The 72,089-nt window shown below is 35.1% G+C and overlaps 2 protein-coding genes and 2 non-coding genes across 5 annotated transcripts; 3 read left to right on the top strand and 1 right to left on the bottom strand.

Annotated features, from left to right (window-relative positions):
* Positions 1-27,882: 27,882 nt before the first annotated feature.
* LOC131159721 (uncharacterized) lies at positions 27,883-44,964 on the top strand. 2 transcript variants are annotated; one of them, XM_058114857.1, is made up of 8 exons: positions 27,883-28,058; positions 30,211-30,290; positions 30,757-30,793; positions 32,135-32,208; positions 32,308-32,401; positions 32,623-32,705; positions 44,087-44,283; positions 44,411-44,964. In XM_058114857.1, exons 2-7 carry the CDS (start codon positions 30,219-30,221, stop codon positions 44,261-44,263), a joined length of 537 nt encoding a protein of 178 aa, XP_057970840.1. In that variant the 5' UTR covers positions 27,883-28,058; positions 30,211-30,218; the 3' UTR covers positions 44,264-44,283; positions 44,411-44,964. The 2 variants fall into 2 exon arrangements, with proteins under 2 accessions (XP_057970840.1, XP_057970838.1); XM_058114855.1 differs by having other exon boundaries at positions 30,195-30,290.
* A 7,184-nt stretch (positions 44,965-52,148) lies between these two features.
* Positions 52,149-52,255, bottom strand: LOC131161053 (small nucleolar RNA R71). Its single transcript, XR_009138215.1, has one exon. It is a non-coding gene; the product is annotated as a small nucleolar RNA R71 (small nucleolar RNA).
* An 808-nt stretch (positions 52,256-53,063) lies between these two features.
* LOC131160804 (uncharacterized) lies at positions 53,064-55,963 on the top strand. Its single transcript, XM_058116685.1, has 5 exons — positions 53,064-53,225; positions 53,337-53,711; positions 53,827-54,102; positions 55,585-55,821; positions 55,937-55,963. The coding sequence occupies exons 1-5, from the start codon at positions 53,064-53,066 to the stop codon at positions 55,961-55,963; spliced, it is 1,077 nt and encodes a 358-aa protein (XP_057972668.1).
* Positions 55,964-61,809: 5,846 nt separating this feature from the next.
* LOC131161048 (small nucleolar RNA R71) lies at positions 61,810-61,916 on the top strand. The gene has a single exon (XR_009138210.1). It is a non-coding gene; the product is annotated as a small nucleolar RNA R71 (small nucleolar RNA).
* Positions 61,917-72,089: the final 10,173 nt, after the last annotated feature.

Genomic DNA, 72,089 nt, shown 5'->3' with positions numbered 1-72,089 from the left:
GACTCGCGTTGAATATATGAATTGTATGGAATTTTTGTGTATTTTCTTATCATTACCTACGCAACTTGCTTGGCCTCCAAAGACAAAGATAATGGCAAAAGAGACCTTGTAGAAAAGAATCCATAAGCTCAAACTAAAGTATATATTAATATAACTATGTAGGACTACTATGCTGTGAGATGTGCATGGATGTGTTGTTGGGTATATTTAGAGCTTTATATAGAAGTAGAAGAAGGTCGTTAGTATATAGGGGGGAAGGATCCAATTAACATTTGTCTTCTTCACACAAGTAGAGGAAGAAAAAAATTTGTTTTTTTCTTTAATTACCTCATATGTGCATGTCTTTTTCTTTAGTTTTATAATTGCAAAGAGCAAACTATAAAAAGAAACAAAAAATGTGAAAAAAAAAAATTTCATGCGCATATTCATGATCGCTGTTAATATATTGACTTTAAAAATTAATTTAATAAAATCGTATATTACTTTAAAATTCACACAGATTCAAATTAAAAGCTTGAATTTCAACTTCCTAGTCATTAAAAAAAGTATTCACAAATATTAAACACACCTTGAAGATAAGAAGAAACTCTCCCAAATCAATCTTCGCTAAGCTGCTGGCATGAGCCTCCTCCTCTTGCAATATTTGGGGATCAAGAAACTCCTAAATTTATGAAAGCTCACATGGGAGTGTCCTCTTTCTTCAATTTTAAATTGGAAGATGCAAATTATGAAAAGAAACAATTTAAATTGCAAATAAAAATTATTCTTATATGTTTTGGATGTGATAAGTTTTGATGGTAGATTTCCTATGTATTATGGTGTAGGCAAAGGAAGCATGGAAAAAAGCATGAAAAAGAAGCTAACTTTTTTAATATTAATTCTTTTTAGATGTGTCTTTTACTTTGCAAACAGTTTAAAGACAATGCCTAAATTTTTAATTATATTATTAGTTTATGATTAGCAGATCTACACTTCTATTGGCTAATTCAATTGCTTATTTTTTTTTTTATATCTAAATTAATTGATATACTAAAGCAAGAAGTTGTGACACAATTTCTCCAAATTTAAAATCCTAATTTATATCCACATTTATTAGTATACTAAAGTAATACATTATTATATTTACTGTACCTTTATTTCTATAATTGGTTAAAAAATTCATATAACTTAATCATATTAATTATTTTGTATTTATTCATACAATATAAAATGTTTAGGATCTCAGAAAGCGCTACAAATTTCTAATTTTGAATTTTTAAATTTACAAAAATTAAAAATCTTAAATTAAATTTTCATTGGATGGTATTTTTGTATCGTAGTTAATAAATAAATTAATTTATAAAATAATAAATAAAATAACTAATATTTTGTAAATTTTCCATGATGTTAGTATTATGAAACCTTCTTATAAAATTATAATTTAATTACTCTAACCACCAATGATAAATGAATTAATATTTTTGAAACTACTAATTAGATTAATAATTTCTTTAATCATTAATAATAATTGAATTAATAGTTTATGTACCCATTACTAATTATTGAATTAATCATTTTCAAAATTATAATTGAATTAATTTATAAAATAATAAATATAATAATTAATATTTAAAACTACCCTATAAATAAATTGATTACTATTTTAAGTCTCCTTATTATTTTTTAACTGGTAAGGATATTGTTGACTTTGGTGTAATCCCAAGAGGGGGGAGAATTGGAGATTTAAAAATTCCTCCTACATTCTACTAATCCAACAATAGTATTACACAACCTAGGGGCAATCTAAATACATATGAATTTGTAGAGATGATATATCAATCAATTTTCAGTACATGTAATACACTTCCAGTATCTCTCAATCAAATATAATAACGTGGCAACCATATATGCAGTATATTCAGTAAGGAAATAAAATCAAGCAAAAAGCATAATATAATGCACGAAAAGTAAGAATGACATCGAATATGTTATCGGGGTTCGGCAAACGTGCCTACGTCCCTGCCTTGGCTTGCAAACCCAAAGATTCCACCAATGCTCACTTAATGGGTGGAGCGGCACCTAATGCAAATAGGTCAAATTAAAGTAAGGCTGACCTCAACCTTTACACACTCTCCTTGCGGGGTGGAGAAGACCCTAACAACTGATCCTTCTAGACTAGATCAAACCCCCTTAGACCACGCTTGGAATACAACAGATAATTGAAATTTGCGTACAATTTAAGCGCTTCTACATAAGCATATATGTACCACAATACAGTTCAAATAAATATGCATTCACAGATGATATAGATTTAATGTTCAGGTGAGATCAACTATGTAAACTCTCCAAAATGTGTGAGTAAACGTATATGTGAGAGTTTCAACCTTTGATTCAAGTTATGATATTCAACAAAAAATTTATCAAAGGAATTTAAACACAATCCAATTCAAATATCTCAACGATTTTGCAAATGAAGAGCACAATAGATATTTGGATTGAGTCTGGCAAAATCAATATCAAGGATAATATGCAAGCTTTCAAGTCTTGCAATATAAGTGTCAAGACTAGCAAACAAAAATTGAGACCTTCCCAATCGAGTATTTATAAATGAAATACTATGGGAAAGATTAAATAAGCAAGAACTCTCAAAATGGTTTTTCAAAATGTATGCGTATGAGAGAGTATTTACCAAAGGAAGGATTTATAAAAATGTAAGTAATAACCACAATCACTTCCCTTCTATCTTGCAATTGATTTGCAAGAGATGGGAACAATTAAAACCAACACTCAATCTCAAAAGATGTTTACAAGAGAGTATGAGTAATGAGTGTTTTCACAAATATAAGTTTGGAATGAAAATAGTATAGCAAAAGAGTATGAAAAATTTGAGAGGAAAAATTATAATCACTTTTACTAATCAAGTTGCTAATTGAGTTAAATGAAGGTATATATAGGTGGGACTCAAAAAGTAACCATGGGGACATAATGGGGAATATTAAAAATGTTTAATTTGAGTTTTAACACCAATTAACCTTAATTGTCACAATAAAAATAAGGCAACCCGAGAGTTTCGGTTGCCCGAGCCATAGGTTCTGTCACCCAAACACTCATAGAATGAAATAAGCATTTTATGCATTCAAGGTGCCCAAGGAACAATTTCGGTCGCTGAGGTCAGGGCGATTTTCAAAAATGTCTGAGATTCAATTGTTTAGACTTAAGTTCGGTCTACCAAACTGCTCAGTTCGGTTGCCCGAGGTGAAAATGAACATAAGGTTCGGGTGCCTGGGGACGTTGGAAAAAGTCAGGATTTGAGGTCGGTCGACCGTGAACACTCAATTCATTCTGGTTTGGTTGCCCGAAGTCAGGCCAACTACTTGACTTTTCTACATTCGGTCGACCGAAGCATTTTACCTTGCCTAGTTTGGTCGCTCGAAACCTTTAAAATTTTAAGCTAAGGTTCAGATTTTAATTTAAATTTCACCCCTGATTACATAGTTGATAGTAGAGATTATTCTAAGTGTTTGTGCAAGGACATAAGGTCTATCTAAGGTCTTTTTACTTAGTCCCCAAAATTCTGTGTCGATCGACTGAATTCCCTAAGGTCAATCTATGGTCTTGAGCATTTAGTCCTATTATGCATATGATGCAGTTATTACAGACCATATTATATTATAGGCCAAGCAAAAAATGAATGTAAATACAATATCAAATAGGTCTTCATTCTTTCGCTTCTTCAAATGTCATATATATGCAGCATGATCTTTGCAGTCCGTATGGCCTCTGAAATTGGAATAACTTTCCCAAGAGGGGGTGAATTGGGATTTTTAAAAATTTATTTCCTTTTTTAATACTTTTTTTTTATAACAATAATCAATGCTCAACCACAATCACAAAATTGAATCAGAGTATTCACACCCAAAACAAAATAATCAACCACTTAATAATAGCCCTGTAGTAATGTGTAAAGCTTACTGAATTTGTATAAGCCCTATTGTTAAATTCCACAAACAACCTTCTTCCCAATGTTCATCTTTCAAATAAACTTTCAGTTTAATAAGTTAAGTATGATCAATCAACATAGTCCCTTTCGGTTTCCGCAATCAATGCTGATCGAACCAAAACAAATTAACTTTCGATCTATTTAATAACCAAAAACTCAGAATTCATGAATTTATAAAGCATCCACGCAGTGTGTAAATTTTTTTGAAAAGTAAAGAGTAGGGAAGAAAGAAGAACACAATATTTTACGAGGTTCGGTTTCAACACAGCCTACGTCCTCGCCCTTGGCAAAACCACCAAAGGATTCGCTATCACAGTTCCTTTACCAGGCGGAATAATACCAATTATAACACTCTTTGGTTAAGGCTGGAGCCCACCTTCTCCAAATAATATCCCCTTGTTTGGTCCAACGATTCAACACTCGAATCGTTAATCAATTTGCTGCAAAGATTTAAAACAAGACGTACAAGAATTGCTCCTCAAGAGCTGATTAGTACAGATAAAAACTATATACTTCAGTAAATTCACAATACGAAATTCAAATTGAAGCTTTAGAGTTTTATCACCATAGGAATCTTTCAATAGATGAAAGAATTAGTATTTGAACCACAATCTCAGTGAGACAATCAACAAAGCTTTTGAGAATTTCATGGATGTTGAGAGCAATGAATAGCTTTCAGAATTTCAAAGTGCTTGAGAGAGAGAGTTTGATTTCTGATTTGAAATCTTGGTGTATAAATCAATGTATCTTGAGGTATTTATAGATGTAAAATGGTTTCTTACTTGTTCCCCAAGTGTACTTGGAGTAGGGTCTAAGTTTTAAAATATTTTGGGCTTCAAGTAATTGAAAATTTAAAAATATGCCCATTGAGAAATTTGAATTTTCCCGCAAGCCAGACGACTGTGGGATCGCTGGCAATCAACTATCCAAGTATTTCAAACACAATTTTCACAAACAGAAAGGTGGTAGTCGGCTGTCCTCAAGGTGGCAGTCGTATGTCACTGAACAACTCAGTTTTAAAAAATCATTCAGAATGGTGACAGTCGGCTGGCAAAACACACGCAGATGTCTCATTTGTCATTGGCAGTCATCCGTCAAGAACTTGACAGTTGTCTGTCATGCTACTGTCACTTGTTTAAGATAGCATGTCACTTGTTTAAGATCTTTAAAAAAATGCCAGTCATCTATCCATTAGACAGATAGTTGTCTGTCAAGTGATTGTTTCTCATTTTTAGAACAACTTTATCTTTCTCATCTTTTCTTAATTAATCTTGGAATATTAACTTGTTTAACTTTGAAAAACATGTTCCAAGACTTTAAAACTTCAGGTTTTTAAGTATGTATTTGCCTAATGAGCTTCAAAATGAAAATTCGTACTTGAATCAATTTGAAATACTTACAAAGCTTGTTCTATAAACAAATTTGACACTATCTTTGCTTTGAGACACTTCTTTGCTTTAAGTTATTTTTTCACTGATCTTGGATCTTTTAGACTTCTCTGAGCTTTCATTATGGATCACTTGTATTAATGTAAGGCTTTCCCTATTCCTTGATCCTTGTGAGCTTTCATGCTAGGGTATTTGAAGTTTGAGCGAATCATCTTTTCCTGAAATAGTATCACTTGGAAACAATATTAGATAACCTTACTTTGTTATCATCAAAATCAAGATTTGTAAGCTTACTTAGGCCAACAGCCTCCTTGAGTTTCTACCATCAGTACATGCTAAGGATGAACCTGTTCAAGAAGTTTAGTGCACAGGTGAGAAACATTGGTCTTGTCATAATCAAAATGGAATCAGACTCATAGAGTCAACATATATTTTTTGTTGTTTTGTAATTACTACTAAATACTAATAATCAAATTTATAAATTTTGTAACCACCAATAACAATAAATTTTAATTTAAATATGATTAGCTGTTATGAAAAATCTTGTTCCAATTGCTATTAATTGTGACAAACTTAATGAAAGTTAAGAAGTTGTCCCAAAAGGGGCGGTGAATTGGATTATTAAAATTTCTTTTAATTCTTTTTATGAATTCTTTGACATCTTATTAATCTAGCAATCACACAACCAACCTTATTTGGACAATCAATCAACAAACCAATACTTCAACACAACACAAACAAAATTGGTTTATAATCACAAGTTCATCGAAAAATTAATTAAGCTATAAACCTTTATAAATAAGTGTAAGTTTGGTAGCTTGAATACTTAGTAGATTTTCAGATATTCTTCCAACAATTCAATTTAACCAAAATTATCAAAACAAGATACACAAGTTAGATTTATTCCAACAATGCTTTTAAGATTCAGCACTCTAATAACTCAAAGTAATCAATCACAAAATATTCAATCAAGATATGAAATCCAGCTCTTATACAAGTTTCAGCTTTTATAGCCCTATGTATATGAATTTGATTCAAGCCCTATTTTGATGGAATTGGTTTTTCAATATGATGCTCAATATGTAATCCAACACTCTTTCTAAGAATTTAGACCTTAAATAAACTTTCAATTAATAAGTCTTGGGTGTTGAACCAATCAACGTACTCCCTTATGGTTTCCGCAATTTATATTGATCAACTAACTTACTTCCTTTCGATTTCCATAAATTCCCAAAAACAAATTAAGTTTTAGTTTATTTAATATCTAATCCACGTAGTTTTTATGATTAGTAAATTTAAATCATCCACGCAGTTGATATATACTAGAAATTAAAAAGAATAGGGAAAGAAAGTAACACCATGATTTTTACGAGGTTTTGCTTATCCTCAGCCTACGTCCTCACCTTTGGCCAATACCACTAAAGGATTCCACTATGCCGTTTCTTTCCGAGTGGAACAAACCTTTTTCAAACGATATCTCAAGCTTAAACATTCCTTAAGTAGGCCAAAGCAACGCCTCTCCAAGTGATACCCCACACTCGGTCACTCCTTCAATAGGCTAGAGCAATGTCTCTCCAAGTGATAGCCCACACTTTGTCACTCCTTCAATAGGCTAGAGCAATGCCTCTCCAAGTTATATCCCACACTCGGTCCAACAATCCAACAACCTGGAATCATCAATAAACAAGAAAAAATAGCTACACACAATGATACTGTCATAACCCAAGAAATTCTTTCAGGACTCGTCGACGAACATAGGGGTTTCGTCGACAAGGGTTCTTCAGTATCTCATTGATGAGGTCCCGTATTGTTAAAGAGAAGATACCGAGAGAGGATTTAAGGCAGACTGAAACTCATCGATGAGGGTGCTGGTTCACCGATGAACTTTCTATAGGACTCGTCGACAAGGTGACGTGTCTCGTCGACGAATTTGGCTCTATAAATAGCTGAAACTCGAATTTTTAACATTTTTTAGCGCATAAACCACTCCTCTCTCTCTCTCTCTCTCTCTCTCTCTCTCTCTCTCTCTACATTTCCCTCCCCTTCTCTCTTTGATCCTGGCCCCATTTCTCGCTGGATTGAATATCTGAGGCCACCACGACACTCCTGGCAAAGTTCTTTGCAAGTCTGCCTGAGCTGATCGTGGAGAAAGTCGGTTTGAAATTCATCCCAAATCTAGGGTAAGGTGTTTTATTTAGAATCTGCTTTCCTTACAGTTATAAGAAGTGTTATATACAAAAAAAATACTAAATTTTAGTTCTGGGGAATGTCGTTTTCAGGGCGTTGATCGGGGAACCCTGCGGGTGCAGGACTGTTTTCTTAGGGGGCTTTTTTCTGGAATCGGGTAAGGGGATAAATTAAGCCAATTATTTTATGAAAAAATATGTATGTTATTACAGCATCTGATTTCAGGAAAATAAATATATATGTTTATGTTTGGGAAATACTGCTATAAAAGATGATATGTTTAAATATGTATGAAACTTATTTCGTGTGGCATGAGTAGAATTTATAATGAAATACTGTTTTTCTAGGAACATGATAAAGATATGGATTTTTATAATGAAAAATCGGCATATGGGCCGAGAATTTTATATGATTTGCCGGCATACGGGCCATGCTATGTATATGATTTGCCAGCGTATGGGTCATGCTATGGATATGTTTGCCGGCGTACGGGTCGAGCTATGTGTATGGTTTTCCGGCATACGGGCTGAGCTATGGATATGTTTGCTGGCATACGGGCCGAGCTATGGATATGTTTGTCGGTGTACGGGCCGAGCTATGAATACGATTTGCCAGCATACGAGCCGAGTTATGGTAAAATGTGAAATACCGGCGTACGGGCAAATGATTTTCATGATATACATATTTATGCAAAATGACATGATGATATCAATTTGGAAACTAATAGTATGAAATATCCATGTATCACAGTTTCATTATATGTCATATGCTATCAGAACCTGGTTGGCTTGGTCTAGGCTAGCACTTGCACAGTACCGATGCTATGTGTTCATGATTCATCATGATATTTTTGTTAACACCGTTGTACAGAGTGGTGTGAGATTGGATAGTCGATATGGTTTTAAGAAGTGTGAGCGCCCCTGGTGTACGGACCAGGTCTGGCAAACCCATTAAACTTACAGACTGTACTTTTGACTTGGCAGTGGTCGGCCAACCATTGCAAGGTCCCGCCTTCGGACCACACAACCCAGTCATGTGGGGGTATTACATGACAACAGCTAGCTAACCTACCAGAGTGGTTTTGTATTATTATTATTATATGAGATGATCTATGCCATCAAAAATCCTTTATGTTCTACTTTTGAATGAGTATATATGTTTTCCCAGATATGATAAATACAGTTTTACTGGTTATGTTTATATATATGATTATATGTATAACACGAAAATGCTCATGTTGCCACACACTAGTATTAGTTTATTTCCCTTACTAAGAGGTGTCTCACCCCAAATTTCATAAACATTTCAGAAGCCCCTGATAGGAGAGCGGTTAAAGCTCCGCTGATATAGTTTTATTGATCTGCCCTCTCTGAAGGGTAAGTTTTGGTGGGGACGATTGGATTTTGGTGAGAAATGTCCCTAGGTCTTTCTTTTTGAGATGTATATACTTAAATACAGTGGATGTAGTAACTCTGGTATTGTGATGGATGGTTTTGTGTTTATGATATGATGATTTTATGTTTTCTGCTACTTAGGCTTCCGCATTGTATTACTATTATATCCCTAGTACCCACAGGTCCAGGTGGATTATGATCTGCTGAGTTTTATGATATTGGTTTTATTATATTATGGAAAAAAAATATATAGAAATTAAGCAGGTTGTTACAGATACTCTCACAAAGAGCATATTAGTACAAATTTAATCACTATGTTCTTCAATAATAAATATCAATATGAAATACAATGAAGCTTAAGTTAAGAATTCACCAAGTTCCTTCTAAATGAGAATTAGCAACTCGGAACTTAGTAGTGTGATGACCAGCACTTCAGAAATTCAGCACATCAGTTGAGTAAAGATTTGAGCAAGAGAGAGCTTTGATTGCAAGATGGCTTTCAACAGATTTTTCAATTCTTTCTTTCTTGGTGTATTATTTGATTTGCAAAACCATGTATTTATAGGCTTAGAAAAGTAATTTCGTGATGCCCAAGTTTACTTGGAGTGTCTTCCAAGTTTTCATTAATATTGAGGCACAAGCAACCTTTATTTGAAAATTAAAAAATTTAAATTTTCTAATCGTTAACAATGTTCAAATGACTGAACTATCAAGTTTAGTCTTCTGATGTTCCTTAAAGTATTGAAAATTATAGTCTAGACACAGGGTCAGATGACTGAACTTCAGGTTCAGTCTTCTAAAGTCCTAGCTCAAACGATTGAACTGAGGGTTCAGTCTTCTAAGGGTGTTATGCCTGTTCTGTGAACAAATAAATCTTCAGTTGACTGAACTAATTCTTCAGTCTTTTGAAGAAATTCTTCAAACGTCTGAAGTAAAACTTCAGTCGTATGGGCAGACCAACTTCAGAATTTTCATTTTTATTTTCAAAAATCTTTTTTGCTCTCTTACTTTGATTTCTTATAAAACAATTTTCGGGTTTTGAAATAATGTCTCTAAGTCCATAATTAACCCTAGAAGTGTAGAGACCCAAACCCACAATAAGCTAGGTTCGTCAACGAAGGAGTCACATTTGTCGACAAAGTCCTTTATAGCCTCGTCAACGAAATTCAAAGCCTCGTTGATGAGAAAATACTAAGCGAGTCAGAGAAATATCTGGAATTGGGCTTGGTGACGAAGGAATGGCTTCATCGACGAGCTGTGTGGCAGATTCGTCGACGAAGATGCCGCCTCGTCGATGAGTTTGACTCGGTCAAAGGCCCTATAAGTATCCATTTTGGTTGCTTAGAAGCTAAGTTTCTCCCAAAGCTCTCTCTCTCTCTCTCTCTCTCTCTCTCTCTCTCTCTCTCTCTCTCTAAACCAGCGAAAATCTTCTCTCTCTAAGATTCTTTGTCGTCCGACGTCCATTTCTAAAAACGAAGGTTCCTGCGTGGATCAGATGAGGAAGTTCTACAACTTTAGTGGATCGGATCGTTGTTTTGAGGATATTTGGGTTTTCCCAAAAATCGAGGTAAGGATCTGATTTCGATTTCGATTGAATATTTGGATAGTAGTCGAAATTATAGTAAGGTTATGTTCTGTGGTTTTTAGGGTTTGAGAATCCCAGGTTGTCGGTTTGGATCAGGTTCGTACGTAGTTTCGTTTTAAGTTTAAGGTAAGGGGATTTTGATTACAACGTCATTTTTTGAATACTAAACCGCTAAAAAGTTAGGTTATGCTTATATGTATGATTTAATTGTTTATTTGCTAAATTCTACCGACTAGAAATGCCGGTTTTTACGATTTTTTGATTTTTGGTAAAAATATGGATTTTGGCGTATGGTCTCCAAATGTTTCAAAACTTCTTTATTTGTATTATTATGTATGTGAAAATGCCTAAATCCCTTATTTTTATTTAAATGGTGTTTATTACATTATATACTATATAGCAGATTTTTATTTAAAATAGTGTGACGTATGGACGAAAATGAACTTGTGAACATTTAATATTTTGATATGGATTATGGGAATAGAGTTCCAGCTTGTTATACTGAAAATATGGAAAATAGAGGTCGGTTATACACCGAGTTGTAGATGTGAAAGGGGTAAACCGAGAGGATGTGTGCCGGTTTATACCCGAAGTGAGTATCTAAATTTGTGAAAATACTGGAATTGCATAGGTTACTATATTTTGTTATAAATTGTATATATGATACTGGAACCATAGTTTTCTACCAAAAGAAATTGAAAAAAAAACTTCAATGATGGGGTTGAAAAATACTCTAAACTATTATAAGCACGGTTCGGATGCTGGCAGTACAATGCAACCACACACGAGGGATAAGTGTGGGCACTTAAGATAGTCGACATGCGTGGAGTTAGTAAACTGCTGGTAAAATTAAACCAGGAGTGGTTGGACTATAGAAGATGCTCGGTATTGTCTGTACGAACAGGACATTGCTAAAGGTATTAATGCACAACCCATGCCACGGGGGTAAACAGGAAAATTGTCATACCAAGCTGTAGTTATTCTAATAATCATATGCATGATTTAAATACTTGAATGTGCTGAAAGATCCTATATGTTACCTATTATAAAGAAATGTTTCATATGTATGATTTTTTATGAAAATAAGCATATATGCAGTCACACACTGTTGTAACACCTTCTTCCTTACTGAGAAGTGTCTCGCCCTATTATACAACCTTTGTTTTCAGGTCCTTCAGTACGTCGGTCCTAGTAGCTAAAAGGACTGGGGAGATTGTTTTTTGGTTAGCTTACGTAAGCGTTCAAATCATGTATTAAACTTAGATGAAGTTCCTTTTTGGAGGGTTGTAATAACAAGTTATATTCTATGTCTGAATTTATGTACTTGAGGATGTAATAGTAAACTCTGGTATAAGTCTAGTAGAAATCTCAATGAATGTTTATGTTTTTCCACAACATTTACATTGTAATTATGTAAAGTTTACACCCGTATGTCCCTTTTTCGGGCGGATTTATCTTGAACAGGTACAGTTATTTTGTGTTTGGGTTAACGGTGCTAGTCCGTATAAAGGGCTGGGTCGTTACAGTTGGTATCAGAGCCCATTAACCAATCGGAAGTGTGTTTTGATGCATGTTGTCTGGTTAGGGATATGTTCAGAACTTATGAGTTGCTAGTTCTGTAGTTTAGAATATACTAGAGTATAGGACAAGGATAAGACCTTGGATTTTGCTTTGTGTATCTGGAGACGAAAATTCATTAGTAGACTTCTGTGTTTTTCTGGATCAGTCAAAAGGTTTAGAAAATCACGGCAATCCATTGATGATTTTTTTTCCTAGTAGAAGGGCGAAATTTGAGTTTGAATGATAATTTCAAATTAATGGAGTATGTCAATATTGGGGATGTGAATTTAAGGGATTAAGTTATATTATGATAGTACTAGTTGATGCTTAGGCTATCACCTTTCTAATGGATACTAGTAATTGTTTTTCAGGATGGAATCCAAGGATATTACTGCCAATATGGGAGGCAGTAGTAGTGAGGGTGCCGGCCCTGAGGCTGGTAATGACTCTACTAGTGTGTTGCATGACTTTGCACAGCAGCTTATGGCTGAGGTAGTGCGAACGAATAAGGGGCAGGATCGTCCTACGACTGAGTTGGGTTGCTCTATTGAGTAGTTCACCAAGTTGAAGCCCTCGGTTATTGTAGGCAGTGCAGATCCAGTTCGTACTGAGAATTGGATCCAGGAGATCGAAAAGATCCTGGATGTTTTAAATTGCACAGAGAGGCAGAAAGTCACCTTCGCCACGTTCAAGTTGGTAGAGGAGGCTGAGAGATGGTGGGCGTCTGTAAAGAAGATGGAAGAGCACTGATCGATACCAGTAGCATTGATGTGGGCCCAGTTCAAAGAGCTCTTTTTTGAACATTATTTTTTGGCCACGGTTAGAAACAGGAAGATGGAGGAATTCATGAACCTAATGCAAGAGTCGTTGATAGTGCAGCAGTATGCTGCCAAATTCCAGGAGCTGTCCCGATTTGCTCCATTCATGATACCGGATGAAGCAAAGAAGGCCTAGAAAGTTTAGAGGGATCTAAAGAAGGAGATCCGTAAGAAGACAACGATCTTATAGCTGCAGGACTTTGCTATGTTGGTTGACAAAGTCACGGTAGAAGAAGAGTGTTTGCTAGAGGACACAGAGGTTCAGGTCACGAAGAAGAGGCCAGCGCCTCCTAATTCTTTGTCTAGGGCAAGATAGGGTAATTGGAAGAAGAACGGTGGTGGTATGTCCCAGAACACTGCATATGTTCAACGTTGCTCTTTGTGTGGTAAGAAACACCATGGGCAATGTTGGTTGTCTATAGGGGCTTGTATGCGGTGTGGTAAGCAAGGAAATCATATGAGAGACTGTTAGATGCGAGGAAACAATGGAATCTCGCAGTAACCATACAAGGGAAATACTCAGGCACAACGTGGTGGTCAGCAGGGGGTACGACCCAGGCGAGGGTGTTTTCTCTGACTCCAGCTGATGCTGAGAACGTTGGCAATGTTGTCACAGGTATCATTTATATGTTTTCTCATAAAGTTGTAGTATTATTTGATTCTAGGGCAATGCATTCTTTCATTTCCCATGGATTTGTTAAACTGTGTGGATTAGAAATGTGATTGCTAGATTATGAACTGGTAGTAGCTACACCTTCCGGGTCTGCGGTCAGGTGTAGCAGTGTAGTCCGTGACTTTCCGGTTGAAATACAGGGAAGGATGCTACCAGTCGACCTTGTGGTGTATGACATGTTTGGCTTTGGTATCATCTTTGGGATGGACTGGTTGTCATCCAGTTATGCCAGTATTGACTGCCACAAGAGGGAGGTGTTGTTCAGACCGCTGGAGAATTGAAATTTTAGTTTTTAGGGTCGTGTGTGCATTCTGCACCACAGATCCTTTCTGCTATCCAAACTAGGAGGCTACTCCTTAGGGGTTGCCAAGGGTATCTGGCGTTTGTGAAAGACACGCCAGTAGAAGAAAATAAACTGGAGATGATTGTTGTAGTGCGCGAGTTCCCTGACGTATTTCTAGAGGACTTGCTAGGTTTACCTCCAGATCGTGAAGTGGAATTTGCCATAGAATTAGCTCCATGTACGGCACCGATATCGAAAGCTCCATATCGTATGGCTCTAGCCAAATTGAGAGAGTTAAAAGAATAACTTCATGAGCTGCTAGACAAGGGGTACATTCGACCCAGTGTTTCTCCTTGGGGAGCACCAATGTTATTTGTGAGGAAGAAGGATGGGTAGATGAGGATGTGCATCAACTACCGATAATTGAATAAGGTGACGATAAAGAACAAGTATCCGCTACCCAGGATCGATGATTTGTTTGATTAGCTTCAGGGCACGCAGATCTTTTCCAAGACTGATCTAGGGCTTGGGTATCACTAGCTGAAGGTGAAAGCAGAGGACATCTTGAAAACTACATTTCGAACCCGGTATGGCCATTTTGAATTTATGGTTATGACTTTTGGTTTGACTAATGCACCTGCAGCATTTATGGATTTAATGAATAGGGTCTTCCACGAATATCTAGACCAGTTCATCATGGTATTTATCAATGATATCCTAATATATTCTACGAGTGCTGCGGAGCATGAATTTCATTTGAGACTGGTATTGCAAATGCTTAGGAATAAAAGGTTGTATGCTAAACTAAAGAAGTGCGAGTTCTGGCTGGAACAGATTGCATTTCTGGGGCACGTAGTGTCTAAAGAAGGTGTATCAGTGGACTCGAGTAAGATTGAAGCAGTAGTGGACTGGGCGAGACCGAAGAATGTTCAGGAGGTCAGAAGTTTTCTAGGTCTTGCAGGTTACTACCATTGGTTTATGGAAGGGTTCTCTAGTTTAGCAGGTCCTTTGATGAGACTCACGCGGAAGAACGTGATGTATGATTGGACGAATGAGTGTGAGCTGAGTTTCTAGGAGCTGAAACGGTGACTGGTCACTACTCCAGTTCTGACTCTTCCATCCAGTGATGGTAGCTTTGTTATTTACAGTGATGCTTCAAAAAAGGGTTTTCGCTGTGTTCTAATGCAACAGGGCAAAGTAGTTGCTTACGCATCTCGTTAACTCAAAGAATACGAGAAGAACTACCAGACACATGATATGGAATTAGCAGCGGTAGCGTTTGCACTGAAAATTTGGAGGCACTACTTATATGGTGAAAGGTGTGAGATTTTTACCAACCATAAAAGTCTTAAATACTTTTTCACCCAGGAGGAGCTTAACATAAGACAGCGTAGATGGCTTGATTTGATTAAAGACTACGACTATGTTATTAGCTATCACCCAAGAAAGGCTAATGTGGTAGCCGATGCTCTGAGTCGGAAGTCTGTGGATGCGTCTATTTCGATAGTGGAGGTTCAGCATCAGATCTGTATGGACCTTGAAAGGTTGAGTTTGGGGGTAGTAGAAGGAAACCATCAGGCTGTTCTTTCTAGCTTGGTGGTACAGCCAACTTTGTAGGAGGGGATCCGTGTGGCGTAGAAGGAGGATTCTTAGTTGGTTGAGGTTATATAAGCAGTTCAGAAGGGGTTGAAGCCGGATTTCAGTGTCTCTGGCAATGGGATATTAAGATTTCGCGGTAGGGTTTGTGTACCGAATGATGCTATGATTAAACGGGTTATTCTGGAGGAGACACACCGTTCACTCTACACTGTACATCCTAGTAGTATGAAAATGTACCGGGATTTGAGGGAATCTTTCTGGTGGTCTAACATGAAAAAAGAGATCGCTCGTTTTGTAGAGCAGTGCCTGACATGTCAATGGATTAAAGCAGAACATCAGAAGCCTGCAAGACCACTTCAAACACTCGACATCCCTGAGTGGAAGTGGGAGCACGTTTCGATGGATTTTGTAACGGTTTTACCTGTGGCAGTGCATGGACAGAATGCTATATGGGTTATAGTGGATCAGCTGATGAAGACTGCATGTTTCATTCCAATCAGAGTTAGCTACTTTCTGAATAGGCTAGAAGAACTTTATGTGCAGGAAGTGGTACGACTCCATGGTGTCCCTATTTCTATTGTTTCAGATCGGGATCCGCATTTTACATCTCGTTTCTAGAAGAGTTTACAGGATGCTTTGGGATCGCGACTGACGTTTAGTACATCTTTTCACCCGTAGATGGATGGACAGTCGAAGACGACTATTCAGATGTTGGAGGATATGTTACGGGCTTGTGTACTGGATTTCGGTGATAGTTGGATATGATATTTACCACTTGTTGAGTTTGCATATAACAACAGTGACCAGGCTAGCATAGAGATGGCACCTTATAAGGCTTTGTATGATTGTCGGTGCCGATCTCCGTTATACTGGGATCAGGTAGGTGAGCGGCAGATATTAAGTCTAGAACTTGTTCAACAGACCTCTGCCAAGGTTGAGTTGATTAGGGAAAGAATCAAGACAGCTCAAAGTTGATAGGAGAGTTATGCTGATACTCATTGACGAGAGTTGGAATTTGAGATAGGAGATATGGTATTCCTGAGAATCGCTCCGATGAAAGGGGTGATGAGGTTTGGGAAGAAGGGGAAACTAAGTCCTCGGTATATCGGGCCTTTTGAAATCCTTGAAAGGATAGGTTCGGTTGCTTATCGAGTGGCTCTACCTACAACACTATCCGGAGTCCATGATGTCTTTCACGTGTCTGTACTGAGGAAGTATGTACCAAATCCATCACACGTACTGAGTTACGAACCTCTAGAGATTAGTGATGCCTTATCGTATGAGGAAGTACCAATGCAGGTATTGAATCGGAAGGTGCAGCAGTTATGGACTAAGGAAATACATCTCGTGAAGGTATTATGGCATAACCATGCAGGGGAAGAAGCTTCATGGGAATTAAAGTCTAAAATACGCCAGAAATACCCACAGTTATTTGAAAGTACATAAGTATATAGTCGTGTAGATGGTATAAATAAAATGGTATGATCTTCAGAAGAGTTTTGTATGTGTATGTAATCTTATGAAGTATCTTTTATGTAACCACGGTATTCCTCCGCCATATGTGAGGGTATGTAATGAGTTTGGGCCGAAGTTGCTTTGTAGGTGACTGTTGACTCTTTTGTAGAATGGAATTATAAGAAAAGATTATGTTTAGCAACGGTTAGTAAATTTCGAGGATGAAATTCTTATAAGGAGGGGAGACTGTAAAGACCCAAACTCGTAATAAGCTAGGTTCATCGACGAAGGAGTCACGTTCATCGAAGAAGTCCTTCAGAGCCTCGTCAATGAAATTCAGAGTCTAGTCGACAAGCCGTGTGGCAGATTCGTTGACGAAGACCCCACTTCGTCGACTAGTTTGACTAGGTCAAAGGCCTAATAAATATCCATTTTGGTTGCTTAGAAGCTAAGTTTCTCCCAAAGCTCTCTCTCTATAAGATTCTTCGTCATTCGACGTCCGTTTCTAAAAATGGAGGTTCCTCGGTGGATCAGAGGAGGAAGTTCTACAACTTTAGCGAATCGGATCGTTGTTTTGAGGATTTTTGGGTTTTCCCAAAAATCAAGGTAAGGATCTGATTTTGATTTCGATTGAATATTTGGATAGTAGTCGAAATTATAGTAAGATTATGTTCTGTGGTTTCTAGGTTTTGAGATCCTGGGTTGTCGGTTTGGATCGGTTTCGTACGTAATTTCATTTTGAGTTTAAGGTAAGGGGAATTTGATTACAACATCATTTTTTGAATACTAAACTGCTAAAAAGTTAGGTTATGCTTATATGTATGATTTAACTGTTTATTTGCTAAATTCTACAGAGTAGAAATGCCGATTTTTATGATTTTTTGATTTTTGGTAAAAATATGATTTTTGGCTTATGGTTTCCAAATGTTTCAAAACTTCTTTATTTGTATTATTATGTATGTAGAAGATGTCTGAATCCCTTATTTTTATTTAAATGGTGTTTATTACATTATATACTATATAGCGGATTTTTGTTTAAAATAGTGTGACGTATGGACGAAAATGAACTTGTGAACATTTAATATTTTGATATGGATTATAGGAATGAAGTTCCAACTTGTTATACTGAAATTGTGGAAAACATAGGCTGGTTATACATCAAGCTGTAGATGTGAAAAGGGTAAACCGAGAGGATGTGTGCCGGTTTATACTCGAAGTGAGTATCTAAATTTGTGAAAATACTGGAATTGCATAGGTTACTATATTTTGTTACGAATTGTATATATGATACTGGAACCATAGCTTGCTACCAAAAGAAGTTGAAAAAAAAACTTCAGTGATGGGGTTGAAAAATACTCTAAACTATTATAAGCACGGTTCTAACGCTGGTAGTACAGTGCAACCACACATGAGGGATCAGTGTGGGTACTTAAGATATTCGACCTGCGTGGAGTTAGTAAACTGCTAGTAAAAATAAACATTGGGGCGGTTGGACTATAGAAGATGCGCAGCATTGTCTGTACGAACAAGACATCGTTAGAGGTATGAATGCACAACCCGTGCCACAGGGGTAAACAGGCAAATTGTCATACCAAGCTGTAGTTGTTCTAATAATCATATGCATGATTTAAATACTTGAATGTGCTAAAAGATCCTATATGTTACAGTTTTATAAAGAAATGTTCCATATGTATGTATTTTTATGAAAATATGCATATATGCAGTCACACACTGTTGTAATATCTTCTTCCTTACTGAAAAGTGTCTCACCCTATTATACAACCTTTGTTTTCAAGTTCATCAGTATGTCGGTCCTAGTAGCTAAAGGGACTAGGGAGATTGTGTTTTTGGTTAGCTTACGTAAGCGTTCAAATCATGTATTAAACTTAGATGAAGTTCCTTTTTGGAGGGTTGTAATAACAGGTTATATTCTATGTTTGAATTTATATACTTGAAGATGTTATAGTAAACTCTGGTATAAGTCTAGCAGAAATCCCAATGAATGTTTATGTTTTTCCTCAACATTTACATTGTAATTATGTATAGTTTACACCCGTATGTCCCTTTTTAGGGTGGGCTGTCTATGTATCTTGAACAGGTACAGGTATTTTGTGTTTGAGTTAACGGTGCTGGTCTATATAAAGGGTTGGATCGTTACAAGAAGAGCTTTCAACATATTTCATAAAGATATTTAAATACGAAGTACGTACATAAAGACTTCTTAAGACATTTGACTTTCTAAGCTCTTAAGTCTTCATGTTTATCTTTCTTTGAGTTTCATCTTGTCTTCAAGCTTTAAAATACTTTAGACTTTTAGAAAGTCTTATTTAACATCCATGCTCTCATATTCTTCAAGCTTTGAATCCATGCTTTGACTCTTTAAGCTTCATTTGATCATCTTTCTTTGAAATAAACTCTGAATCATCCTTATGAGCATTTTACCATTCTTGAGTCCTAAAATATCATCATTTAACCAAATATGTTAAGTTCATCTTATTTATTATCATCAAAATAAGATTTTAAGTCTTGTAAGGCCAACACATAAATTAAACATTTATGTTAAGTTTCAAAAGATTGATAATTTTATTAATGGATGAGTTTCAAATTTTAATAAACTTATTAAATTACAAATTTATTAGATAAATTATTAGAAAATAAATCTGAAAAAAAAAATTTCTATCAAATTTAGGTTTAATAAAAATGTTTGAAATATTTTTTAAAAAATTTTATTGTAACGAGATTTATATCTAATTAATGGTAAAATTTTGTGCTTTAAAGTACAAAAAATATGTATCATTTGTTACAATGTTAAAGTACAAATTTGTCATAAAATTTAAAAATACTAGTAGGTGGATCAATTTCAAGATATATATTGATTGACTTATATGGTTACAAATTTATTCGATAATTAAGATATTTAAAATAATTTTTAAAAGTAATCCAATGTGTAAGGTTCTCCGAAGTTAAGTTGGTTGTAAAGAGAATGATCAAAATATATGAAAAATATTAGCAAAATTTTGAGGCCTATATTTAATTACATGGTGTTATTTTATGATTTGACACGTTGTAGTTGAAATTTTATAATTTTTATAATCTTATAATTTAATAATTTCAAATATTAGTTATTTTATTTATTATTTAATAAATTAATTCATTCATTAATAGTGGTTATAGAAATAATTAATTAAATTACTATTCATCAATTCAATTTTTAATATCAGTTTAAAAAATTAAATTATTAATTTAAATTGCATGAAAATTATTTAATTTGAATAATCGCGATTATCAAAACTATTAATTTGATTAATACAAAGCTCTTTAATACATATAAACTTATAAGTACTCTTAACACTAGATATCACTCTTTAAACATTAATTCTAATGAAATAATAATAATAATAATAATAATAATAATAATAATAATAATAATAATATCTAATGACATTGATAGCATCTGTGAATAAAAAAAATAAATCAATAAATTAAATCATTCTTAAAAGTTATAAAAAGATTAATTCAAATATTATTAAAAATTTAAAAATTAAATTATATATTTATTGTAAAAATTTTATTTATGGGGGTTTTCAAAATATTAACTATTTATTATTTCATAAATTAATTCATTTCTTAACAACTATAATAAAAATTATTAACACAATTATTATTCAACAATTTAATTATCAATAGTAAACAAAAATAAATTTTAAACTTTAAATTATCAAAAAATTCTATTTAATTATTATTGGTCACTGAAATTTTAGTGTTTTAATGCATATAAACTCATAAGCACTCTTGACATTAAGTATAATCTTCTAAACGTGACATTCTCATGAAATCAAAAAATAATAAGAATAATATTTAATGACATTTAATAGCATCAATGAATAAAAATAAATTGATAAATTCAATTATTATTGACAATTACAAAAATTTAAATTTAATTGTTATAAGAGGTTACAAAAATTAAATTATAAATTTATGAGAAAATTTTAAAAGTTAATCATTTTATTTATGAGGATTTTCAAAATATTAATTGTTTTATTTAGTTCTCACAATTAATTCATTTAATAATAGTAGTTAAAAATTTAAATCACAAATTTATATTATAAAATGTTCAATTCAATTTTTATTGGCATGGAAATTATTATTAACATAAAATATTGTTCTTATGCATAAACTCAAAAGTACTCTTAATAGTGCTTATCACCCCTTAAGTATGAAATTAGTAGAAAATCAAAAATACTAATTGATGTAATTGGTGTAATCCCAAGAGAGGGGTGAATTAGATATTTAAAAAATTTTCTCCTAGGTTAGGTTCAAATTCACAATCAATAATTCGCAACCTAGGGTATGTCTAAAAGTGAAGCAGCTCGCAAGCCCATGCGCAACAAAGGCCTTGGTGGGCCCCCAGGGCTGAGCTCAGTTGGTAGAGCGGACTTCGGGCGTTTCCTTTCACGAGGTGAGCCTAATCCTGGCACCCCAAGTTCGAGTCTGCTGCTGGGCGCCTGAAAGTTACATCTTTGTGGTGTGTGGGGCCGCACTGCAGGGCATGGGATTAGTCACTGGCCGGTGCGACGGACCGTAAAACGGACGTCGTTGACGGTAGGTGGACACCCGGGACGAACCCAAAAAACAAAGGCCTTAGTGTGCTGGAATGAAGACAAAACACAAAAAAAAAAAAAAAAAATGAAGCTAGGTTGGGTCCTTGATGTGACCCGGCCATGCAATTCAAAAAAGGCCTTGTGTGTGTGTGTGTTGTGTGAGGGGCGTGAGGCTTATAGGTGTTGGCACGTGAAGGCATTGAAGTAAAAGAGAGGAAAATGAAAAGCAACAAAATAAGGAGAGAAAAGGGCTACGGCTGGCAGCAAAAGTAGGGCTTGAGTAGGCGCTGGCAAAAGGTTAGCAAGCTAGGAGGTAAATAAGAAAAAGAGAGTAAAAGAAAAGGGAAGGCTAGTTAGGGTAAAAAAGGTGGCTAGGGTTTTTGGGGAAAAGGAAATTGCATGTGGGAGGCTTGGAGAGCTCTGCACCGCAGCAAAGGAGAAACACAACAGCTACTGCTGCTGTGTTGGAGCTTAACTCATGGCCACTCTCCCTCCATTCTTCTCTTTCTCTCTCTCTCTCTCTCTCTCTCTCTCTCTCTCTCTCTCTCTCTCAGTCTCTCTCTCTCTCTCTCTCTTCCTAGCTTCTTTTATTAATTAGTTTGTTTATTGTTATTTGTTTCATTTTATCATTTCAATACATGGTTAAATATTTACTTTCAATTGATTATTGCAGTGAATATTTTTGTTTAGAGTTAATGTGGGATTTATTTATGTTTAAAAACATTGGTGGATTAACTTTAATTGCAGTTAAGTTAATGCTAAGTTTATGTGTTTTGAGTACCTTGTTGTTAAGTTTACTTTACTTAATTTAAAGTTAATGTTGGGTTAAATTTTTGTTTGTTTAAGGTATTACTGTTTGAATTAATTTTAATTATTGAATGCTTGCATTAAATTAATGGAATTTTCATTTTGGTTCGTTATTTGAATATTTGAAGCTTGGGTTAGTTATTGTCATTTATTTGATGCATGTTATGTTTGTCTAAAGTTCATTTTAATACATTGCCTTGAATACTTTATTGGTGGGTTGATTTTATTGTGAGCTCATTTTTAATGTGGATTTAATTTGTTTAAGTATTTTGTTAAGTTTAAGACTTTGTGTTGGTTAATTTATTTTTATTTAGGATTTTGTTTAAGTTTGGTTCATTTGTTTGTTTCAATTTCACCACAAATTTTCAAAACCCCCAAATTTTCGAATCTGAACCATGTTCAATAAAATTGTTTTCATATTTTCATTTTACTGTTTTGCGCTAGTTTAAAACTACTATGCGTTCCCTGAGGAGACGATCTGGCTTGGTTGGGCTAAATATTATACAACGTAACTCATATACTTGGGATAGCCGTTGTGCTACTCATTTTTAGAAGTGAGTCAATAAACCTATTGAATATAAAATACATTTCATTCCAGCGGAGTTAGACTTGATAAATAATGATATCATGATTTATGTTCACTACTGAAAATCATTGAAAATTATGATATACAATCTTTTGTATTTTCTCATACTACTTTGGGAACTTATTGTCTATCTTTTTATGCATGTTGAATGCAAAGTTTCTATTTTGAGCCTTCACCAAATCTATACTTTTGCTTATGGTTGCTCATTGCCTTAGTATTTATACATTTTTCTTGATATCTTACACTTTTTGATTGATGTCAAAAAGGGGAGAAGTTTTGGGCAAAATTTGAGCATGATACTGCATACCTAAGCATGTATATTGGCTCAACTATGAAAGTATTTGATCTTGAATGATATGATTTTGATATATGAGCATGATATTGAAATTGATCTTGATATTATAAATATTGTTAAGTTGATGCTTATTGTAAAGGGGAGTCTTTTTAATGCTTACTCAGTTTTTTTACTCCTTATTTGTTATCATAAAAAAGGGGGAGATTGTTGGCCTAACAAGGCTTACAATTCTTATTTTGATGATAATAAATCAAGAAAATTCAACACGTATTGGTTAAAATGATAATGTTTCAGGATTAAATATTCAAAATGCTCATAAGCCTTATCAAAGGAGAAAGCTTACACTTAAAGTGAATCAAATGAAAGTTTACAGGATATTGAAGCATTGGAGAGCAATGAGCATTGTAGATTGGTTTCTAAGAAAGACATGAAGTCAAGATGGACCTCAAGAAATGGAAAAAGCATGAAGACTTAGTGTTTAAAGCGTCTATATTTAAGAAGTCATATGTAAGTATTTCATTCAATATTAATATAGATATATGAAGCTCTTTAGGATACAATATAGACTTAAAGACCAATTTTTAAAAAAAACCCGGAAAATGATTTTAAAGTCACTTTTGAGTTTTTCAAAAATCAAGGGTTCAAAGTATTGAAAACATGAAAGTTGTGAAAAATTGACTGCTCAGCCGACTGACCAGAAATCCTAGTCAACTGACAATTATTTCATCTAAATTTATGGACAAACAGAATGGAGCCAGTCGACTGACCCAGTTGACTAATCCCATACAAAACATGCCTAGTTGAGTGACCCAATCGACTGACTTGCGAAAAATTTAAATTTTAAACAGCAACGGGAAAATTCTAAAAATAAGTTTTTCAAATATAAACGTTATAAAAACTTGAGAACACTTCAAGCAACATGGGAAACAAGGAATCATTTTATAAAACTCCATAAATACTCCCTAAACCCAAGGGATTCAACACACCAAGCATTACAATCAGCATTTAAGCATTGAAATTCCAAATTCTTCTAAAGCTCTCTCTTGCTTAAACTTTTGCTGAAGAATACTACTGATATTCTGCTGATCAAAAGCCTACGGTTCTTAATTTGCTACTGACTTTCTTAAATTCTAAGAAAGAACCTCCAGTGATATTCATTCTTGAGTTTTATATTGTCTATTTGATATTTGATTTGAACTATATTAGTGCTTTAACTTGTACTAATCACCTCTGTTTGTGATAGTGTCTTTGTACACCAATACTTGTTTCTTATTTTGTAGACGGTTCAAGTTCTTGAATCGTTATTAGACCGAGTGTGGGTTATCGCTCGGAGAGGTGTTGCTGTAGCCTATTGAAGGAGTGACCGAGGGTGTGGTATCGTTTAGAGAGGGGGTTCCACCCTGAAGGAAGGATTGTAACGGTTTGCTCCGCTCAGAAAGGAGTGCTATAGTGGAATCCTTAGGTGGTATTGGCCTAAGGCGAGGACGTAGGCTGGGTATAAGCCGAACCTTATAAAAAATCTCGGTCTCACTCTCTTCCCTACTCTCATTTAATTTCTTATTTATATCAACTGCATGGTTGGATTTTAATTCTTGATCATATATACTATGTGGATTGAAAATTAAATAAACCAAGGTTTAATTTGTTTTTGGGATTGCGGAAATCGAAAGGGAGTACATTGGTTGATCAATATAAATTGAGGAAACCTCAAAAGGAGTACGTTGATTGGTTAACACCAAGACAAATTAACTAAAAGTTTATTTAAAGTTTGAGTTATGGTTTGTATTGAGGAAACACTATCCATTCATACAGAACTTGAATCAAATTCATACAGGGTGACAAACAAACTCTACTTTAAGATCTTGTAAAAGCTGAAAATTGCAAAAGCACTACATATCATGAAAACTAAGGTGTAGCCCCAAGAGGGGGGTGAATTGGGTTATTAAAATTTCTTTTAAATCCTTTTATGAATTCTTAACCTTTTATAATTCTTTCAAAGATTTCTTGACTTCTTTTAGCAATCACACAAAGGCTTAAGTCTTTTATTCAATCCACAACCACAACACAAATAAACATTTAATCAACTACTTAAACCAATCAACCACAATCTAAGTAACCAATCAATATATGCTTTGCAATTCTTTTGGCAATATTTAGCTTGATTGTTTGTAGCCCTGTGTATATGAATATGTAAGCCCTATAGAGAATGCAATTGATCTTTTAATTGATAATCAAAATAACATCCAATCACTCTTTCTAAAATCAGAATTCAAATAAACCTTCAGTTAATAGGTTTTGGGTTGTTAACCAATCAATGTACTCCCTTACGGTTTCCGCAAAATATTGATTAACCAACGTACTCCCTTTCAGTTTCCGCAAGCCCAAGAACAAATTAAGCTTTGATTTATTTAATTTCCAATACATGTTGTTTTTATAATTGAGAGAATTACAACATCCACACAGTTTATATTTTTACTGAAATTTAAAGAGAATAAGGGAAAGAGAGTGACACCGTTGTTTTTATGAGGTTCGACTTATCCCCAGCCTACGTCTTTGCCTTAGGCAAACCACCTAAGGATTCCACTATACCTGTCCCTTTTCGGGTGGAACAAAACTGTTACAAATAACCTCTTTTTCAAGAAGAGAAACCTATCAAAGCAATAGCCCACGCTTGGTCCAACGATTCAAATCAATCTTGAATCGTCAAATAACTACTAAACAGAAGTAAGAATCTGCGTACAAGAACACTCTCAAAATAGAGCAAATTTGTACAAGTTAGAGCACTTAATAGACTTTAAAGCAAATACTAAATAGAAAATACGAAACTCAAGATTTAGATGTCATCAAAGGTTCTTTCTTATAGTAGAGAAAACTTAGTTGCAAATCAGAACCAAGGCTTTTGATCAACCAGCAATTTCGTAGAGTTCTCCCATCAAGAGTGTGAGCACGCATGGATTTAGGAGAGTATGAACGTAGAATGCTTTGTATTGCTTGAGCAAGTATTCTCATTGAGTAAAGGAGGTATTTATAGACTCTTTTGTGGAAGAGTTTCCTTATTTACCAAGTTGACTTGGAGTGTTTGGTCAATTTCACAAAAGATTTGAAATCCTAGAATTAATTTTGAAAAACTTCCCATTTAGTTCAAATTTCAAAATCTTCGTGAAGTTAGTCGGCTGACTCATTCAACTGGGTCAAATTTTGTGCAGGTCAGTTGGTTGGACAAGCGGCTGACAACGTTTTGTAGATATCTTTCTAAGCATGAACTCATTTAGCTCTAAGTCTTCAAGTCTGTTGAGGTTCAGCTTTACTTCAAGTCCCACTTAGCCTTTAAGCTCTCCATTTGTCTTTTATTACTTCAATATTCTGAGAAGCCTTCTTTAATTTCTAGTTTGCTTCCATGATCATGAGTGTGGTTACTTAATCTTGAAATAGTCACTCAACAACACATGTTAAAATATCCTTCATTTGTTATCATCAAAATAAGATTAAAAAGTCTTGTTAGGCCAACATATCATATCTTGTTTGAGATATTGTGGTTGAATGGTTTAATGTTTGTTTAATTGATATTGTTGAGAATTATTGGGTTGTGTTGATATTTAAGTTGTGGTTAATCTAACTAAACATTAGAAGTTAAAACAAATTTATGTGTTCACTAAATAATAAAATGTTGCAAATTTGTAATTGAGTTAAAAGAAAATTTTAATAACCTATTTCACCCCCCTCTTGGGACTACACCTTAACTTTTAATTATTATTTTTAATTAATAATAATTTTATTACTAATGTATATTTATAACATATTACTCTCATATGAAATTATGATAAAAATAATATTTTTAATTAAATTTAAAATATTAATTTATTTAATGTTAATTTTAATCAATAAATAATACTATTGCATTGCGCGTGCGACTTTTTGGGTATTTTGGATTATAACATGATATTCATAAGTTTCAAAATCTTAATTTTAAAAATGAAAATGTGTCATATGAAATTAGATCGTAGTGAAATATATAATTTTGAACCCACTTAAATAATGCACTACTTTAAATAATGCAGTTCTTATAAAAATGTCAAATTTATCCTCATAACTATCAATAATTATCCCAAAATGCTTTTAACTACCCACAATTATCCCAAAATGCCTTATGAATATGCTAAATTTATCTCAATAACTACTCAAAATTAATGTCAAATTTATCCCTATAACTATCAATAATTATTCTAAATACTTTTAACTACTCACAATTATCCCAAAATGTCTTATAAATATGCTAAATTTATCCCTATAGCTACTCAAAATTATTTCAAAATATCCCTATAACTATCTACAATTATCTAAAAATGCCCTTATATTATTTAATATTTTGATATTTTTTTATAATTTTATAAAAATTTAAAAAATTAGAAAATCTTGGAAACGCAAATAGTGTGTGCCATGGCTAGTTAATTTAAATTCGTATAATCATTTCATTTTAAATTTTATTTAAAAATATATAAAATGTATAATTTAATTTAAAAAAACTATTCCTAGATGTTAAAAATTCTAACAATCAAAATCTGATTTTCAGTTGTTTGGCAAATGGAAAATTAGCAATAAAAAAAATTAATAATAAAAATAAATATATTTTTATTATCTGTTTCTTTTAAGGTGAAGAAATAGAAACAAAAATAGAGAACAGTATACCAAACATGTCCTCAAAAATTCGGATGTCAGGGTCTACCGTTGCAAATCTCTTTCAAAACTACATGCCCCAGGCCCCAGGCCCCCAGCAACACTTTACCCTCGCCTGCGACTTCCGGCCAGCTTTAGCGGCGAGGCTCTCATCCCTCTCCTGCTGAACTCCAGGTTTGAACATGTCTACCAATTTATTAGGTTTCTGAGCTACTCTCTAAAACACTGGCGGTGTATTACTTGCACAAAATTGAGAGGTCCACAGTCTCTGCACTTCGAACTAAATCCACCCTGCCGATTAACAAAGCCATGACCATTCACTGCTTCCTCTCCGACTGGTATTCTCAGCGAAGTCCTCCTTCCTGAATCATTCAATTTCTCAATATGTATAAAGATATAATTTCCCTAGTTTATTTTCCAAGAACTCATCGCAATTAATGAACCCTTTCGGAAAATTTGAACTTATTAACCCATGAGTACGCTGATTTTGTTTATCAGAATTGAATAATTGATGAAATTGATCTTGCAGCCACTTGTACTCATTAACTCCTAATGACAGAATAGACGACCTTCCTCCAATTTTCTCTGTAATTCTCTCAGCAAGTTGCTTCATTTGATTGTTCAAACAGAAATTCTTTCCAATTTGCTCTAACTAGACGATAGAAATCAAATTACGCTAGGCATCTACCTTCCAATCCAGAAACACCGTAACTGAAAGTACCGTGAGGAGGCTAGGCACCGACTAATGTGATGTTCGTCGGACTTGGTTAACAACGAAGGTTAAAAAAGGGAAATCTGGCTTCTGGGATTTTATAATACTATGATTCGGAGGGTGAGTGGTTATGATTTGAGGCTCAAATCAAAGGTTATGGTCAAATGATGATGGGTTTAGAAGAAAAATTGGATCTTTTGATGAAAACTGTAGACAAAGACAATGTAGGTGATTCTTCAAAGAGCTTATTTCTGAAAACAAGTGGTGAGGATGATGCTTATGTTGAGTTTGTTAGCACTGGAGGAGTCCATAATTAGTCTTGATATACATGAATGTGCACCAACTTGACCCAAAAGTTTAAGTTTATTTGGTCTTGAGTCCAGCCATGTATATAAGCACCCATCATCGACTCAATTTTTTCAATATGGGACAAACTCACAAGTGAAATTCTAAAAAATCTCCCCCCTCACTTGTGAGTTCCAACTGCTCCCCTTGAACGGAAATCATCTCCCTCATGAGAGTAAGCTCAATTCTCCAACAGTTGCTCAAGTGAGCCTTACTACTGTGCCTTGCGTGCCTCAAATTGCATTTGACGTGTCTTTGAACAAATCTTACCTTCCACATCTTATCCCTATTCAGATCCATCTTCCAAGTTTAGATGGTCCTTATTGGTCTCAGTCACACACTTGGTCTTTTAACTCTTAAAACGTTAGGAGAATTAGTTTCACGTCTCGACTTTTTTACAATGTCTCTCACCCAGAGTTACAAACCGTCGGCTTTGATACCACTTGTTAGTACTAGAGGAGTCCATAGTAGTCTTGATACATATGAGTGAGCACTAACTTGACCAAAAAGCTTAAGCTTATTGGGTCTTAGGTTCAACCATATATATAAGCACTCATCATCCACTCAATTTTTCTAATGTGGGACAAACTCACAAGTGAAGTTCTCAACAGAGTCGATGACGAGGTTCTTTCCATCTGAACCTTGACTCAACTACATTCATCTGTCTCATTACAATGCTATGGATGAGGATTGTGGAAGAGAGCAACTGCTTGATTATGCACGACTTCTGATGGCTCATTTTGTTTAAATTGACTAATTTAACTTTGCACGCTTTTAACCCTATGTGTTCAAACTGATTTTTTGAATGATGAAAAACTTATTACAATATTTTTTGATAAAATGATATGCAAAATACGTAATTAAAACTCTCCTTTTATATTGATGTTAATGGGTATGTGGGTGCTCTTGCTAGCATGTTGTATTGTCCTCAAGGCTCACAATTGAAGTGATCAAAATGTTCCCACCATATCATATCAATGAGCTGATCGTGTATGAATTTTGATGGCTCTTTTTTTTTTAAAATCAACTTTAATTGCATGTTTTAACCCTTTGTGTTCATATTAATTGTTTAAGTGGTGAAAAAAGCTGTAGCAGTATTTAACAATAAAATCATATGCAAATTATATAGTCATAAATCACCAAATCAAGTTTATTTTCAGTTTTTCATCTCATTGTTATTTTATTTTTAGCTATAGTTTCATTTTATTTCAAATAGTTTGAAAAACACTGATTCTGACTTTATGAATCACTAGTTCCTAATTACTGCAGTGATCTACATGTTTACTAATAAAAGGAGGCAAGAAGAGCGTACAGGAAAATATGGAACCCCTAGGGTGCAATACCTTCAGGTAACTTGCATAAACTTGCAGATAATGTTTGTTTAGATTATAACATATTTGTCTTAATCAATTCTATTTTTCTGGCTTGATCCATTTGTATTATTGAGTTCTGAAAACAGAATTTTTATGAAGTTACTACAGTTAAAGTATTTTAGCATATTGAACTTCTCCTTGTATTTTTTATTATGCTTCTATCACTAGTGGATAATGAAAAGTATAAAGCTCTAGGAGGTATGGATGCGTTTATGTTTGTTCAATTTGGAAACTAGTGTTTTAGAGAGGTCTGCATGCCTTTCTCTATCCTTGTTGTATCACTTGCCGCCTCTAGTTTGATCTTTTTTTCTCTAAATGATCTACATCCATTTTCTCCCCATGGAAAATATGGATAACATAAGTCCAGAAAAACAGCGAGTTGGCCTTTCATATTTTTCTATTGATATTCCATGGCATTACCCACTTTGCCTTCTTTTTCCAGGAGCTGGTCAATCAGTTTCAGAACACGAATAATGAAGGTATGCTCCATTTACAGTGATTATCTGTATTTTTTTATATAGTTTGTCAATGCATTTCTAAGTATAATTTTTGTCAAAAAATTTTAACTATAGCTAGTATTATCTGTAGAGTAACAACATTTATAGTTATAGAAAATATGTGATTACAATTACAGCTAAACATGTAGAGCAGCAGCGGCTCACAACGAGATAATGAAGAACATGTTCAAATAATTTCAAGATAATCATTATTTATTGCTAATACTGTAGTTAAACTGATAAAAGCTCTCTATATGGTTTTGCATCGACCAACCTCAAAGCTTTAATTTGGGCAGCAGATGAGACAATGCCAGGTGGCTTGGGATGCATCCAAACACAATCAACCAAGTAATGCAGGATTTATGACCTTGCAAATGTTGACCTCTGCCCAAGTAAAAGCAGGAATTTTTTGTTTTTGTTTTGACAATTGGATTTGTGACATTTATCATTTATGGCCCTCCACCCAATTAATGCAGGATTTTATATACTCTCCAAACGCATTGGGTGGAACAAGTTGCAAAACAAAAGTGTTTTTTTTTTTTTCCATTATTTCTGTGTAGGTTCTTAGCATTGCAATTCTCTGATTTTCTTCATCAACAGAAGGCAGAAGAGATATTTGAATTTCCCAGTAAATATTTTATTGATCCACAGAGAGAAAACCTGTGTAGCAGTGCTGCTGGTGTGATGAGCTCCTGCCCAGATCCATTTATATCCTAGAATGGAGTGACCTTGAAAAAAATGATATCAGATTACAAATTCCAGCTTGCTTGTTCTGTTATGACCATATATTTAAAAATAAACCCAATATCACAAAATAAACCTAAACTGTATTTCCTAAAACAGCCCTAAATTAACTGAAATTTCTCAGATATCCAAATCTCCCAAATTAAAATAAAAACTCAAATAACAATCTATAGCTATGTGAGTCCTTAAAATCCCAAATAGGCAAGCCTCTATCACTATCTGTGTGCTGTGACTGTCAAATTGTTGTCCCTTCTCCATTTTTTAAAGTATGAATAACATTTGGATTTGTTCTCATTACTCTATATCTATGTATTAGGTGGTGTCATATTTGCTGACTAACTCCAAATATTATAATTGATATCACATATGTTGTGTATGGAGTTTCCTATTGTGTAAATATTTGATGGAAAACTATTTCATCTCATAACTGTTATGTACAGTTCCATTAGCTCCTTTTTGGATACACAGTAAAATAAATTCAGTTTCTCAAGAGTTGTTTACATTATCTTGAGATTTGAGTGCTCTTTCAAAATCTCTACTCTGACAGTTGATATTAACCATTGATATGTGTGATTTCAGAATCAAGAGAGAGAATTGTTGCCAATTTGGCAAATTTTGCATATGACCCTTACAATTATACATTTATACGGCAGGTTCATAACTCTCTATTCTGGTGTTGGAATAATTTGACTGCAAATACGAATCCAAGTTTTTTTCCTGACCATATCTGCCATGTACCTGATTTGATGCAGCTGAATGTTTTGGAACTTTTCCTAGACTGCATAACAGAACCGAATGAAAAGCTTGTGGAATTTGGAGTTGGTGGAATCTGCAATTCTTGTGTTGGTAAGAAAAAAGAAAATTGAACCTTTTGGTAATCACAAAATAAAATCATAATGATACATTGATATTATGTTTCTTTTACGACTTCTCTTCTATGGGATTAATGAATGCTAGATGTGTGGAGCTGTGCATTTACCTGGGTTTGCGCATATTTTGTGTGCCACTTATTGCATTTGCTTGCAGATCTGGTAAATGTGACAATGACAGTTATTGCATTTCTGCAGACCCCTCAAATGCTGCTATTGTCACTCATTGTGGTGGGATCCCTCTTATTATTCAATGTTTATCAAGCCCAGTGAGAAACACTGTAAGTGGAAATACTTGTGGCATATTGGCCTTTCATCTTTGTACATCATTTAGTAATTATTGCTTTTTCTTGGGACTTGAACTTGGGGCCTTAATGTAGGGTAGAAGACACATTGAACTGGCTCAACCTCTATTTACAGTTTTGGTGGTTTTGAACATAAAAGCAGTTTCCATCAGCTTCATATGTTGCACTAATGTGTTTCTCTTTCTCTGTGTTCTAACTTTATTATGATGCTCTCCTCAAGGCGATGCGGTCCCTTGAACCCAGTACCATCGGAGAGGCTCAACTCTTGCTCTTGAAGATGAACCTTAGCCAACTGTTAACTCCTTGAAGATTGTTTCTTCTGCACCATTCATCTTCTTCCCAGCTCTCTTTTATTGAAGCCACCCAGTTGATTGTATTGAAGTCGACTCTTCTTCGACTTTCTTCTCTCTTCGTGTTCTCTTGTGAAGCCATATCCAATCGACTGAATCATAGTCATTTCTCCTCTGACAATATTCTCCTTACGAGTTCTCCTGCTTGATTGTCAGGAATCCTGAAACCATATAGAGGTCTCTGTAACTGTGTTGCTCAGGAGAACCCACCCAACCCTTATTAACCAGAGGGACTGTGAGCTCCTCTACAGTTGTGGTCTTTACCCCTTACCCAGTGTCTTCTTTCTAGACCGTCACCTCCATCTTGTTTGAACTTGGTACATTGGATGGGAGAGTTTGCTACATTCAAAACTGAGAGAAAAATTATCTCAGTCATACGATTGGATACAACTACCTATCCTATCACAGAATATGCTGGAAGACACATTTCTTACATTGTGTTGGACAGGGAGGAACTCATGTGGATTTTAAAGATTTTGGGTGTGCTCTGTGAGGCCAACGAAAGGACTGCTGCTAATCATCATGGTGCCATATTATAAATGAGGGAAACAACATAAGGCTGAAGGTTTCTGAAAATGGCAGGGGCAGGCTTGTTTGCATGGAGAAGAATAGTAGAAAAAGCCCCTGTGACATTCGTATTCCTGGATGTGATCAGAAAACTAGATGGAGGACCTTACTTAAAACCCTGTTGGAATTCTCCAATGAATGAGGCCTCCAAAGCCAACAAGGGCTACTGGAAACGCTTAGACTTTGGCTCTTAGAATGTTAGGCTAGAGGAGGAGAGCAAGAATGTGTTTCAGAGACTTTCCTTTGCCGATGTTATCAAATGAATTTCAGCAACAAGGTCTGATCCAGATATGGCTCTCATTTGCAGCCAAAGGGATCACCCAGGGTGGGGGGGATGGGATATATCCTTGTAGGAATCCCAGCTCCATATGATAAACCAGACCGGTTTTAGGGGAGGCTGCTAAATTTACTAGGTGGCCTTTTAGGAGGAAGAAAGATTATGACAAGGTTGGGCTGGACACTTTAAGGCTCAAAATTTTTGGGGATAAAACATCAAATTCAGTGTGGGTCATCAAATAAAAACTATTGTACCAACAGGGGATGGCAGGAAGAGTTTAGTCCAAGAAATGCAGCAACCTAGAGTAGATTGTGCAGGTCCGTTGAGGCTGCAGAATGCAGCAATCTCTAGGAAGAAGAAGGCACAGAGACCAATTGTAGTGAAGTAATGAGCCCCATGATTAGCAGGGAGCAAGTGGAATCCAGCAATCAGTTTTCTCCTTTGTTATTAGGTACAATGGAGGATAATGAAGTGGAAGTGCTATACTTTGACTCGGAAGAAGAGATGGGCAGTATAGCTGAGTCTGAGAAGGAACTGTTGATAGATCAGATGAAAGCAGATCTAGAAGAAGCAGAAGTGGTGGGGTTAACTTGGATTTTTTTATGAAAATAATGGAGATTCTGAGGGGTAGGAAATCCTTAATAGAAAAAGTTTAGTTAAGATCCCACAGGTTTCAGAGAGAGATTGTCTTCAGCTGTATCCTAAGAACGCACAAGCAGGTATAAATTTTATTAATCATTATTCTAATCATTTTCTCGCTTTAAACAATGAGGGGTCTTCGTCTTCCAATCCTAGCCTTCGGCCCAATTTTTCTCATGTATTTAAGTTGGTTATTCCTTCCAAGGGTAATGGCGCCCCCCCCCGGGATTTGGGGGGGTGGGGGGAGGAGGAGGGGGATCTACAACGATGATCTTTCCACGAAGGACCTTGGTCCATGTAGAATTAGTAAATCTTCCTTCTCAACTCTCACTTTCTTTAGACACTTTATGCCAAAGGGAGGTATCTACTAGAATGGAGGGCTTGTGGGGTTTGCTTTGGGAGTGGTGAGGGAGACAACCTAGACCCACATAAGCTCCTCGGGGACTTAGGTCTGCAACGTTTAGATCATGTCAAAAATTTGGTGATGGTGTGTTTAATCCCTAGGGGTTAGGAGAGGAGGAAAAAAAAACAGTTTAGAAAGAGTTAGAAAAGCTTGTTTCTTCAATTAAATATGGGGGAGGTAAGGGGATGGGGAAGGGGGGAAAGCGAATTAAATTATGAAGATTGTTAGCTCAAACGTTAGAGGGCTAAGGGGGACTAGAAAAAGGATTTTCTTGAATGAGATAGCCTCTTGTGGAAATAATTCTCATTTTTTCGTAACATAGGTTTAGGCCTGTATAAATAGATGTGCAACAGAAGAATAGAAAGAAATAACCAAGAAGGAAAGAACCAAAGATGCTAACTTCTAAGGAAACTAAATATTCTAGGATATTCACACATGTACAGCAGAGATTTTCTTAGAAAAAATAGGAAAGCTGACTAAACAGATTTGAAACTTTCCAACACTCCCCCTCAAGCTGGCTTGAAGATATCTTCCATGGCCAGCTTGCTAATGAAGTTTTCAAACTGTTTCTTCGGTAGTCCCTTTGTCAGTATGTTTGATACTTGCTCAGTTGTCGAAATGTATGTCAGACAGATTACTCCCTCATCTGTTTTCTCCTTGATAAAATGCTTGTCTACCACCACATGTTTAGTTCTATCATGAAGAATTGGATTGTGTGTGATAGCTATTGTAGCTTTATTGTCACAATACAATTTCATTGGTAGTGAATTAGTAATCTTTAATTCTTCCAACAACCTTTTGATCCATAATGCTTCACAAATTCTATGAGCAACAGCCCTAAATTCTGCCTCTGCATTACTCCTTGCCACTACATTTTGTTTCTTGCTGCACCATGTTTAGGTTTCCTCCAACAAAGGTGCAATAGCTAGAAGTTGATCTTCTATCAGTGATACTTCCAACCCAATTTGCATCAGTGTATACTTCAACCTGTAAATTATCATGTCCTCTAAATAATAACCTTTACCTGGAGTCCCTTTTAGGTACCTTAGAATCCTGTACACAGCATCAAGATGCTCAGGTCCTGGTGAGTGCATAAATTGACTTACCATGCTTGTTGCAAAGGCTATGTCAGGACGTGTATGAGAGAGATAAAGGAGTTTCCCTTCCAATCTTTGGTATTGCTCTTTGTTGATCACTTCTTTAGCCTTAGCTAGTTGGAGTTTTATGTTCGAGTCTATAGGTGTTTCTGCTGCTTTGCACCCTAGCAGACCTATTTCTCCAAGTAAATTAAGTACATACTTGCGTTGGAAAACAAAAATTCCTTTCTTTGACCTTGCAAATTCCATACCAAGAAAATACTTCAAGTTGCCTAAGTCTTTGATCTCAAATTCCTGAGCAAGGATCTTCTTTGACCACTATAGCTCATTGCTATCATTACCTGTCAAAATTATATCATCTACATAGACAATAAGGATAGTCATTTTACCTTCATTCGTGTTTTTATAGAACATAGTATGATCGGCATGACCTTGGCTGTAGCCATGACTCTTTACTACCTTCCTAAAGCGTTCAAAACAAGCTCTAGGAGATTGTTTGAGGCCATACAATGACTTGCTCAATCTGCACACCTTGCCTTTGCCACCTTTCCCTTCAAATCCTAGCGGTAGATCCATAAAGACTTCCTCTTCTAAGTCTCCATTTAAGAAGGCATTCTTCACATCTAGTTGATATAAGGGCAAGTTAGAGTGAGCTGCTAGAGAGAGCAACACACAGATTGAGTTCATCTTGGCTACAGGAGCAAATGTTTCATGGTAGTCAATTCCATATGTTTGAGTGAACCCCTTCGCCACAAGTCTTGTTTTGTACCCTTCTATACTCCCATAAGCCTTGAATTTTACTGTAAATACCCATTTACAGCCAACAGTCTTCTTCCCCTCTGGTAGGTCACCAATTTCCCTAGTGCCGTTAGCAATTAGTGCATCAATCTCTTCTTGAGCAACTAGTCTCCATTCCGGGTGATCTAGTGCTTCCTAAATGGTTCTTGGAATAAACAAATGAGAAACATTTGAAGTAAAAGCCTTATAAGAATCAGAAAATCTATAATAGGATATTTGGTTGGAAACAGGATGTGTGGTACAAGTTCTAACTCCTTTCCTAAGGGCAATGGGCAAGTCAAGATCAGAAGAATTATCAAAACAAGGATTTGGAGAAGAAAAAGTACTTGGAGTATGTGAAGGAGGACCAACTTGTGTAGGTGATGATGATTGGCCTTGCTCTGGATTTGAAGAAAGAGCTCTATTATTCTTATGATTTCTTCTTCTGGTATAAACACAAAGCTCAGATGAGGGAATATTTGATAGTATTTCTCCCCCTGTTTGTGAATCAGGTATGCCTTGTATAGGTAGACTAGGATTTCCATTATTTTTGCCAGTTAAAGTATCGGTTTCCTAAACCTTTAAAGAGTGGATGTCAATGTCAAGGAAAACATTTGGAAGAGGCTTAGAGGTTTGCCAGAACTCATCTTCAATTTCCTTTTTCTCCCCTTGAAGATAGTTATGGCCAAAAAAGGGCTGGTTTTCAATAAAAACAACATCCATATTGATATGAATTTTTCTGGTCAGAGGGTTAAAACATTTGTACCCTTTTTTATTAGGAGCATATCCAAGGAAAACACATTTTTCTGCCCTAGGATCAAGCTTGGATCGAAGATTGGTAGGTATATGAACAAAAACTGTGCATCCAAACACTTTTAGTGGCAGGTATGACGTTATCCGACATGTAGGAAACAGTTTTTTTAGGCAATCTAAGGGAGTGATGTATTTAGCACTCGAGTAGGCATCCTATTAATGAGATAACATGCAGTTTAAATAGCATCATCCCATAGATATTTAGGAACTTGCATTGAAAACATTAGGGCTCGTGCAACCTCTAACAAATGGCGATTTTTTCTCTCAGCAATGCCATTTTGTTGTGGGGTGTCACGATAAGTAGATTGATGTTGAATATCCTTTGTTGAAAGAAACGTTCCTAAACATTTATTAAAATATTCAGTACCATTATCAGTTCTACGAATACTGATTTTCGTTTGGAACTGGGTTTCAACCATATTATAAAAATCCTGAAAATTTTTTTCAACCTCATATTTGTCATTCAATAAGTACACCCAACACAAACGTGTATGATCATCAATAAACGTAACAAACCATTTCTTACCAGAAGTAGTAGTGATTTTTGAAGGACCCCAAACATCACTATGAATTAAATAAAAAGGTTTGGAAAAATGATAAGCTTTTGATTGGTGCTTCGGTGACTTTTGGATATGTGGCAAACATCACAATGAAGACAATTGCAATCCAGTTTTTTAGATAAGCTAGGAAACAAGTGTCTTAAATAGAGAAAACTAGGATGTCCTGGTCTAAGATGCCAAAGCATTATTTGTACACGTGCAAAAACAAAACTAGTACTACTACTCAGACCCTAGGCTTGTTTATTGTTGAATAAAGTCTCATCAAAGTAGTAGAGTCCATCAATCATCCTAGCACTACTAATCATCCTCCTCGAGAGTTGGTCCTGAAATTCACAATGGGAATCAAAGAAAATGACAACAACAATTAGAATCCCTTAAGAGTTTACTAACAAACAGCAGGTTACAAGCAAGTTTAGGGACATGAAGGACAAATTTGAGTTCTATTTTTTCAAAGATTTGGACAAAACCTGTTCCAACAATGGATGGAAAACTTCCATGTGCAAGGAGAATAAGATTGAAACAATTGTGAGGTATTGGTCATGTGATCAAATGCACCAAAATCAATAATCCATGGTGCAAGATTTAAGCAACAAGGGTAGGCACTAGAGTTATCACCTGTTTGGGTCAATGAACCAGTAGGAAGACCAGAGGCAGAAGTAGATTTTAGCAGTTGAAGAAGATGATCCACCTGCTTAGCACTTAGGAAATTAGCTTCATTGGCCTTAGGGATTGCATGATTGCTACCAGAGGGTCTAAATTTGTTGCTCTTCTAGTTTGCTGGCTTTCCATGGAATTTCTAGCAATTTTCTTGAGTATGGCGTGGCTTATTGCAATAGTTACACCATACTTGAGGCTTATCTTCCAACCTCCTATGATTAGAGTAAGACTGTTGTGCAGAAATATTGGCAGTAACCAAATCTGTGTTACCAGCAACATGAGGTGCAGGATTATTGGCAGCAAGTAGAGCAGAATTTTCCAGTCTCATCCTCCTTTTTCTTCATCATCACACTCCTTCGACAATCTTCTCGTCATACTTTAGAAAATACTTCCCCGAGTGGGGTTAGAGGTTGTCTCCCTAGGATTCTTCCCCTTACTTCATCAAACTCATCATTAAGTCCAGCCAAGACTTTAAAAATTCTTGCATTCTCCACCATCTTCTTATTGTCATTGCAATCAGCAGGATTTTTCCATTCATAATCATTAAATAAATCCAGATCTTGCCATAAACCCTTAAGAACATTGAAATACCTTGTTGCACTGCCATCTCCTTGATAAGTATTGCTGATCTTCTGCTGCAGTTTACAAATTTGAGAGTAATTTTCAAGGTCAGAGTACACCTGACTCACATTGTCCCAGAGTTCCTTTGCAGTAGAATAGCACATGTAATTAGCTCTAATCTCTTCAACCATAGCATTGACAAGCCATGCCATCACCATGGAATTTTTAGCATCCCATATAGCATAAGATGGGTCTGTCTTCTCAGGCTCCTTAGCTTCACCAATCAAGTACCCTATCTTCCCTCTTCCATGAATATACATCTTGACAGATTGTGACCACCGCAGGAAGTTGGCCTCATTCAATTGTATATTGGTAATTTGGACAGAGTAAGGTTCAGAATGGGTAGGTCTGGTTTCAAGTTTGGTTTCGAGATTAGCTTTATTTGAAGTTTCAGCCATGGCTACAGCAACAGAAGAGATTAGGGTAGAGTTGAACAAGGAAGAAAACCCTATAGAGATTAGGTTCAGATTGGAGCTGCCAAGGGAAACTAGGGTTTACACAAGATCATGAGCCGGACCTAGCTCTCATACCATCTTGAATGAGATAGCTTCTTATGGAAATAATTCTCATTTTTTCGTAACATAGGTACAGGTCTGTATAAATAGATGTACAGCAAAAGAATAGAAGGAAAGAACTAAGAAGGAAAGAACCAAAGATGCTAACTTCTAAGGAAACTAAATATTCTAGGATATTCACACATTTACAGCAGATATTTTCTTAGAAAAAATAGGAGAGTTGACTAAACAAATTTGAAACTTTCCAACAGTTTTTTATAAAGGAAGTGTTGGACAAGTACTCCCTAGACATTTTCCTCCTCCAGGAAAATGTAGGGATTGGGAATACCTATCCTTGCATGGGGCCTTTGGCAGTATCCTGCCATGTGGGATTCATGTAGTATATCTAGACTAGACACATTAGAGGGCGTTTTTCCCCTTTCGGTGTTGTTTGAAGTGAGGAGGAGGGGTCAGTGGTGGGTTTCGTCAGTGTATGGGCCTTCCAGACCAAATCTTAGGAATGTTTTTTTGGGATGAAATCTACTCTGTTTATGGATTCTGCACTCCTAGGTGGATAGTGGGAGGGGATTTTAATGTGGTTAGATTTCCCATAAAGGAAAAAGTGGGGGGAGAGAGAGAGGGTATCCGCAAGTATGTAGAAATTTGACACGTTAATTAGGGACTATGATCTGAGAGACCTTCCACTGGGTAGCACTTCTTTTAGCTCGTTTTTAGGGGGGGCTAGAGTTGTTGCTAGTAGATTGGATAAATTTCTTTATTGCGTGGAATTGGAGGACGAGTTTCAGATCTCACTCATTGTATTCTCCCTATGACCACATGTGATCACTTTCCTATCTTGCTGGAATCCAGCAGGCTGGCATGGGGCCCCAGTCCCTTTAGATTTGAGAACATGTGGTTGGATCATGTGACTTTTAAGCCTATAGTCTAAGAGTCTTAGGGGGAGGACATGGAAAGGTGTTGGGAAGGGTTTAGATTCATGAAAAGATTGAAATGTTTGAAGGATAAGCTAAGAGTTTAGAATAAAGAGGTCTTTGGGAATGTTAGAATTAGAAAATCTAGGCTCTTGGGAGAATTGGCCTTCTTGGATAGGAAGGAGGAGGAGTTTGCTCTCTCAAACAGCGAGGAGATTAGAAGAGTTTCTTTGAGGAATGAGTTGGAAGGGGTGATTATTTTGGAATTGAGGAGCTGGAGGCAAAAGACGAAATTCAAATAGGGTAAAAAAGTTGATTATAATTCTTCTTTCTTTCATAAATCAACTAATGGCACAAGGAGTAAAAATTTGGTTAGGGAGTTAGATGTGGGGAGAGGGATAGTCACCAGTGATCAAGGTCAGATTGCATCCGCTTTTACCAACTTCTTTCAGAATTTGTTTCTGAGGAGGATTATCATAGACTGATGTTAGAAGGGTTGGATTGGTATCCTATTTCCGTTGATTAGAAGAGTTGGGTAGAGAGACCCTTTGAAGAGGAAGAAGTGAAAAGGGGTGGATTTCAATATGGATAAGGATAAGGCCCCAGACCCAAATGGGTTTAACATAGTGTTTTTTCAAGATTGTTGGGAGGTTGTTAAGGGCGATTTATTGAAAGTTTTTACTGAATTCTTTGGGAATGAGATCTTGAGCAAGAGCGTCAACTCCTTTTTATTGCAGTGGTGCCTAAAAAATCCATATCTGTCAAGGTTGAGGATTTTAGACCTATTAACCTTGTTTCTAGTATAAAATTATCACTGAAGTCTTACCTAATAGGATGAGTGAGGTGCTTGGTGATACCATTTCTACTGCCCAGAGTGTGTTCATTGGGGGGAGGCTAATAGTGGATGCTATACTTGTGGCCAATGTGGTGGTGGAGGATTTTTGTAGGAATAAGAAGAGGCGTTTTGTCTTTAAAGTAGATTTTGAGAAAGCCCATGATAGAGTGAGTCGGAGCTTCTGGGATAAAGTCCTTGAGAGGAAGGGCTTTGTTGAGCATTTGCGTCGGTGGATTAGGGGCTGCTTGTTTAATGTGTGGTTCTCGGTGATCGTTAGTGGTGAGCCGAAAAATCCTGGTTTAGAGTTTCCAGGGGAATTAGACAAGATGACCCCTTTATCCCCATTTCTATTTGTCTTTGCACCTGATGTGTTGAGCAGGATGGTGGATAGGGCTGCAGAGAGCTGGTTGGTTAAAGGTCTAGAAGTAGGGAGAGAGGAAGTGGTGGTTTCTCATCTTCAATTTTCTGACGACACCATTTTCTTCCTTGATGATCATAGCCCTTCCTTTAGGAGAACCTTGGGCATTCTTTAAATTTCTAAGAGCGTGTCGGGCCTTAAGATTTATATAGGAAAGAGTAGATTAGAAACTTTGAATTTGCTCATGGAGCGAGTGAGGGAAAGGACCACCGAAATGGGGTATGGCATTCTGGATTGGCTTATGACATACTTAGGGATTCCCTTGTGGGGTAATCCTAGAGCAGTGGATTTTTGGAATTCAGTAGTAGAAAAGGTGACTAAGAGGTTTGACGGTTGGAAGGGGCACTCTTCTTTTTAGGGGGTAGAATAACCTTGATCCAGGCTTGCCTTTCTAGCATTCCATTATATTTCCTATCTGTATTTAAGATTCCAATAGGGATTGCTAGCAAGCTCGAGAAATCATGAAAGACTTTCTATAGGGGGGATCATAGGGATCACTTAGTCAACTGGGGTGAGGTTTATAGGTCGAAAAAGGAGGAAGGGTTGCGTACAGGAAGTTGGTGTCTAAAAACACGTCTGCTTTGTCATCTTTATTGAATGGGAGTAATCTTTCATCATGGAGGGATGTTCGGTCTTGGTCTCTGGATCAATCAGGTGTGTTTTCCTCTAAATCTTTTTTAAAATTCTTGAGTCACTCCGATTCTTCTTTCCCACTCTATCGTTTCATTTGGAAGGCTAAGGTTCTTCCAAAAATTAAGGCTTTCACTTGGTTGGTTGTGCTCAAAAAAATTAATACTAATAACTTGTTGCAAATTAGGAGACCTTTGAAGGCTCTCTCCCCCGACGTATGTGTGCTGTGTGCTGTGTTACAATAATTCAAAGATGGCTTCTCATCTTCTTTTGCACCGTGAATATTCTTGGAGGATTTGGAATATGCTTTTTGGTATTTCTGGAGAGAGCTGGGTTTACCCTTCTTCGGTTGGTAAATTGTTAGCTATCTCTTGCAAAGGCTTTGGTAAGAGAAAGGATGAGGCATTCCTATGGAAGGGTAGAATATTCACAGTTTTATGGGGGTTACGGTTGGAGCGTAATGCAAGAATATTCAATGGGAAGAAATTGAACAGGGCGCTGGTTTGGGAAAAAAATCGGCATTTAGCCTTGCTGTGGTGTGCTAGTTTGGTTTTTTTTTTTTTTTTTTCAATTAGTTTCCACGAGTTACAAAGAGATTGGAGGAACATTTTGGATTGCAGATTTACTATTTTTTGGTATTTTTTTTAGCTGGTTTACTGCATAATTCCAGGCCTTTTCTGGGGAGAAGTCTCATTCTCCCTTGCGCAAATTCTCTTCCTATGAATAATATTTTCCTTTTGCTATAAAAAAAACTTTATTGAATATGGTTCTGACTGGTAACCACTTGTGGGGCTGCGTTTCATTTTTTTCTTTTCCTGGAGGGGCAGGGTGTGTGTGTTAAGTTTTGATTATAATTTATTCTTTTTGAGTTGGGTTGATTGCTTTTATGGTATTGCAAGCCATATCATTCTTTCTCTAATTATGATAGATTAATTTTTTTTTTTAAATGATTAACCAAGAAGTTGATATGTACTCTGGACTACTCTGTTTTCACGACATGTCCAGTGGTTTGTTTTTATATGTGGCATTTTTCAAAAAACAGTACTTATAGGACGCCACTAGAGTTTCCTTGTGTCATCTTGTCGTTACTTGAACATTACATATATAGAGGCCTTGAGTTACTGCAGGTTACTGCCTTTACTTTATGTGGGATATTTGTATACTGGCACTTGTATTTTGCTCTTGCAGCGCTGTATTGAGTTACACAAACCTGGTAGTATTTGATCTATAGTATTTGATCTATACTTTTTTATGGACTAATGTGTGTGTGCACACCTATTATGGTAGGTGAATTATGCACTTGGAGCTCTTTATTATCTCTGTAACTCATCTAACAAGGATGAGATTCTGAAGCCAGAAGTGGTTGATATCATGAAAAGGTATGCAGCAGCTGGAGCAGTTAGTGTTAGCTTCAGTAATTTGGCCAAGGCGTTCTTGGATAGGCATGCTTCTGAAAGCAGTTGATTTAGAAATCTTAATTTCTGGTAATGGCTCACTTAGTTTACACAGGTGTTTCTGCAGTTTTTCTTATTCAAAGCATTTGAAATATTTCCTCTGGCTTTGTTATTTTTGTGTCTCGATATTTGATGTTTGAAATTTTATTTTTTTAAGTTCAATCAGATGCCCAAGAAAGTAATGAGACGATCGTGCCTTCAGAGCTGCCAGCACAGATAATGACCATTGACACTGTTCTGCCGGTGAGTGTGATGGAATCAACCTATTTCTTGTAGTTGGTTGATCATCTTGATTGGAATCCTTCAGACGATTTAGCACCAGCTATACTTTACTGAAAGTTTGCTAGGCTTAAAGTAGCAGCAATAGCGAAGAAATCCAGGGTGACAGCATTGACCAATTTTGATATAATAGTCAAGGATTTAGGAGTAGGCAAGACTGTAGATATCTGAATTGTGAAACTTTGAGGATTAGTATGCATAACATGTATGGTTTGAAAAAATTTTGTTTGGCAGTTCTTAGCCTTGGATTTTTCTAGAATTTGCATGATTCATATTTGTTGTTGCTTTACAACTGCTTTATATTGATGATAAATGGTAATGCTGATGACAATGATGGAATTGAGGTTGTAAAGAACTGTCTTTGTAAGTTTTTTGAAAGGATAGACTTTGGCCCCCACAGGTAATTTATTGGCATTGAGGTTGATTCTTCTACTGATGGTTCATTCAATCTCTAGTTTTGTGTCTGATTGTATTTCTTAAACCGGGATGGCTGGTAATAAAACCGTGGATACTCTGCAGAGTGAACTTGTTAAACTAAAAGCTAGCGATGGTTTAAGTTACTATCACTAGGCCATACATGTCGTGCTATCAATGGTGTTAGCTTATGTCGGCACCTTGGTCAGTTTGTTTTACTGCAGCCCTTTGGATTTTGGGATATTTAAGAGAGAGAGAGAGAGAGAGAGAGAGAGAGAGGAGGAGGAGGAGGAGGAGGGGGAGTTGAAGCTTGATCTTTTTATCTATCTTTAAGAGTATTCTGGATTAAATTGACAGAGTATGTGACCTTTTTAATCGGACCACTTACCCTAGAGAGGGAAGGGTGGCTAGTGTATAGCCTTTGGATAACCTTTTTTTTTTTTTTTTACTATTCCCCATTCTTTCTCTTGTCATATTTATTTTATTTTATAGGCAAAAGACAACCTGACGAACTAAAACATCTTGGTAGCCAAAAGAAGAGAAAGCAAAATCTATTCTCGTAGTAGTGACGAGCAAAATGGGAGCAGCCTTGCCCAAACTTGTTATTTTACAGGTAGGTTCATGGGTAATGGGGGGTTTTGGACTCCGATATACTTAGCTTTATCGCTCTAAACTAAAATGCAATATTTTACTGATATAATTCATCAAATTTATCCCAGAGATTTTAGACTTATATGGATGATTTGGGTTCTATGTGAGACACTTTGTAGGACAAAATCATGAGATCAAGGGGTCAAAGTAGACAATATCTTAGTGAAGTTGGACTTGTGACCACTATATTTGGTATTAAAATCACCTTGAGGGTACTATCATGTTAATGGATCTTACATAAAAGTGTAGATTACTCTAATGAAGACATCAGATAAGATAGGAGAGCATGTTAGGTCTCATATGCACTTTATATAACAAAACAGTGAGGTTGTTCGAGACTATTACACGGTGCTTTATTATGCATATAACATCTCATATATATATATATATATATATATATATATATATATATATATATATATATATATATTAAAAAAAATTGTCCCAGGAGCATGCTAGTATTTAGAGTATTAGACTTCCACGTTGAAGGTCTAACATTCAAATCTATAAGAGACAAAAAGATAGCTAACTTCGTTGTGTAATCCAACTTGGGGTGGAGTTCCAATTGAACAAAATAACAAATCTCATTTTAACATTTATTTTGAGTTAAAAAGTTAGATGCTAGTAACATCGCCTCCTTATAACACAAATTAAATAAAAATACTTTATAAAGTAGATATTGTTATGAAAAATATGAATGTCACCCTATCTTCCGCTACTTCGGTTTTTTCATCTCAATAAATGTCTTGTTATCCATATTGCCCTATAAAAAGGTACTCTGCCCCTCATATTTGAAACACACATTGCATGCTTGTATACACTCTTGCATGCTTAAAGTAAATAGGATATATAGAAAGAAGATGAGAGATAAAGAAAAGAGAGAGATCTTGTACGAGGTCAGAGATATTTTGTACAAGGGTCGGTTCCAAATCGTCTTGTAATTCCTCTCGAGATAGTGAAATTTTTTATCCCATCCACCTATGGAGTAGGCATAGCCGAACCATATAAATTTTTGTTTCATCTTTATTTATTTTCTTACATTTTTTATAACATGTTATCAGTACAAGACTCTAACCAATTAAGATTTTTTTTTTTAAATCATATTTAATTTATTTATTTCTTGTAACTTTACTGCACAAAAAAATAATATTCTCTAGAAAAGAATATGTCTTTTAAAGTTTAAAGAGTACTAAATCTCCAAAAGAGATGATAAGATAGTCTTCCTAAAGAGGTTATATGTTTAAATCTCCCGAAGAGATAGTCCTCCTAAAGAGGCAATATATTTAAATCTTTCTACATATTTAATCTCCCGAAGAGATAGACCTCCTGAAGAGGCTATATGTCTAATTTTCAGAAGAGATGATAAATATTTATCTCCTGAAGAGGGTATATTTTTAACATCTCGAAGAGATGTTCAAATTGACGTCTTGAAAAGGTGAAATGTTTATTCTTCATATGAGGTAATATATTTAACCTCTAGAAGAGATGGTAAATTATTACCTAATTTAATATTGTAAATTGGAATCATACTCCTGAAGAATACAAATTGTTGACTTTGGTGTAATCTCAAGAGGAGGGGTGAATTGAAAATTTAAAAATTCTTTCTAGGTTTAGCTAAGCTAACAGCAGTAATACACAACCTAGGGTGGTCCGTCTAAGTTTTTCCCAATATCACAGAAAAACTACTGAGCAAGTATTTAAACAAATAAACCAATTTCTGTATTTCCCAACCATTCAAACCATGTATGTAAAATAATCAAGACAATAAATAATAGCATATATATACAGAAATTGAAGTACAAAAAATAAGGGAACACACGATATGATGTTGGGGTTCGATCAATACTGCCTACGTCCCTGCCTCAAGCTCACAAGTAAGAGGATTCTACTAATGCTCGCTTACCGAGTGGAGCAACACCGTTTACAACATCACCTCTCCTTACTAAGCAAGAAATACCCTAGGACATATTCGCAGGGCTGACCCCAACCTATACAACTGATCCTTACGGGTTAGATCAACACCCCCTCAGGTCACGCCTAGAATAAAATTGATAATGAAATATAAATTTTCGTGTATAATATGCGAGCTTCTCCAATAAGCAGATATGTACCAATATGCACGATACAATTAATTGCACTTCAGTATGATAGGAGTTATAAGCTCAATGAAGTTTAAAAGACAACTCTCAGTATAATGCAAATATAGCAATCAGTATGTGAGAGAGTTTGTGCAAGGATCTTTGAATCAAGATAACTATATTAATCACAAAGTGTAATATCAAAGATCTTAAACATACAAGCAAATATCTCAAAAATGATTTTTAAAAATCAAGCACAAGAGATATTTGGAAATCTAGCTTGTCAAAAATATTTTGCTAAAATCAAAAAACAAGCTCTTGAGTCTTGCAACAAGAATGCAAAGACTCACAAGCTTAAGAAAATTTTCCCAAAATAAATTTATGAATTAAATCACAAGGGAAAACTCTAGCTTACTCTCTATAAAATCAATATCAAACAAGTATATGCAATGAGAGTGTAAGCTTCAAGAATGATGTATGAATATATATGCACAATAATATGAAAATCAAACTCTCGTCTCAAGTTGCAATTAATTTGCAAACAATGAGTATAACAAATGATTCTCCTCAAAATGATTTTTCAAATAAAAGTGTAAGGAGAATGAGTAGTATGCTTTAAAGATTTGAAAGAGTATGAGCAATGGGAGTATAAAAATTTTGGAGGATTATTTTTGCTAATAAATATATTAATTGCTTGCTAATCAGGACAAATGAAAGGGTATATATAATTTTTTCCAAAAAACTAATCGTTGGGGACATCAAGGTTATTTTGGAAATTGTTTAATTATATTTAATGAAAATTAACCCTATTTAACTGTGGTAAAAATTTCGCCAACTCGAGAAGTTCGATCGACCATATTCAAAGTTTGGTCGACCGTCTTAGGACGATTTTGAACCCTTCGTGGGTTCGGTCGACCAAGACAAGAGATGGTCGGCTACTCATCTAGGTTCGGTCGACTCAGGCCAAAATGAACTACACATTTGGTCGACCGAGCCGTTGGGGTGTCAGACACTTTATTGTTCAGTCGACCGAGGACGATACTTTCAAAATAGAACGGTTGACTGAGTGAAGTCAACATGTTGACTTCTGGCTAGTTCAGTCGACTAAGACATTTAAAACATCTAATGGTCAGTCAATTGAGGCTTGGTCAACATATTGACTTCAGCCTAGTTCGGTTGACCGAAACGTTTATAACATAAATCGGTTTGTCAACCAAGGCTACTTAAAAATGAGCATTTATGTTCTATTTAGCCCCTGTGCTTTTTAAACCCTGGTGAACAAGTTTATGAAATTTTAGTTTAAGAGTTTGGTTGACCGACACTTTTAATTAAACCCAAAAAAAACCAACATTGGTCGACTTTGGTCTTTTAATTTTCCCTATGGTCAGACTATGGCCTCATGAGCTTATACATCTCATCATGCAAGCAATGCAATTATTACAAACCAAAATGCAATACAATGAAACACAACATGTCTTCTTCTTTTGCTCTTCATTTTCTCATGGAACATGTCAGGAGTATGTGCTCTTTAAGGTCTTTCTGGCATCCACTTCACTTTCATGTGTGTGTTCTGAATGATTAACTAGTTCAAGTACTTAGGCACACACATTAGTAACTTGCGGTTTGTCATTATCAAAACTAGGGATCAGACTCAAAAAGTCAACACAAATTGAGAAAAATAAAATAATGTTCCTAAAGAAACATATTTAAGTACTTTAGAATGGTGGAAAAAATATTATATTATCATCTCAGTTTTATTTCTGTTTTTACATTTTTTTTTTCTAATTTGTATTATTATTATTATTAATTTATTCAAATGTTGAATTTAAGCAAAATTGAATTTGTTCCCCTTGATATCAAAGACAACAATTATTTATGATGGATTCTTGATGTTGATATCTATTTAAATGCAATGAACTTGGAAAACACTATTTTAAATGGAAATACCGCATCTCTGCAGGATTGCGCAAAAGTTATGATCTTCCTCCATCATTATTTAGATGAAGAATTAAAGACAGAATACCTCACCGTTAAAGACTCACTTATCCTATCGAAAAATTTGAAGGATAAATTTAACCACCAAAAAATTGTGATTTTACCAAAAGCTCGACATGAATGGTTGCACTTGAAGTTGCAAGACTTTAAAATGGTCTGCGAATATAACTCAACTCTGTATAAGATTAGTGACAATAGTCTAAAAATTCAGTATTTTTATACACTTCATAAGACTTTATTACACTTCCATTATATTAATACTCATACTTTTGGTTAAAATAGAAACTCATGTCACAACTTTAATTTGTATTGACTTTAATTATAAAAATAGGACTATGCATACATGTTTAGGTTGTCTTGAGTATTATTCATAAAGTACAGTATTTATGTAGTGTAGTTGTTGTGTGCAAATGGAAAAAAATGTGTGAAAGAAAAGCCAACAATTTCAGCTTGCTTACCTACTGCACATCAGCCAATATTTTGAACATATATGAAGTTGTAGATCTCCAAATGAGCTGATATTTTATATATACAAAGAAAAGACATATATCTACAACTTTTATCTTTTTAATAAATTCAAATTCGGTGTGCATGTAGGTGAAATATAGCAATCAATCTAGGTGAAGACAAGTCAACAATGCTGGCTGCATACAGTTTGCTATTTTGGACATAGCTGGAGCTGAAAACCTTGAATGAATATGAAATTTGATATCTGAATGCCCAAGACATTGGGTTACAACTTTCATGTTTTGACCAGCTCCCAATTCCATGTGTAAAGGGGTAAAAATGGAGCAATCTCGTGAAAGTTGATAAAATTTCAGCTTGTGTTCAAACTTGTGTTCACACTTGCATAAGGTGCTTGTGATGCCTATAAAAGGAAACCTTGGGAGAGCTCTAGGGACACACAAAATTCTGACCATTATTCTCCAAAAATTGTTGTAGAACTTCTCTCTCAAGTTTGTGAGATGAATTGTAAGTTAGGCTAGAGTTCTTAACAAGGCTAGAGATGAACCTCCATGTGTAGTATTTCTACTTCTCTGTTTTGATTCAAATTGGAGTTTAATAAATGTAATATTTTTTTATTATGTATGAAGCTATTTATCATTTTTCGTTTCAATTAATCCAAAGATTATGGTTTTCAAGTTCGTATAAATCCAGTCATGCTTTCTTTATGCTATTTCTTTTTAATCATAGTTTTATTTTATAGGTTGATCTTTTACTGCAATATTGTCAATAGTTATATTGTCAATTTTGGATAACCTATAAGATAACATCTTCTTGTTCTCAAGGAAAAAGAGTTTTATGCATATTAAATACATTTGCTTATCATTTGTTCTTCAAAGAAATACTTTCCGATTGAAGGTTTGGGATGTGAAACTTTTAGTTGAGTTATAAAATTGAATCAAAATAGGAAATAGATTTACGAAGCATAGAAGGGATTCTCAACGCTTTGTTATCCTTAATATTTGATTCTCTTCAACTTATTTTTTTGTAAACGCTTCCTCGTGGGATCGACACCTCAATCTATACTTCAATAACTGCTAGTATATTTTGAGCGTAATCAAAATTTGGCGTCGTTGCCGGGGAAGCCATATCAACAAGAAAGGTTTGTACTTCAATTTTTTTTCCTTTTTTCTTTTCTTTTAATGGAAGGCGGAGCCTCCTACTTTTACTTGTAAGTTATCACGTCTCTTATTTTTCCATTGTTAATATTAATCTTATGGACGGCTAGGCCACCTATTTCTTCTTCTTATTATTATTATTATTATTATTATTATTATTATTGTGTGGTCGACTGAGCCGCCTTTTATTATTTTTCTTTTCTCTTTTATGGATGGCTATGCCTCCTAGTTTCATTTTAATCTCTTGTTAAAGTTCTTTCTAATAGATTTTTATTTTTATTTTTTTTTATAGTTTATGTTCTAAAAAAAAAGAGAAGAAGGAATTTCCCTTTGTTTTGGGTGTATGTTTTGGTAGAGAACCGAGCGTGGAAGACTTGTGAGAAGAGTTGAAATTGAGCAACAACCAAGCCCCACTGCTAGTGAGACCTCATCTGATTCTTGGTCAAGCATAACATTGTCTGACACACCTGCTACCATGAATCAACTTGAGCCTAATCCTGCACGGTCCTTGAAGGACTACTTGCACCCAACTCGTACAGCCACTCCATCATGTATTATGTTTCCCGCAAACACTCCACAACTAGATTTCAAACTAGGCATGATCCAACTCCTACCCATCTTTCATGGATTAGAAAGTGAAAATCCATATGTACATGTTAGGGAATTTGAGGAGGTAGTGGCCACTTTTTATAGCCAACCCAATGCCATAGATTCTATTAGACTAAAATTTTTCCCATTCTCTTTAAAAGATAGAGCAAAGAGTTGGTTATACTCTCTCAGACCGAGATCCATAGGTACATGGGTGGAAATGACTGAAGCTTTCTTTAATAAATATTTCCCGCATCATAAGACCAATAATTTGAAAAGAAAGATCTCAACCTTTGCCCAAAAAGATAGTGAAACCCTATACCAAGCATAGGAAAGGTTTAAAGAATTGTTAAATTTGTGCCCACACCATGGGTATGAGAATTGGCGCCTAGTTAGCTGTTTTTATGAAGGACTCACAATTAGGGAGTGCCAATTCGAGGAGATGATGTGCAATGGAGAGTTTCTCCAAAAAGATCCTAATGAAGCAATTGAATTCTTGGATGACCTAGCTGAGAAAGCTCACACCTAGACTGGACCCAGTGCTACTGATAACACCAATAGGTCAAAACCTAGTGGTGTCTACCATCTATGAGAAGAAGATCACCTCAAGGCCCAATTGAATCTTGTCACAAAGAAACGTGAAGCCTTGGAAAGTAGAGATAGTCAGCCCATCCAAACAGTCGCTAGAGTGGAATCTCAAGTCACTTGCTTTGTCTGTGGAGAAGTGGACCACCCAGCTCAGGAATGTCCCACCTATGGAGAGATGCGAGGTATGTATGAAGAACAATGTAATGCACTTGGAATGTTTTAAAAGTCATACTCTTCATATTCCAACACTTACAACCCTGGCTGGAGAAACCATCCCAATTTTAGTTGGAAGTCTGAATCCAATCAGTCCGCACCATCCAACCACAACAATTGGAAACCTGGGGCACCATCACAACAATCTTATCCTCCACCTCAATATAATGCTCCACCTACAAGATCTTCTTTGGAAGACACTTTACATGCATTTATGGAGGCGCAGAATAAGACGAACAAAAAATTTGAATCTGTCCTGACATAGGTGGTGGAAGAAAACAAGGAGATAAAAAGTCAAATCACAAGATTAACTAGTTCTCTAAAAATCCAAGAGCGAGGTAAATTTCCTTTACGACCTCAGTCAAATCCAAAAGGGCAACATATGGCTGAAACTTCAACCAGAGAGGAGCAGAATATTAAGGGGGTCAATGCCATTATGACTCGAAGTGGCAAAACTTTAGACGGATCAACTTTGCCAAACAACAAAAGCACTACTCTTGGAGATGCCTCTCCACTAGAGCCTGAGAAGAAGTTTTTGGTACAGGTACCATTTCCCCAAGCTCTTTGAACGGGAAAATTACCGAAAAATCAAGGTGAGATTCTTGAACACCTTACACCAGTTAAAGTAAACCTGCCTTTGTTACATGTGATCAAGCAAGTACCAGCTTATGCAAAGGTAATCAAGGATTTGTGCACCATGAAGAAAAAGCACAATGTCAAGAAGACAGCATTCTTGACCGAGCAGGTAAGCGCGGTGATTGAGCAGAAAACTCCACCAAAATACAAAGATCCAGGATGTCCCACAATCACCTGCCACATAGAGACAAACGAGTTTAGCCAAGCTCTACTAGATCTGGGTGCAAGCGTCAATTTAATGCCTTACTTAGTGTACCTGCACCTGGGACTTGGAGAGATTAAGCCCACTTCTGTGGTATTGCAACTGGCTGATCGTTCTGTGCGACGGCCAAGGGGGATAGTGGAAGATGTTTTGCTCCAAGTTGATAAATTCTATTATCCCGTTGACTTTTTGGTCCTGGATACTCAATCAAGGGTTGACATGGAGTCAAAAATCCCGTTGATCTTAGGAAGACCATTCGTGGCTACAGCAAATGCTTTGATCAACTGTAAAAAATGGCCTCATGAAGCTGTCATTTGGGAACATGACTCTTGAAGTTAATGTTTTCAATGTTGGAAAGCAACCACGAGACGAGGATGAGTGCTATCAAACCTACCTAATAGACACACTTGTTCAGGAGGAAGTACACTTGCATAAAGATTTTGAATCCTTAGATTACCTCCTCCATAACTCCAACTTTGATCCATTGCTATTTCTTGTAAATACTATTAATATTTCTGCTGATTTTGATGAAAAACAGGATAAGCAATTGAAATATTGCAACTGCGCTTTGAAGAGTTGCCAAGTGATAGAGAAAAGCTGAAACCCTCGACCTTGGAAGCACCGAAATTTGAACTTTCCTCACTGCCCAAGGGTTTGAAGCATGTATTCTTAGGAGCAGGTGATACTTTTCCTGTCATTATTTCTTCTAAACTTAGTGCTGAACAGGATGAAAAATTGATAAATTTGTTAAGAGAACATAAATCTGGACTAGGTTGGGTCATAACTAACATTAAAGGTATTTCCCCACTAATATGTTCCCATAAGATCCATTTAGAGGAAGGAGCTCAACCCCGTAGAGACCCCCAAAGAAGTCTTAATCCTATAATGAAAGAAGTTGTTAAGAAAAAAGTCTTAAAATTATTAGATGTTGGTATAATCTATCCAATATCTGATAGTTAATGGGTGAGTCCAACACAGGTAGTTCCTAAGAAATTAGGGGTGATTGTGATGGAAAATGAGGATGGAGTGTCTATTCCAACTAGGGTAGTGACTGGGTGGCGAATGTGCATTGACTATAGAAAATTAAATTCTGCCACCCGGAAGACCACTTTCCATTGCCTTTTATTGACAAAATCTTAGAGCGAGTAGCTGGTCATCCCTTCTATTGCTTTCTTGATGGATATTCAGGATATTATCAGATAGAGATAGCTATAGAAGATCAGGCTAAGATCACTTTTACATGTCCTTTCGGTACTTTTGCTTTTCGTAGGATGCCATTTGGTTTATGTATTACGCCTGCTACTTTTTAGTGTTGTATGATGAGCATATTTTCTGATATGGTTGAAAAATGCATGGAAATTTTTATGGATGATTTGACTATTTTTGGTAATTCCTTTTACTCATGTCTGCTTAACTTGAAAGTTGTTTTGAGTAGGTGTGAATAAAAAGGACTTGTGTTGAACTGGGAAAAATGTTATTTCATGGTGCCTTCAGGGATCGTCTTAGGGCACATTGTGTCTAAAAAAGGTATAGAGGTTGACCTCTCAACTACCTTATCCTAAGACGGTAAGAGATGTCAGATCATTTTTGGGACATGCTGGCTTCTACAGGAGGTTTATACAAAATTTCTCCACTGTTTCACGACCATTGTGTAACCTCTTGTTGAAAGATGTGGACTTCAACTGGACTTCAGAGTGCGAAGAAGCATTTCGAATGCTCGTTGGCTAGCTCACCATTGCTTCTATCATACAGTCACCAGATTAGACCTTGCCATTTGAAATAATGTGTGACACTAGCAATTATGCTATTGGAGCTGTCCTAGGGCAACGAAGGGAGGGGAAGCCCTTTGTTGTTTATTATGCTAGTCGAACATTAAATAGTGCTCAAATAAATTATTCTACTACTGAAAAGGAACTACTAGAAGTTGTTTTTGCTTTAGAAAAATGCCGTTCATATTTGATTGGTTCACCTATTACAGGTGTTTACTGACCATGCAGCCCTTAAGTACCTTCTGTCTAAGAAGGATGCTAAGGATCATTTGATTAGGTGGATTTTACTCTTGTAGGAATTTGATCTTACAATCAAGGATAAGAAAGGTGTGGAAAATGTCGTGGCTGATTATTTATCTCGCCTAGAGTTTAATGACTCTGCTGAAGGACCACCCATTCGAGATGACTTCCCTGATGAACACCTATTTGCCATTAGCCAAATGCCATGGTATTCTCACATTGTCAACTACTTGGTTTCTGGTGAAATTCCATCCAACTGGAGTGCACAAGATAAACATAAGTTCTTGGTTGAGGTAAGAAATTTTTATTGGGATGATCCTTATTTGTTTATGCATTGCCTTGACCAAATCATGAGAAGATGCATTCCAGAAACTGAGGTAATGAGTGTCTTGAACTTTTGTCATTCAGAGGCTTGTGGTGGTTATTTCTCTATGAAAAAGACCGCTGCAAAAATTTTACAGTGTGGTCTTTATTGGCCCACTTTGTTCAAAGATACTAATGTTTTTTGTCGTTCTTGTGAAAAATGCTAGAAGTTAGGAGCACTAACCCAACGTCACATGATGCCCCTTAACCCTATTCTTGACATTGAAATATTTGATTGTTGGGGTATTGATTTTATGGGTCCTTTTCCTTCTTCTTTTGGCTATCTTTATATTCTTCTTGCTATTGACTACGTGTCCAAATGGATTGAGGTCGTGCCTTGTCGTACTAATGATAACACTGTTGTGATCAAATTTTTGAAAGAGAATGTATTGTCTAGGCATGGTACGCCACGTACCATGAATATTCTCTATCCTTGAGAATATATTGAGGTGTCGGCCCATCCAAACAGTCGCTAGAGTGGATAGAGAATATTCATGTTATCTAGGCTAATCAATAAAACAAATCCTCATTTTGACAAATGTCATCCCTAGGCAGATGAGTATCACGTATTGACATTCCTAGCAGCAATTAACCAATCCAACAAATCAATGAAAGTTCATAAACTGTTTTCTCATCCTCTCCACTCACTCACCAAAGATGTGTGAGTTCAAAAGGAAAATAAACTTAATCATGGTAATTTTCTCAGGTATATACATTGAACATCCATCTTACCAAATGACCTAGCAACGTGCAGATAAAATTTTTAGAAGTTATTCTCTAATAATCAAGATAGAAAATGTGACAAAAACCAAATATTTTGACCAAAACACATGGATAGAACTGCTAAGATTCCAAGTCAATCCATTCAAACACGCAATGTGCACTTGTTTACTCAAGAATTACCAAAATTATAAGTGCAAATGTGCAAATGTGCATGAATATGCCACCACCCCCAACCTAAATTTGACAGTGCCCTCACTGTCACCAAATATAGCAATGGTGTTGTATAAGAACTACACATGCAAGGAGATACTAGAGGAACTAAAATTTAAAAAAAAAAAAAAAGACACACACACAAAAGGAAAAAAAACAAAAAAAATAAAAAATAAAAACTTTAGTATAAAAAAATAAAACCTGATTAATTAAGGTAGACAGGAGCCACCAAAGTGATCTCCTCAAGTTGGTCTACGCACTCCATGAAATGCTTCAACCGCTGTCCATTAACTTTGAAAATTCTCCCATCTTTTGGATCTTCAATTTCAACGACACCATTGGGAAATACTTGTTTCACCAAAAATGGACCAGTCCAGCGGGATCTCAACTTTCCAGGATGGAGATGCAAACGGGAATCATATAGATGCACCCGTTGCTTTGGCTCAAAACATTTCCTTAGGATCTGCTTATCATGAGCTGCTTTCAGTTTAGCTTTGTAAATCCTGGAGTTGTCATAGGCATCGTTCCTCAACTCTTCTATTTTTGACAATTGTAACTTCCTTCGAAGACCTGCAGCACTAATATCAAAGTTAAGGGGTTTAACAACCCAATAAGCTTTATGCTCCAGTTCAACAGGTAGATGACACGCTTTCCCATAGACAAGTAGATACGGAGACATTCCAAGAATAGTCTTGTAAGTAGTGCGATAAGCCCATAATGCATCAGATAGGTGTAAAGACCAATCTTTTTGGTTTGGTTGAATAGTTTTTTCCAAAATCTGCTTGACTTCACGATTTGCTAGCTCAGCTTGTCCATTGGTTTGTGGATGATATGCGGTGGAGACCTTGTGAACAACTCCATACCTGTGCATCAAAGCTTCAAAGGAACAATTACAGAAATGTGCCCCTTGGTCACTGATGATGACACGTGGCGTACCATACCTAGACAATACATTCTCTTTCAAAAATTTGATCACAACAGTGTTATCATTAGTACGACAAGGCACAGCCTCAATCCATTTGGACACGTAGTCAACAACAAGAAGAATATAAAGATAGCCAAAAGAAGAAGGAAAAGGACCCATAAAATCAATACCCCAACAATCGAATATTTTAATGACAAGAACAGGGTTAAAGGGCATCATGTGACGTTGGGTTAGTGCTCCCAACTTCTAGCATTTTTCACAAGAACGACAAAAAGCATTAGTATCTTTGAACAAAGTGGGCCAATAAAGACCACACTGTAAAATTTTTGCAGCGGTCTTTTTCATAGAGAAATAACCACCACAAGCCTCTGAATGACAAAAGTTCAAGACACTCATTACCTCAATTTCTGGAATGCATCTTCTTATGATTTGGTCAGGGCAATACTTAAACAAATAAGGATCATCCTAATAAAAATTTCTTACCTTGACCAAGAACTTATGTTTATCTTGTGCGCTCCAGTTTGATGGAATTTCACCAGAAACCAAGTAGTTGACAATGTGAGCATACCATGGCATTTGGCTAATGGCAAATAGGTGTTCATCAGGGAAGTCATCTCGAATGGGTGGTCCTTCAGCAGAGTCATTAAACTCTAGGCGAGATAAATAATCAGCCACGACATTTTTCACACCTTTCTTATCCTTGATTGTAAGATCAAATTCCTACAAGAGTAAAATCCACCTAATCAAACGAGCCTTAGCATCCTTCTTAGACAGAAGGTACTTAAGGGCTGCATGGTCAGTAAACACTGTAATAGGTGAACCAATCAAATATGAACGGAATTTTTCTAAAGCAAAAACAACTGCTAGTAGTTCCTTTTCAGTAGTAAAATAATTTATTCGAGCACTATTTAAGGTTCGACAAGCATAATAAACAACAAAGGGCTTCCCCTCCCTTCGTTGCCCTAGGACAGCTCCAATAGCATAATTGCTAGTGTCACACATTATTTCAAATGGTAAGGTCCCATCTGGTGACTGTATGATAGGAGCAGTGGTGAGTTTGCCAATGAGCATTCGAAATGCTTCTTCGCGCTCTGAAGTCCAGTTGAACTCCACATCTTTCAACAAGAGGTTAAACAATGGTTGTGAAATAGTGGAGAAATTTTGTATAAACCTCCTGTAGAAGCCAGCATGTCCCAAAAATGATCGGACATCTCTTACCATCTTAGGAGAAGGTAGTTGAGAGATTAATTCAATTTTGGCCTTGTCAACCTCTATACCGTTTTTAGACACAATGTGCCCTAAGACGATCCCTGAAGGCACCATGAAATGACATTTTTCCCAGTTCAACACAAGTCCTTTTTCTTGACACATACTCAAAACGGCTTTCAAGTTAAGCAGACATGAGTAAAAGGAATTACCAAAAATAGTCAAATCATCCATAAAAATTTCCGTGCATTTTTCAACCATATCAGAAAATATGCTCATTATACAATGCTGAAAAGTAGCAGGCATATTACATAAACCAAATGGCATCCTACGAAAAACAAAAGTACCAAAAGGACATGTAAAAGTGGTCTTATCCTGATCTTCTATAGCTATCTCTATTTGATAATATCCTGAATATCCATCAAGAAAGCAATAGAAGGGATGACCAGCTACTCGCTCTAAGATTTGGTCAATAAAAGGCAATGGAAAGTGGTCTTTCTGGGTGGCAGAATTTAATTTTCTATAGTCGATGCACATTCGCCACCTAGTCACTACCCTAGTTGGAATAGATACTCCATCCTCATTTTCCACCACAGTCACCCCCTGATTTCTTAGGAACTACCTGTGTTGGACTCACCCGTTGACTATCAGATATTGGATAAATTATACCAACATCTAATAATTTTAAGACTTCTTTCTTAACAACTTCTTTCATTGTAGGATTAAGTATTCTTTGGGGGTCTCTACAAGGTTGAGCTCCTTCCTCTAAATGGATCTTATGGGAACATATCAGTGGGGAAATACCTTTAATGTCAGTTATGACCCAACCTAGTGCAGATTTATGTTCTCTTAACAAATTTATCAATTTTTCATCCTGTTCAGCACTAAGTTCAGAAGAAATAATGATAGGAAAAGTATCACCTGCTCCTAAGAATACATGCTTCAAACCCTTGGGCAGTGAGGAAAGTTCAAATTTCGGTGCTTCCAAGGTCGAGGGTTTCAGCTTTTCTCTATCACTTGGCAACTCTTCAAAGCGCGGTTGCAATATTTCAATTGCTTATCCTGTTTTTCATCAAAATCAGTAGAGATATTAATATTATTTACAGGAAATAGCAATGGATCAAAGTTGGAGTTATGGAGGAGGTAATCTAAGGATTCAAAATCTTTATGCAAGTGTACTTCCTCCTGAACAAGTTTGTCTATTAGGTAGGTTTGATAGCACTCATCCTCGTCTCGTGGTTGCTTTCCAACATTGAAAACATTAACTTCAAGAGTCATGTTCCTAAATGACAGCATCATGAGGCCATTCCTACAGTTGATCAAAGCATTTGCTGTAGCCAAGAATGGTCTTCCTAAGATCAACGGGATTTTTGACTCCTTATCAACCCCTGATTGAGTATCCAGGACCAAAAAGTCAAAGGGATAGTAGAATTTATCAACTTGGAGCAAAACATCTTCCACTATCCCCCTTGGTTGTCGCACAGAACGATCAGCCAGTTGTAATACCACAGAAGTGGGCTTAATCTTTCCAAGTCCTAGGTGCAGGTACACTGAGTAAGGCATTAAATTGACGCTTGCACCCAGATCTAGTAGAGCTTGGCTAAACTCGTTTGTCCCTATGTGGCAGGTGATTGTGGGACATACTAGATCTTTGTATTTTGGTGTAGTTTTCTACTCAATCACCGCGCTTACCTACTCGGTCAAGAATGTCGTCTTCTTGACATTGTGCTTTTTCTTCATGGTGCACAAAATCTTGATTACCTTTGCATAAGCTGGTACCAATTTGATCACATGTAACAAAGGCAGGTTTACTTTAACTGGTGTGAGGTGTTCAAGAATCTCACCTTGATTTTTTGGTAATTTTCCCGTTCGAAAAGCTTGGGGAAATGGCACCTGTACCAGAAACTTCTTCTCAGGCTCTAATGGAGAGGCATCTCCAAGAGTAGTGCTTTTGTTGTTTGGCAGAGTTGATCCGTCTAAAGTTTTGCCACTTCGAGTCATAATGGCATTGACCCCTTTAATATTCTGCTCCTCTCTGGTTGAAGTTTCAGCCATATGTTGCCCTTTTAGATTTGACTGAGGTTGCAAAGGAAATTTACCTCGCTCTTGGATTGTCAGAGAACTAGTTAATCTAGTGATTTGACTTTTTATCTCCTTGTTTTCTTCCACCACCTGTGTCAGGACAGATTCAAATTTTTTGTTCGTCTTATTCTGCGCCTCCATAAATGCATGTAAAGTGTCTTCCAAAGAAGATCTTGTAGGTGGAGCATTATATTGAGGTGGAGGATAAGATCGTTGCGATGGTGCCCCAAGTTTCCAATTGTTGTGGTTGGATGGTGCAGACTGATTGGATTCAGACTTCCAACTAAAATTAGGATGGTTTCTCTAGCCAGCATTGTAAGTGTTGGAATATGAAGAGTATGGCTTTTGAAACATTCCAAGTGCATTACATTGTTCTTCATACATACCTCGTATCTCTCCATAGGTGGGACATTCCTGAGCTGGGTGGTCCACTTCTCCACAGACAAAGCAAGTGACTTGAGATTCCACTCTAGCGACTGTTTGGATGGGCCGACTATCTCTACTTTCCAAGGCTTCAAGTTTCTTTGTGACAAGATTCAATTGGGCCTTGAGGTGATCTTCTTCTCATAGATGGTAGACACCACTAGGTTTTGACCTATTGGTGTTATCAGTAGCACTGGGTCCAGTCTAGGTGTGAGCTTTCTCAGCTAGGTCATCCAAGAATTCAATTGCTTCATTAGGATCTTTTTGGAGAAACTCTCCATTGCACATCATCTCCACGAATTGGCGCTCCCTAATTGTGAGTCCTTCATAATCTAGGCGCCAATTCTCATACCCATGGTGTGGGCACAAATTTAACAATTCTTTAAACCTTTTCCATGCTTGGTATAGGGTTTCACTATCTTTTTGGGCAAAAGTTGAGATCTATCTTTTCAAATTATTGGTCTTATGGTGCGGGAAATATTTATTAAAGAAAGCTTCAGTCATTTCCGCCCATGTACCTATGGATCTTGGTCTGAGAGAGTATAACCAACTCTTTGCTCTATCTTTTAGAGAGAACGGGAAAAATTTTAGTCTAATAGAATCTATGAAATTGGGTTGGCTGTAAAAAATGGCTACTACCTCCTCAAATTCCCTAACATGTACATATGGATTTTCACTTTCTAATCCACGAAAGGTGGGTAGGAGTTGGATCATGCCCAGTTTGAAATCTAGTTGTGGAGTGTTTGCGGGAAACATAATACATGATGGAGTGGCTGTACGAGTTGGGTGCAAGTAGTCCTTCAAGGACCGTGCAGGATTAGGCTCAAGTTGATTCATGGTAGCAGGTGTGTCAGACAATGTTATGCTTGACCAAGAATCAGATGAGGTCTCACTAGCAGTGGGGCTTGGTTGTTGCTCAATTTCAACTCTTCTCACAGGTCTTCCACGCTCGGTTCTCTATCAAAACATACACCCAAAACAAAGGGAAATTCCTTCTTCTCTTTTTTTTTTAGAACATAAACTATAAAAAAAAAATAAAAATAAAAATCTATTAGAAAGAACTTTAACAAGAGATTAAAATGAAACTAGGAGGCATAGCCATCCATAAAAGAGAAAAGAAAAATAATAAAAGGCGGCTCAGCCGACCACACAATAATAATAATAATAATAATAATAATAATAATAATAATAATAATAATAATAAGAAATAGGTGGCCTAGCCGTCCATAAGATTAATATTAACAATGGAAAAATAAGAGACGTGATAACTTACAAGTAAAAGTAGGAGGCTCCGCCTTCCATTAAAAGAAAAGAAAAAAGGAAAAAAAATTGAAGTACAAACCTTTCTTGTTGATATGGCTTCCCCGGCAACGGCGCCAAATTTTGATTACGCTCAAAATATACTAGCAGTTATTGAAGTATAGATTGAGGTGTCGATCCCACGAGGAAGCGTTTACAAAAAAATAAGTTGAAGAGAATCAAGTATTAAGGATAACAAGGCGTTGAGAATCCCTTCTATGCTTCGTAAATCTATTTCCTATTTTGATTCAATTTTATAACTCAACTGAAAGTTTCACATCCCAAACCTTCAATCGGAAAGTATTTATTTGAAGAACAAATGATAAGCAAATGTATTTAATATGCATAAAACTCTTTTTCCTTGAGAACAAGAAGATGTTATCTTATAGGTTATCCAAAATTGACAATATAACTATTGACAATATTGCAGTAAAAGATCAACCTATAAAATAAAACTATGATTAAAAAGAAATCGCATAAAGAAAGCATGACTGGATTTATACGAACTTGAAAACCATAATCTTTGGATTAATTGAAACGAAAAATGATAAATAGCTTCATACATAATAAAAAAATATTACATTTATAAAACTCCAATTTGAATCAAAACAGAGAAGTAGAAATACTACACATGGAGGTTCATCTCTAGCCTTGTTAAGAACTCTAGCCTAACTTACAATTCATCTCACAAACTTGAGAGAGAAGTTCTACAACAATTTTTGGAGAATAATGGTCAGAATTTTGTGTGTCCCTAGAGCTCTCCCAAGGTTTCCTTTTATAGGCATCACAAGCACCTTATGCAAGTGTGAACACAAGTTTGAACACAAGCTGAAATTTTATCAACTTTCACGAGATTGCTCCATTTTTACCCCTTTACACATGGAATTGGGAGCTGGTCAAAACATGAAAGTTGTAACCCAATGTCTTGGGCATTCAGATATCAAATTTCATATTCATTCAAGGTTTTCAGCTCCAGCTATGTCCAAAATAGCAAACTGTATGCAGCCAGCATTGTTGACTTGTCTTCACCTAGATTGATTGCTATATTTCACCTACATGCACACCGAATTTGAATTTATTAAAAAGATAAAAGTTGTAGATATATGTCTTTTCTTTGTATATATAAAATATCAGCTCATTTGGAGATCTACAACTTCATATATGTTCAAAATATTGGCTGATGTGCAGTAGGTAAGCAAGCTGAAATTGTTGGCTTTTCTTTCACACATTTTTTTCCATTTGCACACAACAACTACACTACATAAATACTATACTTTATGAATAATACTCAAGACAACCTAAACATGTATGCATAGTCCTATTTTTAGAATTAAAGTCAATACAAATTAAAGTTGTGACATGAGTTTCTATTTTGACCAAAAGTATGAGTATTAATATAATGGAAGTGTAATAAAGTCTTATGACGTGTATAAAAATATTGAATTTTTAGAGTAAAAAATTTTTTTATGTGATGAAAATATTACTGATGAAGATATGCTAGAAAATTTTTTTACTACTTTCCATCCCACTAATGTACTCTTGCAGCAGCAATATAGGGAAAAAAAATTTACTAAATTTTCTGAATTTATATCATGTCTTCTTGTTACTGAGTAAAATAACGAGCTTTTGATGAAAAATCTTCAAACTCATTCAAATGGTTCGGCCCCATTCCTTGAAGTGAATATGAATATATCTCATGGTCAAGGACGAGGTCACAGTGGTCGTGGCCGTGGTCGAAATAATCATTAGCATTAATGAGAGGATGCAATCCCTCAGAAGAGGGATAACCCCCGGAAGAGGGATGGCCCCCAGAAGCGGGTTAATGATCAAAATCAATGACCTAGGTAGCATGAAACTGAATGTTATAGATACGGAGGAAAATGTCATTGGTCATGCACCTGTCGTACGCCCAGACACTTGATAGATCTATACCAAACCTCTATAAAAGAAAAGGAAAAGAGTAAAGAAGTTGAAACAAATTTTACTAATGTTGTTCCAATAGATCTTAATGTTGGACCATCCAACTCTATTTATTTTGATGTTGTTGATTTTCTTGTAAATCGAGACGAAAATAATGATGTAATATTTTAAGATATATATAGTAAGCAATATTGTATTTTTATTTAATAAATAAATTATCGTATTTATTGTTACTATGATTAATTATAATAATGAGTTTTTAAAATATGTGTTGTAGTGTGAATTGTTTTAAAGTTTTGATAGATTATAAGATGTCTTTGGAAGAAATTTGTTTAGCTGACAGTGTTACAACACACAATTTTTCGAGATAGGAAATATTTTCTTTTTTTTTTTAAAACGCAATCTTTATTGATATGCCCTCACTTTTGGCAGAAAAATACCGTGGTTACAAGACAAGTATTGGGAGATTACAGATAAAGAAATTAAAGCCCTCTCAAAAACAACACCAACAACCAACCAAACCAGAACTACTACAAATCTAAACATGCCTATTAAAAAAAATAATAATAAAACAAAATAAAATCAAAAAATCTAAACCCACCAAACAAAAATAGAGAGGTTGAACTAATGAAGAAAGGAAGTGAGACCCAACCTATCCATCCAATGGATACCTTTCAGAGAACATGGTAAAAGATGTTATTCTTCATAGAAGACATTGTTTCCCATTTCTCCTTCTCTAGCGAGAAAATCAATTGCACTATTTACATTACTCGAATATATCTTCAATAAATGTTAATATAATATTTGGTTCTACAAATTCAATTGAAGGTTTCGGAAGAACTAATATAAAGTTACCCAATGGTACTTTATTACAAATTGATGAAACTTTATATTCTATCAGATCCAAAAGAAATCTATTAAGCTTTAAAGATTTGAGACTCAATAGATATCACATTGAAACCACAAATGAATGCAATGAAGAATTCCTTTATATTACTTTTATTGTTTCTGGGAAAGACAAATTTTAGAAAAACTGTCAACTTTATCTTCTATATTGTATTATACAAAGATTAAAACAGTTGAATCATATAATGTCTTGCACCAAAAGTGCAATGACCCAAAGTTATTTACACTTTGGCATGATCGTCTTGGACGTCTTGGAGATGTAATGATGCGAAGAATCATTGAGAATTCACATGGTCATCCACTAAAGAACCAGAAGATTCTTTTATCAAATGATTTTATGTGTACTGCTTGCTCTCAAGAGAAATTAATTATCAAACCATCTATTTAAAAAGTAAATCTTGAATCTCCCAATTTCTTACAAAGAATTCATGGTGATATATGTGGACCAATACATCCACCATTTGGACAATTTAGATATTTTGTGGTCTTAATTGATACATTTACTTGATGGTGACATGTTTCTCTACTTTCTACTCGTAATATTACATTTGCTAAACTTATTTCTCAACTGATTAGATTACGAGCTCATTTTCTCAATTATTTAATTAAATCAATTTGTTTGGATAATGCTGATGAATTTATATCACAAACTTTTGATAACTATTGCATGTCACTTAGAATAGATGTTGAACATCCCGTAGCTCATACCCATACACAGTGGTTTAGCTAAATCTTTTATTAAAAGACTTCAACTCATTGTTAGACCTATGATTATGAGAACCAAATTGCCTTTATTTATTTGGGGATATGCTATTCTTCATACTACATATTTAGTTCGTATAAGGCCAACTGTTTACAATAATCTTTCACCCATGCAATTAGTTTTTGGACAACAACCTGATATTTCTTATTTAAGAACTTTTGGTTGTGCAGTATATGTTCCTATCGCCCCTCCTCAAAGAACTAAAATGGGTCCTCTGCGTAAGCTTGGTATCTATGTTGGTTTTTATTCCCCTTCTATTATTAGATATCTTGAACCTTTAACAAGTGATTTGTTTAATAAACGATTTTAAGATTGTCATTTTGATGAAACAGTATTCCGTACATTAGGGGAGCAAAATCATTACGTGAAGCACAACATGAAATCACATGGAATGCCATGAGTTTGTCTCATTTAGATTCTCACATAAATCAAAGTGAACTTGAAGTTCAGAAGATTATATATTTGCAAGGGGTTTCAAATCAATTACTAGATTCTTTTGAAGATACCAAGGCCATATTAAAATCTCATATATCTACTACAAATATTCTAGCACGTATTGATGTCCCTGAAGGACAATAGCCGGCTAATGAATCTAAACCGCAAGTTAAGTGTGGAAGGCCTAATGGTGCAAAAGATAAAACTCCCAAAATGAGAAAATTGAAATCTATAAACACTCCAAAAGAGGTTATAAGGGTGGATAATCCATTCAACATTCATAAACTCATTTCTTCTGAAAATGAAATCCCTATTATGGAACCTCTTGAAGAGGAATCTCTTGAAAAGAAAACTCCTAAAGAGACATCCTTTGAAAAGGAACAAATACCTGAAAATAATAATGAGATCTCAACTCATTACACAAGAGAAATGTGGGATAAAAATAAAGTTGTTGTCAACAACACATTTGCATATGTAGTAGCCACTGACATTGCCGGAAGTAATGAGAATCCAGAACTTAAATCTGTTAATGATAGTCGATATAGAAGTGATTGACCAAAATGGAAAGAGGCTATCACATCAAAATTAAACTCTTTATCAAAAAAAGAAATTTTTGGACCTGTAGTCTAGACACCAGAAGATGTCCAACCCGTTGAATACAAATGGGTATTTGTATGCAAGCGAAATGAAAATAATGGAATTACTCAATATAAAGCAAAGCTTGTGGCACAAGGTTTCTCGCAAAAACCTGAAATTGATTATGATGAAACATATTCTCTTGTAATGGATGGAATCACTTTTAGATTCTTAATAAGGCTAGCAGTCGCTGAACGACTGAGCATGCATCTTGTGGACGTAGTAACAACATACCTATATGGATCGTTGGATAATGAAATTTATATGAAAATCCCCTAAGGATTTAAATTGCCTAAAGCAAAACTTAGATATTTATATTCAATTAAACTCCAACGTTCTTTATATGGATTAAAGCAACCTTGACACATGTGGTACAATCAATTAAGTGAATACCTTGTAAAAGAAGGATTCATAAATGATCTAATTTGTCCATGCATTTTTTTTAAAAGATCAGAATTCGTATTTGCTATAATTTATGTTTATGTTGATGATTTGAATTTAGTTAGGACTCCTGAAGAGCTCACTAAAGCTGCTAATTATTCAATGGCGGAATTTGAGATGAAAGATTTAGGAAAGACAAAATATTATCTTGGCCTACAAATTGAACATGTAAATGGCAGAATTTGAGATGAAAGATTTAGGAAAGACAAAATATGGTATTGGCTTACAAATTGAACATGTAAATGGCGGAATTATTGTTCATCAATCTAAATATACCGAAAAGATATTAAGGCAATTCTATGCAGACAAAGTTCATCCTTTGGGATCTCCAATGATGGTGCGATCACTTAATGTTAAGAAGGATCCATTTCTACCTCAAGATGAGGTGGAGGGGGGGAGGAATTACTTGGTCCTGAAGTACCATATTTAAGTGTTATATGCTCTCTAATGTATCAGACCAATTGTACAAGAACTGGAATTGCATTTGCTGTAAATATACTAGCAAGATATAGCTCTGCTCCTACTCAGTGACACTGGAATGGGATTAAGCACATTCTACGCTATTTGAGAGGTACATTTGATTTGGGTCTATTCTACTCATTTGATTCCAAATCTCAACTAGTAGGATATGCAGATGTTGGATATCTATCTGATCTTCATAATACTAAATCTCAAACTGGATATGCATTTCTTTACAGAAAAACTGTTATGTCTTGGAAATTAGTAAAACAGACGATTACAGCAACATCCTCCAATCATTTTAAAATACTAGCTATCCATGAAACTAGTAGAGAATGCGTGTGTCTCAGATCAATGATTTCTCATATCCAAGCAAATTATGGTCTTCAATCAATCAAGGATATTTCAATAGTTTTATATGAAGATAATGTTGCATGTACAGCTCAACTAAGAGGAGGATACATAAAAGGTGACAGAAAAAAGCATATCTCTTCAAAATTCTTTTATACACATGAAATCCAGAAGAATGATGATATAGATGTTTAGCAGATTCAATCAAGTGATAATTTTGCAGATTTGTTCACCAAAACTTTGTCTACTATAACATTCAAGAAATTAGTTCATTTCATAGGAATGAGACATCCTAAAGATCTTAACAACATAAGTTAATATATAGGTGACATCCAATAGGAAGTGTTATGAAAAAATATGAATGTCACCTCATCTTTCATCACTTCGGTTTTTTCACCCCAACAAATGTCTTGTTATAAAGGTAGCCTACCCCTCACATTAGAAACACACATTGCATGCTTAAAGTAAGTAGGATATATAGAAAGAAAATGAGAGATAAAGAAAAGAGAGATATCTTGTATAAGATTGAAGATATTTTGTACAAGAGTCGGTTTCAAATCATCTTATAATTCCTCCCGAGATAGTGAAGTTTTTTTATCACATCCACCTGTGGAGTAATCATAGTCGAATCATGTAAATTTCTATCTCATCTCTATTTATTTTCCTACAACTTTTATAGCAGATATTTCATTTTGAAAATTCTCAATATAGTTTTAGAAATCATAAACTAAATAAATAAATTTTAAAAGAAATTAAAATTTAAACTTCCAAAACAATGAGTGGTGATTATAGTTTGGAGTTTTTTAAGCAAATATGAAAAAAAAAAAAAACAAAAAAACAGAGGGAATTGGTAAAAAAATACGAAAATATGCCCCCATCAACTTTTCAAAAGTAAATTTGAGTTTTAAAAAATAAAATAAATAAAATAAAAGCTTGCACATAAATCTGGGCATTTAAAAAAAGAAAACTAAAAATCAAAATTTGAAAAGTCATTTTTGACTTGCACGCATCACACACACAGGGAAAAAGCTTCTGCCCCTTGCATGCATGCATTCATGACCCCTGACTCCCCCGGACCCACACACCCCGCCCATCAAATCCCCTTAATGCCTTCACCCCATCAAATCCCACTTTCAAGTGGGAATCAATTGTAATTTTTTTAAAATTTAAATAATAATAAAAAATATATTATTTTTTAAAATTTAAGATCTATATATAAATTTATAAATAAAAAATTTTTTTTAAGTGTCATTTAATATTAAAAAAATTTTCTACTTTTTATTTATTTTTCAAATGAATTTAAAAATGTAAATTAATTTTTTAATTTCAAAATATTGTATAAAAATGAATATAATAATAAAAAAATTTGAAATAATTTACTTTTTAAAATATTAAGACAAAAAATGGCATATTACTTTCTAATTACATAAACAATTATTTAATATATAAGAAGGAAATAAAATTGAATTAGTGCATGTAATATATATATATATATATTTGTTATAATTTTTTTATTTCATTACACTTTTCTTCAATTCCATTATTTTATTCTACTCCCATTCTTTTTTATTTTAATATAACAAACATCAGTAAATTTATATAGGAAAGTTTTAAAATTTTATATTTCTTGCCTACATTTGAGAGTATAAAATATTAATTTTAAAATTATATTTTTGTAAGTTTATACAAAAATATAATATAAAATCATGTTAATTTTTTTTAAAAAGTATATATTTTTTTTAAAAATCTCTCTATGTATAAGTTGGCTAAGCGTATACTATGAGGACCCTCCCCTTACTCTTGCAAAGTGGAGAGCCTTATGACCGAACGCTCTATTTTAATACGAAGAGTACAAATACCCTTTACATAAGGTAATTTAATAAAGTAAATTTAATTTAATTTTTTTCAAAACAATAATTTAATTTCACATAAATTTTTGTGATTCTATTTTTATAGGAAGAGTACAGTACCCACTACATAAGTAATTTAATAAAATAAATTAGTTTTTAAGATTTTAAACAACATTTACAATTTTCATTATCTTTCGTACTCCACCATTCCTTAAAAAAAATATAATATAAAATCATATGAATTTTTTTTAAAAAAATGTGAGTTCCATATGAATACTTCTGTGCAATGCGTGTAGGTCAAAAGCCGACTTTTTAAAAGTTGGTTCTCAATTTAGTTTTTTTTTTTTTTTTTTTTGTGTTCTGAATTTTGCGCAAGCTTTTTATTTTTTTAAGTTTAAATCGATTTTTGAAAAGTCGAGCAGGTACATTTTCGTATTTTTATCCATCTCCTCTATATTTGTGTTTTTTATTTTTATATTTTAATATTTTCGTTAAAAACTCTTATAGTGTGGGGACCACCAACATGCAATGCTGGATTTGATATTTGATATTTCAAAGTGCGGTGGTTGGTGTTGAAGTGTTGGTCAAATGGGGGGTAGGTGTAACCATCCACTCGCAGCATCCTAATTTTATAATTAGTCTTTTTTTGCTGCAACCGTTGCCCGCGCTTTCACAATTATTTACGAACATACCATCCCTCCTCACGGAAACGCATTCCCGCCCGGCGCTGGGCCTGGGCGGGGCCCATAAATTGGAAAAAGAGCTTTTGGAATAAGCATCCGGTCCCTGGCTCCGACGACTTATCAATACATATTTATTTTTAAATTATTTAATTTACTAAATACCATCAGCAAGTAATTTTAATTGTAAGCTCAAAAGTTAACATAGTTTTTTTTTTTTAATTTTTAAAAAATAATATTTTCGTGATATAAGTTTATATATATATATATATATAATAATTTATGGTTATATAATTCTAAAAATATAATATTTTAAATAACGTTATTATACTGTTATAACGTGTAATGTTAAATAAAATTAAATTTTTATATTATATTATAATTATACAATGTTATAAAGATATTTATTTCAATATTACAATAATATTGACTGTCATGCTTTATGTTATAATATTATTTTGTATAATAATTTGATAATATTATAATCGCATAATATTAAATTATTTTAATACTACAATGTATAATATGTAGAAACACAATTGTAGTATAATATTTATGTTAGAGCGGTTGTTTTAATATTATTATAACATAATATTATCTCATAATTTATTTTAATATAATAATATTACTTTATTTTTTATTTGTGATAAAGAAATGTCATGGTATTCACTGTTGAAAATTTCACTTGTAAGTTTGTCCCATATTGGAATAATTGAGTGAATGATGGATGCTTATATTCATAGTTGAGCCTCAAGACTTAATAAATTTAAACTTTTGGGTAAAGTTGGTACTCACCTATATATATCAAATCTAACCTTGGACTCCACTAAAAAGTCGTATCAAAACCTCTTTATGGTGCAATCAAGATTGGTGAATAAAGAAATATCAA

Source organism: Malania oleifera, chromosome 7 (assembly GCF_029873635.1).
Source record: "Malania oleifera isolate guangnan ecotype guangnan chromosome 7, ASM2987363v1, whole genome shotgun sequence".
NCBI lineage: Eukaryota > Viridiplantae > Streptophyta > Magnoliopsida > Santalales > Ximeniaceae > Malania > Malania oleifera.
The sequence above is the reverse complement of the archived record's forward strand: the minus strand, read 5'-3'. Positions and strand labels throughout refer to the sequence as shown.

Excerpts from the sequence above, each read along its gene's own strand:
- LOC131159721 (XM_058114857.1), top strand. The coding sequence starts at position 30,219 with ATGTTTACTAATAAAAGGAGGCAAGAAGAGCGTACAGGAAAATATGGA. Across the intron at positions 32,209-32,307 it reads ATTATACATTTATACGGCAG|CTGAATGTTTTGGAACTTTT; the intron begins GTTCATAACTCT and ends GATTTGATGCAG. Across the intron at positions 32,706-44,086 it reads CAAGCCCAGTGAGAAACACT|GTGAATTATGCACTTGGAGC; the intron begins GTAAGTGGAAAT and ends CTATTATGGTAG.
- LOC131160804 (XM_058116685.1), top strand. The coding sequence starts at position 53,064 with ATGGCTGAAACTTCAACCAGAGAGGAGCAGAATATTAAGGGGGTCAAT. Across the intron at positions 53,226-53,336 it reads AGAAGAAGTTTTTGGTACAG|CAAGTACCAGCTTATGCAAA; the intron begins GTACCATTTCCC and ends CATGTGATCAAG. Across the intron at positions 54,103-55,584 it reads GCGCTTTGAAGAGTTGCCAA|GAATTTGATCTTACAATCAA; the intron begins GTGATAGAGAAA and ends TTACTCTTGTAG.